The sequence below is a fragment of the Taurulus bubalis genome (genome assembly GCF_910589615.1).
Source record: "Taurulus bubalis genome assembly, chromosome: 6".
In the NCBI taxonomy this organism is placed as follows: domain Eukaryota; kingdom Metazoa; phylum Chordata; class Actinopteri; order Perciformes; family Cottidae; genus Taurulus; species Taurulus bubalis.
The window spans coordinates 5,304,450-5,370,693 of NC_136594.1; the positions used below are offsets into that span (position 1 = coordinate 5,304,450).

General features: G+C 42.9%; 3 protein-coding genes across 3 annotated transcripts in view; 1 reads left to right on the top strand and 2 right to left on the bottom strand.

Annotated features, from left to right (window-relative positions):
• Nucleotides 1-3,507, top strand: part of kcnh1b (potassium voltage-gated channel, subfamily H (eag-related), member 1b) — a gene marked incomplete at both ends in the record, with an annotated part of 46,603 nt that extends 43,096 nt beyond the window's left edge. The window contains one exon of the mRNA XM_079220097.1: nucleotides 2,665-3,507. Coding sequence (XP_079076223.1) covers nucleotides 2,665-3,507 — 843 coding nt within the window. The remainder of the gene's footprint in view (nucleotides 1-2,664) is intronic.
• Nucleotides 3,508-16,965: 13,458 nt separating this feature from the next.
• On the bottom strand, nucleotides 16,966-25,317 carry pex6 (peroxisomal biogenesis factor 6; the record flags this gene model as incomplete). The annotated part of the gene is made up of 18 exons (XM_079220094.1): nucleotides 16,966-17,285; nucleotides 17,580-17,719; nucleotides 17,799-17,876; nucleotides 19,493-19,609; nucleotides 19,888-19,996; nucleotides 20,108-20,169; nucleotides 20,265-20,470; nucleotides 20,802-20,919; nucleotides 21,071-21,147; nucleotides 21,379-21,565; nucleotides 21,658-21,860; nucleotides 21,976-22,081; nucleotides 22,169-22,302; nucleotides 22,399-22,531; nucleotides 22,767-22,850; nucleotides 22,993-23,162; nucleotides 23,431-24,057; nucleotides 24,793-25,317. The coding sequence occupies 18 exons, from the start codon at nucleotides 25,315-25,317 to the stop codon at nucleotides 17,149-17,151; spliced, it is 3,213 nt and encodes a 1,070-aa protein (XP_079076220.1). The 3' UTR covers nucleotides 16,966-17,148.
• Nucleotides 25,318-26,831: 1,514 nt separating this feature from the next.
• Nucleotides 26,832-58,824, bottom strand: ttbk1a (tau tubulin kinase 1a; the record flags this gene model as incomplete). Its single annotated transcript, XM_079220095.1, has 15 exons — nucleotides 58,702-58,824; nucleotides 56,701-56,848; nucleotides 56,545-56,618; nucleotides 55,673-55,813; nucleotides 53,102-53,206; nucleotides 47,227-47,292; nucleotides 46,971-47,063; nucleotides 46,013-46,138; nucleotides 45,767-45,921; nucleotides 44,839-45,049; nucleotides 44,561-44,733; nucleotides 43,211-43,551; nucleotides 41,993-42,174; nucleotides 27,357-28,807; nucleotides 26,832-27,237 (listed from the first exon to the last, which is right to left on the bottom strand). Exons 1-15 carry the CDS (start codon nucleotides 58,807-58,809, stop codon nucleotides 26,832-26,834), a joined length of 3,780 nt encoding a protein of 1,259 aa, XP_079076221.1. The 5' UTR covers nucleotides 58,810-58,824.
• Between the last annotated feature and the right edge of the window lie 7,420 nt (nucleotides 58,825-66,244).

The window sequence follows — 66,244 nt, forward strand, 5'->3', positions numbered from 1 at the left end:
CCGGCATTTCTCTCACGTTCTGTGTTCCTCTGCTCTCACCACCCCGGAGAGAGCTTTCACAGAACCGTCCGGCTGCTGCTGCTGCTTCGTCCCCACGATCCAATTTCAGCAGGTCAGGAGCTCCCCGATTGGCTCAGGGTTTAACATAATGATGACATCGCTGAGCGGGGGAAGCCTCGCCGTCGCCTCTCGCTGTCGCCGCGGAATAAAGTCGCAGTCAGACTCGGCAGAGGTCAGGAGGTCACATGTAGCTGACGGTCAGATGATGTTATGGTCGGGATACAGGGATTCCTTAAATCAGGAAGTCCGGCGACCAGAAGTCCTGAAATACGACTAAAAAACGTTCATTGTTGTTTAGTGCAGTTAATTCAACTACAAGCCATTTCATTTAAAATAACAATCCCCCCCAAGGGGCTTTATAGAGGGGCGTTATATGAAGAAAAAAAGGCCCAAACTGCTGTATTTGGATGTATTGAGCATCATAAGTAATATACAAGTGAAATGTATGGTTTGGTACATGAGAAAATTCAAATAGCATTCAAATGGCCCAAATGAGACCCAATGGGCCCCATTGAGACCTTGCCTGAATTTTCTCTGTACTAAACCTGCTTCACTTTATCAAAGTCAAGCTTTGCAGAGAGAATGTTCACATATTGTGCTATGATTTAGGAGAAGTTTTGACCTTACAGCTGCATCATTTCAAAGAAATAATCATCCTGAAAGTGATTTTTTTCTAGACGGACCTGAAACATTTTCATTTCTTCCCGTGTGTCATCTTCATTTACTCTTAACCAGTAACATGTAGACTGATATTTACACATCTGAACAAAATCTTACATGTTTACCTTTTATTATAACACCAACATTATTCAAATCGCCCTAGTGGCTGCAGAGATACACCCTTTTTAGTTTGGGTATGCAATTTTCGAGGCCTAAAAATAGGTTGTTTTTTTATTAATACTCAGGGTTTAAATTACTGAAAATAAGAGTCGTGTCATTCTGGTTTAACAAAACGCCACAAGGTCAAAACCTAAATACGATCCAGCACAACTGGGTTTTTAATCTATGAACAGTGTTTGTTGAACACTGAGCCGCCAGTTTGATCCTGTTGACATCTCAACAATTATTGATTGGATTGGCATGACATTTGGTTCAAACATTCATGGTCACCAGAGGATGAATCCTACTGTCTTTGGGGATTCTCTGACTTTTCACCTGGCGTCACCAGCAGGTCAAAGTTTCAATGTGTCCAATACTTTGGTTTATACCTGGATGGATTATAACTTAATCTACCCAATCTAATCATAACATGATATTTTGTTCTTTAGACATCCTTTTTCTTGTAATAGTTCGGCTTTATTTCAATCATATCAGAACTTTTCACTCAAGCATTAGGACTTTTTCTCATAGAACTAAGAACATTATTATAATATAATGTTTTATAATGGGACTTTTTGTCTTTAGTTGGACAGCGACAGTAAAGAGAGCCCAGGACAGATGGGGAATAACATGCTTTTAAAGGTCCAAGGCTTCCTAAAATATAAATAGTTTTAATTACGATTAGATTGAGTGAAATCAACCGAGAACAAAGAATCTAGCTGCTGTGGATCCTGTGCGTTTTTGTTTAATGGAGAGATATTTTTTATTTAGGACTGAATTACTTATTGTGCATCAGAAGTGGCCTCAACTTTTTTATGGCTAAAGATCTCAAACTATTTTTTTCTACATTGACATTTAGATCAAAGTGTTTTTTTCCCCCCTGATCACGTCCCAGAGCACTGTAAAGCAAAGAGATGTTTCTTTAATAATAAATGACTTAGTTTGACAGCAGAAGCAGTAAATGCTCAATCCACACACTTTTAGTCGGGAGTGCTCCGTTTGACACTGTTGATCATGCAGTTTTAATCTTGAGGGGTGAGAGCTTGTGGTTCACATCTGGTTTGAATCTTTCTGAGTCACAACAGGAAACATCAAACATTTAAAATGCGGTATTTACTGGTTAAAATCAACTGTGTCAACTGTAGGTTGTTAAATGTTGTGATGAATTAGAGGAGGTGGCGTAGTGACCTCTCGGAGAGATAGTTGTGGAGCTAACCGCTAACATGCTAACATTAAATTTCATTTAGCTAACGCTTTTATCCAAAGCGACTTACAATAAGTGCAAAGTACAAACTCAGAACAACAAGAATCAAGAAAGTACAATTTCTTCAAGAAAGTTAAACAAAGTGCTATAAGTACGTGCCATTTAAGTGCTAACATGCTTGGGCTAGTATCTCTACAAGCTAGCTGGCTCTTTTAACTTTCAATAGGCAAGCGAGCTAATGCTACCCCGGTCGCTAACAGGCCAACGAGTCTTCACAGTGTATTAAACGCTTCATTAGCATGATGTCTCAACAGTGCATAGATAGATCATGTCTTTCTGAATCAGGTCCATTTGTGTCATGACTGTGTGTCCAATCAGCTGTTCACGAATCACCTGTCGGGTCACAAACTGTTTTATGGATTATTTGCTCTGTTTGGATGTTGAGTCACATCACTCTTAAGTCCTAGAAGTCCAGCATCCAACACAAACTCTGCAACTCTGAGTCTTTTTAGTTTTTGTTTAGGGAGTTTAGGGGGAACCGTTCTGACAGTTTCTTCTGGTTTCCTGTCTTTTTTTAACAGATCGTCTTCCGCAAGATCAGTGACGTGAAACGTGAGGAAGAGGAGATGTTGAAGCGGAAGAACGAGGCTCCTCTGAACCTCCCTCCGGATCATCCGGTCCGACGACTCTTCCAGCGTTTCCGGCAGCAGAGGGAGGCGCGGCTCGCCACCGAGCGGGTCGCGCAAAGCGCCGCCGACGTGGAGAAAGGCGTCGCTCCCCTGGAGGCGCCCAGAGGCCCAAAGATCCTGGCCTCCACCAGCATAGTCATGGTGACGGAGAGCCCAGCCACACCCACCGCCTCGTCCATCACGTCGCCGTCGTCCAAGACCTCCAGCCGAGTGATGCTCCACGCTCCGGCCGCACAAAACGGAAACCTGATCGGCTGCAAATCCGCAGAGCCGCCCAAAGCTAAAGGCTGGGGGCGCTTCAAGGAGTCGGTCGTGAAGGCCGAGTCGTGGAGCAGCGTCTCCAAGGCCGAGTCCATGGAGACGCTGCCCGATAGAACTAAGTCTCAGGACGAGATGCCCCTCAAGAAAACGGACTCCTGCGACAGCGGCATCACGAAGAGCGACCTCCGTCTGGACAATGTCGGCGGCGTCAGATCGCCGCTGGAGCAGAGCCCGGTGCAGTCCGACGAGAAGGCGGTCTTCTGTCCGATCCCGGAGCAGAGCGCGCAGGCCTCCTTCCTCGAGCTCAAGCAGGAGCTGAGAGGAGACATCCGATCTCTGAACGGTCGCATGGCAACGCTGGAGTCTCAGCTGGCCGAGATGCTGAGGCTTCTCAAATCCAGGAAGTCGTCGGGCTCCTTCTTTGAGATCTCGCGGCCGCCGTCCCCCGATTCCGATAAGGACAGCTTCTCCTAACCCGGACATGGAGTCGGCCCGCGGGGATCGAACTTGACCTGTTTCGCCTTGATAGTGTTGATAGTGAGGATACGGCTGTTTTTTTAGTTTGATCTCAGACTGTAGAAAGAGTCACGGCAGTCATGATGGCACCTTTGGTCCTCAAGAGGGTTTCGACCTTCACCGAATTTTGGCAATAATAACACATGGCTTTAACGTTGTTGCTTTAAACAGGACTTTGGCACTGAGATGAAAGTTCATTCGGGGGCTTTGATCGATATCATGAGGTCCGCAAAGTCGGTTTCGCTGCACGTTTCAATCAACAGAAATTGAAAACACTTCAAAACCACAAGGAGAATCAAAAAGAGACTCAACTCTGTGGTTTGAAGGGAACAGCTTGATTCTGAATCTTAAAAACTGACAAAAACAATTATGGCGTCCATGATGTTAGTTTTTTACCGATGTGGCTGTTTGAGAACTAGCCGCTGCGTTACGTCATATCAGAGCAATGTGATTGGTTGTTTAAAGCGCCAATCAGAATTCTGTGGAAGTAAGAAGCTGCTGAAGTTGTCGAGGTCTTTGTGGCTCAGACTTTCAGCTGGAGGTCACCGGTTCGGTTCGGTGGGATTTATTAAAGCGAAGAAAGTCCTTCATGCAGACTGTAAACACTGTGCACAGATTTAATTAAGAAGTCTTTGATGTTTGGGTTCGGGAGAGTTTTTTATATCCAGAATGAATGTGAAAGATTTGATGCATCACGGAGCTGGACATTAGTCTCTCCCCTCCCCCCCCAAAATAAAACACCTGTGCATGATTCAGCTCTGATTGGGGCTCACGGGGTTAAAACATCGAGTCAAACTTTCTTCAGTGTTAAAGATGATGCATCTTGGATGGTAATAATTCTGATGTATGCGGCTGCTTGACTGCGTCTGAATTCAAGTGGATTATGTTTGAACTCATTGTACATATTCTCTTTAATTCAGGCGTTTGTAAGAGATTAATAATAAAAAATTATCCTATATATATATATATATATATATATATATATATATATAAATATATATATATATATATATATATATATATATATATATATATATATATATTGCGAGAGCAAAAAATGAAGTATTATACCGGCCAGTCAGTGAACGCATCTCGGGTGACGCTGAGCAGACACTGTGTGTTTTTATTAATCTTGTGCATTATGTTTTTAACCTGGCACTTTTATACTCGACCGGCTCACACTGAACATAAACATCCACGGAGCGAACTCGGCGGTCTCGTGACGCTCATCTAAACATGATGTCACCTTCCGGCCCCGGAAGCTGCAGCCTGTCCTCCTGCTCCTTGTACGGAACGGCACATTTAAAAAAAGAAGAAGAAATAATTGTAAAATAACTTTATTCTTGTCCTCTGTTCGCAGCTTTATTTAACATTCTGCAGCGAACAGCAATTTGCTCTGTAAAGATGCAGCGGAGTGAGAGACTGGCACTGTGTGTGTGTGTGTGTGTGTGTGTGTGTGTGTGTGTGTGTGTGTGTGTTGTAATCCGAGCTTCTTCTGGCTTTGTTGACCTAACCGATGGCTGCACGTGCTTTATGTGCATGATCTGCACTGCTCTCCTCTGGTGGTCACAGCTGATAACGCCGCTGTGGAAGCGAAGCCCCTCCCCTTTCCCCTTCAATTAAACACTGTTTGCACCGTCGGCCATGTTGAGAGCCGACAAAGCTGAAGTTGTGTAAAAAGTCATTATATTTGCTGAGAGAAGTTGAGGTTTTCCAATTCACGCCACTAAAATCAGCGATTTCTCGACGCTACATCTAGTGGACGTTAGCTGAACTGCAGCCGCGACCCACAATATAGCATAAACGATGACGTACGTGTTTATTTGGAGTTTAACACTGAGCTTCGGTTTTATTTATTTTTGCTGACTGAACAGAAAACGGTTTCCTCCCTGAACTATTTATTCCTGACATCAATTAAAATGCAGATTTTTAGACCAATCAGATTAATAATACGGAATGATCCTTGTTTTTTCGTATTAAGAGCGCTGCAGCTTTAAGTTGAGCATCATCTGCAAAACATAGTGAAAAAGTAAAATCTGATGCTTTATTCCTACAACCATCATGTCATCACTTGAGAGGAAAGTTTTACTTTTGTCTTGACGTTGGTGTCTCATCTATGTGTGACTATAACACAGCGTCATAATATGCAATTATTGCCATACAAGCTATTTGTCCTGAGAGACCAGCTGTCTGTGGTTCTGTGTGCATCTCACGCCGGCCCATGAGCCTCGCTGGTATCGGCACTGATGCACTTTGGTCGCTCTGCATGACGCTGGTGTCTGAAGCTGACTTCGCTTTGCTTCTTTACTCTCTTGGAGTAAGGAGGGTCCTTCCTCTTTAAACTTTAAAACCTTTTGCTTTGGCTCACATGTCTGTGCATGAAGAACGTCACACGTGCACCGCACTGGAAGCTCGCCGCTTGGAGGAAGCGCTCGAGGGGAAACTTAATATAAATATATATATATATATATATATATATATATATATTTATATACATATATATATATATATATATATATATATATATATGTATATATACATGAATAAATAATCCTATTTCTGTTCTTCACTTATTGCTGGGAAGGAAAACTGTACTAGCACAAAGAGTATTTCTAAGAAAATTACATCAAATGTCAACAATAAATGATTTCATACTTTGTATTTTGTTCCCTTTGTACTGTTTTATTTAACGTCTCTTTATACAAGAACTTCAGACGTCGAATCAATCTGGTTTTAAAGCAATAAAAATGAACAAACTGCTCTCTCCTTCTCGTCAACACACAGGTTTGTAAATGTTTAGAAACCTAAAGCTGCTCGATTACGTTTCAGGAACAAAAAACACACCTGCTGTTGCTCGAGACAGGAAACGTAACAATGTAACGTAGCAATGTAACGTAGCAACAATGGTAGCGTAACAATGGTAACGTAACAATGGTAACGTAACAATGTAACGTAGCAAGGTAGCGAACAAGGTAATGTAACATGGTAGTGTAACAATGTAACGTAACAATGGTAGCGTAACAATGGTAACGTAACAATGTAACGTAACAATGGTAACGTAACAATGTAACGTAGCAAGGTAGCGTAACAAGGTAATGTAACATGGCCGTGTAACAATGTAATGTAACAATGTAATGTAGCAATGGTAGCGTAACAATGGTAATGTAACAATGTAACGTAACAATGGTGACGTAACAATGTTAACGTAACAATGTAGCGTAGCAAGGTAGCGTAACAAGGTAATGTAACATGGTCGTGTAACAATGGTAGCGTAACAAGGTAACGTAACAATGGCAACGTAGCAAGGCAACGTAACAATGTAACGTAAAATGGTAACGTAACAAGGCAACGTAGCAATGGTAGCGTAACAACACAACGTAATAACGTAACGTAATAATGTAGCGTAGCAAGGTAGCGTAACAAGGTAATGTAACATGGTAGTGTAACAATGGTAGCATAACAATGTAACGTAACAATGTAACGTAACAAGGTAACGTAACAAGGTAGCGTAACAATGGTAGCGTAACAATGTAATGTAACAATGGTAACGTAGCAAGGTAACATAACAATGTAACGTAACAATGGTAACGTAGCAAGGTAGCGTAACAATGGTAGCGTAACAATGGTAGAGTAACAATGGTAACGTAACAATGTAATGTAACAATGGTAACGTAGCAAGGTAACGTAACAATGGTAGCGTATCAATGGTAACGTAACAATGCAACGTAGCAAGGTAGCGTAACAAGGTAATGTAACATGGTCGTGTAACAATGGTAGCGCAACAATGGTAGCGTAACAAGGTAACGTAACAAGGTAACGTAGCAAGGTAGCGTAACAATGGTAACGTAGCAAGGTAACGTAAAAATGTAACGGAACGATGTAACGTAACAATGGTAACGTAGCAAGGTAACGTAACAATGGTAGCGAAACAATGGTAACGCAACAGTGTAACGTAACAATGGTAACGTAGCAAGGTAACGTAACAATGGTAGCGTAACAATGGTAGAGTAACAATGGTAACGTAACAAGGTAACGTAGCAATAAAATCAACCACAAATCTGCCCAACATTTTAATCACAGTTGGTTACATCTGACGTCTGTGTGTTTTGTTGCTCCCGTCTGATTTATTACCTTCCTGTTATGTTCAATGAGGATGGAAGGGGGATATTTTGAGATTCAAGGTTGTTGTTATAAAATCATTTCAACATGATTTTAATTAATTCATTACAACAGTTTCATCTCCTCTGTTTTCAATCGGCTCGTCTTTGTTTCTGAACTCGTGTCGCTGCTTCTCCTTCTGGATCGTTTCCAAACCAACAGGGAATCCCTGAGCCTCCCCTCAGAGAAAAAACTGCTCTCTGCAGAGCTGGCAGCTCCCTCCCTCCTTCCTCCCTCTCCTTCCTCCTCCTCCTCCTCATTTAATGTTCTGCATTGCAGTGCCAGCCCTCATACCCCCTCCTTTCTTCCTCCAGGTTGATCTCTGCAGCAGCGAACAAACAGCAGGGCAAACCTCTCCGTCTGACACTAAACATGCCTGCACAGCCTCACCACTCCTCCTCCTCCTCCTTTTCCTCCTCCTCCTCCTCCTCCTCCTCCTCCTCCTCCTCCTCCTCCTCCCTCCATCTCTCTGTTTTACTCTGAAGCCACAGAGCCCTCTACAGAGCAGTCAGAGACATCACAGCTGCAGCTTTTCTTTTATTTGACTTCAGACTTTAATCAATGTAATAATCGCAAGAACAGGTAACAAGAATCATAAATCATTTAAATATATTTTTGTAGATAACCCCAAAAAAATAGTTTGAAAAGAAAACTTAATGGACTTCTACAAAAAAAAAAAATGTTTTAGGTGAATCCCACACTACAGCCATGGTGATACATTAGCTGGAAATGTGGCCACGACAAAATAATGAATTATGTGCAATACAACACAATATCTAAATACAAAAACTTGTTAACGTGATAGCCAACATGTTGACACTTTTTTAATGCCAATGTAAAGATCTTTATATTTTCTTTTTGGCCTCATTTCAGTCAGCAGATTTTAAAATGAGTGAGCGATGTGAAAATGATCAAAATATATTATGTATGTTGAAAAATTACTTTTAAAGTCATAATATAGTATGTCCAAAAATGTCATAGTTACAGTAGTGCATGTCCAAAACATATTGATATATTATTGGTATGTTGCTTTAAAATCCGAGTATTTAAAAAAAGTCAAAAACAGTACTATAGTATTTCATTTAAAAAAAGTCAGAGTAAAAAGTTAGTGTAGTATATCGAAAACATACATAAAATAGTATGTTGAAAAAGGTCATAAAAACTCATTTAAGTTATGTAAATAAAGGTCAGTCTGCCATGAAACCGTCATACAAATGGAGAGTAAGCCTTAAAAGAAATGCAATAAAAAGTTTTTTTTACGACTCCTTGAGTGTCAAATGTCTTTAACTGCCACAGGATGTATTCAGTGATGACGCGTCACAATATATTATTAATTAAAAAATAATAATAATCCACCTGCAAAATTTTATCGAGCTAAATAGAAAATGTTCCTTGTAGGAAAAGCTGATGATGGAACAATTATACGTATCGTTTTATGAATAAATATAATAAAGCTGGACATATTTTTTAAAAACTATAAATAATAAGAACAGATTTCACAAGATTCCTATCTTACGTAAATTTGAACAGTGGATAGAATTGACCAGAGGGAGTAGAGGTACTCCGATCTTCAGGGAAAGTAGTATTACAATGTAGAAATACTCTGTTATGAGTAAAAGTGCATTCATTTTGTGTTAGTAAAATGCTTATTAAAGTACATGCACTTAAAGTACCAGAATTAAAAGTACTCAATATGCAGAATGATAGTAATAATATATTTTATGTTACTGGATTATAATTAGTGATGCGTTCATGTTTTCGTTGCTTTAAGGTTTAAGGAAGCTAATTCTAATTTACTTAATATTCGGCCAGTTTTATTTTGATATATAATACTGCATAATAGTAATGTACTAATTTGAATCCATCAATGAACAAGTGATTTCACTCATTCAGTTCATTGATGGCAGTGGAGTAAAAAAAGTAGAATATCTTCCTCTGAGAAAGTTGTAGTGTAGAGGTAGCAGAAGTATTTATTCTGTCTGTATATATAATATTGCTATTGTGGATTATTTACTGTTTCTATCACTGTTTTACTATTTATTTATATTAGTTGTTTTTTTCATTTTACTATGTGTCTCTTGTGAGCACTGCTGCTGTAATCCTGCAATTTCCCCATTGTGGGACTAATAAAGGATTATCTTATCTCTTATCTTATAAAGTAGCTCAAGTAGAGGACTCATTGGTACTTCAGTAAATGTACTAAGGTTTTTAAACTTCATAAAGTACACGTGTATATGTAGTGGACTTAGTGAGTTAAACAAGCAGCAGCTGACAGTCCTGCTCTTCCTTCACCCTGGTGTGTGTGTATGGGGGGGGGGGTCGGGGGGGGTTCTACCGGTGAGTGCCGGGGTGTCATGGCAACAGGTGCAGTCCGCGCCCTGATTGGCTGTGAGTCCCGGGAGATCACCCGCTGCCCTTTGCAGTCAGAAGTGCTGAGTGGACCCTCCTTTTTTTTTTTTTTTTTTTTTAAAGCCCCCTCCCCTCCCCCCCACACTCCTCCCTTCCCCCCCCTCCACCCCACCCGGGCCGCTTCATGGCCTCCTATTATTTAGCAGATTTTGTTTTGGCGTCCTGGCTGAAGCTTCTAGTGCGAGAGGCAAAAAAAGTGCAGCGGGGATCATATATGTGCCTCTGCAGGGACGCCGGGGGCATAACCTAACAAATGTGTGGGGTCAATTGGTAAGGACTGCTTTCTGTCGTGTTCCTTGTGCGGAGGTGTGGGAGCGGAGGTATAGAGGACTGCTAAGTTGTGCGCTGAGGTGAGGAGCGGAGGGGATGGACGGCGTCGACTGGGACTCCACTTTTAAAAAAAGTGCTCACTCGATATATTCCAGAGGCTCAGAGTGAGAACTTTGACTCTTGATGTATTTAAGGCAAGTGTTTTCGGCCCTCTGCTCTGAGAAAAACAACTTAGTGGTACCTCTATTCTCTGACGCGCGTGTGTGTGTGCGTGCGTGTGTGTGTGTGAAAATTAAACTTGTCACTTGGATTACTCAAATTTGGGGATGAATGGTTCTTTTGCCGGCTAAGCAGACGGAAGGGAGCGTTTGTGACGTTGCTGATGATGATCTGCCAGCTTGTTTGTTGGGGGACTCAGATATTAAGGGTGAGCTCCTGTCGCTAGCTGCCACAGGCCGGACGGACGAGGACAATGTCAAAGTTACCTGCTTCCTCCGACTCTAAGGACGTCGGCGACCGGTCAGTAATATAGAAAGCAACAAAGATGTCGTCTGCTGTGGAGGTGGTGGTGGGGTAGGGTACAAAAAAAAGAATATAAGTGATGTATATTGGATGAGATTAGAAAAGCTAACGAGACAAAACAACAGCTGTGAAAGCAGAACAGTGCGATTCGTAATAAGTTGCTGAAGCTGCTTCGTTAGAGGATGAGAAGACGCTTTCTTGAAGGGAAACTAGCAGGTCAAACACAACGAGGACAAAAAGAACAAAAAGAACATACAAAACTAGAGAAGGTTAAAGTGAGGGTCATCGGGACGCCAAAGGAACCGGAAGTTGGACGGAGCCCGAAGAGGATTTCGAAGACGACGGCTGGCCGATCGCCACGTGGACGAGAAGCCAAGATGCTGTTGAGGAGAAGACGAAGCTTAACGGGAGACGATCACATGACGACGATGAACAGGATGAGGGTTAAAGGGGTGGTTTGGGGGGGGGGGGGGGGGGGGGGCAGGGTCCGCCACGCAAACAATGCTCCCCCTCGGTACATTTAACATCGAGCCCCCGCGGCCGACAACAATGGCGTCAGCGCGGCCCGTCCACACGTTGCTAGATCTCTCTCTGGCTGGTTGCAGTGTGCTCCAACAGCACAAAGGGGGGGTTTCTCTTTTTTTGTTGGGGTTTTTTCCATCGCCATCAGCAGGTCACGACTCGTGTATAAAGACACAAAGGTTGCAGCTGCCCTGCAGCTTTAAAAATAGTTTGTTTTTTTAAAAGGTCTGGTTTGTGTAGAAAGTGAAGCTCCTGAAGGAGGCGTGGTTATTCGTGACACGGTGCTGGTCGGAGAAGAAGGAAAAGGGCCCCAGGAGTGAGTGTGATTGGCCGGTTGGTTCTTGGGTCACAACCGGGTCAAATCCTGGGTAGAAAAAAAATGGTTGCGCGTAAGAAAAGTCTTTTAGTTTGCGTGATCGAAACAATACCATCAGCATTTCCTGTTGTGTTGCGGCTCTGAAGGCGGAAGCGGTCGCTGTCCGTCTTTGATCGACTTCACTCCTCGGTGTTTCGCGGTTGTATTGAAGTCGTTTGGTTTTGGCCGAACGGGCACCGCCGCAGTTGGCGCTGTAAATATTTGGTGCAATGTGTGTTCCAGAAAGTTTAATCGAAAGAAATGAATCAGCAAATGTTGTTTAAGTCACTTTTCAAAGCAACAATTCTGCTCGTCTTCGTTTATGTACGACAATAACTGAAATATGTTTTGTTTTTGTTTGGGACTGTCGATCGGAAGATAGTCAGGACGTCACTATTTCTTTTTATACATTTTATAGACTAAATTGATGTGAGAAATTGTATTACTTATATATATTTAGTGTCACCTCGTGGGTGAGGTTTTGGCCAAACGTTTTTATCGACCAAATAAATGATTAATTCATTAATTCAATATTCACGGATCATGAAAATAATCATTAATTTCAGCCTTTTCATGGCTGTTCCACAGCTGCAAACTTCAGCGCATTGATTCAATTAAAAGTTGTGTGATCCATTTTATTAAAGGATAATTCTGCTTACAAGTACAATTTTGGTCTTATTTTTTTTTATAGTTTTCCCCATTATTAATTACAGTCTTATCCTTATCAAAGTTATCAACATCACTAAAGAGACGTCTGAAGTTGAGACAGGAAGTGTTTACAACAGTTTAGTTTAATTTAATTTAACTGTTAATCTTCGTTTTCTTTCCCAAGTAAAGTTTGTGTAACCTGAAGGTTTGCTTTTCATGTTACCCAGTAAGGCCTTTATTATTGTTTGATTGTCTTTCCTGTTTGTTATAAATCTCTCTGCAAAGACAGTCAAGAGCGCAATTCATATTATTAATATGTATTGCACGTGAGGTCTTTAAAGGCTTTGTGTTATTTGTGTGGTTTCATAAACTCAAAAGTGAATGACTAATAACCAGAGGGTGCTGACATCCTGCTGGTTCCGGCTTTAACGGACGACTGCTGTTCCCGCAGGTTTCCCAAGGGGACGCTACTGAGAAGCTGGCTCACCAAGTCGCGGCCCAGGTTGCTGCTGCTGATCGCAGGGTTGAAGAGGCCTCAGGTGACCCTCATGAGGAGGAAAAGGATGAAGCGCACAAAAGTAGCAAAGGCCACGTAAGCGGTAAATATGGCTTATGTTGCATGGAGGAATGCTGAACCCCCGCCATCAACGAAAACACAGGAACTGGTTAGAAAGGAGGAAAAAACAAGCAGAACCGGGTTACGATAGAGCTTTTTTTTATTATATTGATTATAAACTAGATTAATTAGCGGCTGTGTGTAATGTCAAGCTACGCACAGTGTGCAGGATTGGGGTGGATTATTAGGGTTTTGTTCAAGCGGGTCGGAGAACTACGGTGGCCTTCAGGGTCAATGTGAAAATGCAAAAGACTCTATCAAGAGCTAGTGTTTGGTTTGTCCCTTCTGGGCTACTGTAGAAACCGTGAAGAGGACCCGCTCCTCATGTAGATATGAAGGGCAAAAAAAATACGATTCTTGGTTTCAGGTGATTAATGAAAACATCCCCCTGAATCCTGCACACTGTGCCTTTAAAGATATTACATGATGACATAAGACTCAGTAAAAATCTGTCAAGTTGCATGTTAAATATCTGTCAGGTTTTTGTTTATTCCTCATTACATCCAAAACTAAACTTGTCAAAATTCATGTTACATTTTTTTCTTAGCATGGCAACTCACTAACCACACGGTTACTGTCAAAGTGTTCAAAACCATAGAAATAAAATGGACAAAAGTAGCGGGCTTGCTAAACTGATTTATGGCAATTTGCGGACACGATGAGGCGAGGTTTAGCGCTAATGACTAGAACGAGCAGAGGCAGTAACTTCTGAGTGAATAAGTGACATTTTGTACAACTTAATGCTTCATGCTCTTGTCACGGCGGAGGAAAGCACATTGCGATCGCCAGAAACGGTACAACTTTGTTTGTCTCATTTTCTGTAGCATTAAAGAGTGGTGGAATCAACAAACTAGCTAGCTAACGCGTTAGCCATCCATCGCTGGAGCGTCGCCCCGCTCTCCTCTCGTCGAGGGAACGTTGTGGGTTATTTGTAGTCTCTGGAGTTTATCAGCCTTACCTGTTTTTCATTTTCAGAGTCAACATTTGTATTTAGACGTCTTTAAAGTGGAAACAGACCGAATCATCCGTCAAACAGCTGATTGTTTCACAATCGGCGAGGACGATAAAAAGACAAAAACTGTAACATGTTAAGAAAAAGAAAGACAGTGCGACAAATGTTGGAGTCACGTTAATCTGCCCGAATGGTTTTATTTCATGCTTCAGGGAACATATTTCTTTGTGATCAGTTTGTGGTTGTTGGTAAAAAAAACAAAATGTCCGCTTCTGAACAATTCCCAAAGAGTATTTTTCCGTACAAACGTTTTTCTGCCCGTCTGCTTGTTTTCTCGACTCAGCAGAAGTGAACGAAGAAAACAGTGAAAAGACTCTTAACTTCTGCCGCGGTCCGTCACAAACCCAACGTTACCTCTCTTCCAGAACCTGCAGCCGGATGCCTCACTTCACCTGAGTCCTCGACGGAGAGGACCGGCTCGTTAGATATGGAAGACAAAGAACAAGAGGACCCGTGTGTTGGATCTTTGCTCCAGCAACGAACTAAAATCCAGGAACCACAAAACAGAGTGAAGCCAGAGGACGAAGAACCACAGAGATCGAGGCCTCCAGATTAATCCGGATTACACCCAGAATTGGACGACCATCTTCACCCCCCACACCCCCCGTCTCTTCAAATATCCATACATCTGTTTTGACTCATTAGGCTGTAATGGCTGTGGCTTGTACATCATTCCTAGACACGGACAAACGGTCCCTGTGGTCTTAGTTGAGACCCTTTCAGGTTTCCAGGTCCACGATTAGAGGCTCAGACGAGTCCAGACAATTAAACTCTTGACGGGACGCTGACTGCCGCCTCAACGTTTCTGTCAGATCAAAACTTGTGACACAATACACCACGAAATGTGAACGTTTCAGCATTCAATCCATGATGGTATTACAATTTTAATAACAAAAGGAGTGGAGCGAAAAGCTTAATTTCCGTTGCGTTTCGTCTGAACCTGAACGCAGCGGCAACCTGGAGAAATTACAGCTGTATGTGTGATGATTGAACCTTGCCGAGCCAAATAACTTATATTCTCTTACAAGCCTCAGCAAATAACATTTTCAGCATCTAAAAAAAATATTTTGTGGGTTGAAGACGGCACCATAAATATCACTTGTTCAGGAACTGGGAAGTCAGATCAATGTGAACATGAATACTGATTTACTCTGAAGAACAGGGGCGTAAAGTGTGCTTAATATCTAAATTGATTTATTTGAAGCATTATATGGTGGAAAGAAATTATTAAATAAAATGAAAACACGTTTTCAAGTGGAGCCTTCAGTCTCATTTTGTTATTGTAGCAAAAATACCTTTTCGACACCACGAATACCTGAAGCAATACTATTCAACAGCTCACATGTATCGGAAGAACTTTTCTTAATATTTTTAATTTCTCCAGATTAGCACTCCTTGGGTTGTTCATGTGGTTTATGTCATGGTGGATGTGTGTGGTCACATGGTAGTCACTTGATGATGGATTCACTTCCAAACACTTTTTTTTTAAAAGATGAAATATCTTTAACATGGTGACATTTTATATGAGGTTCTCTACTCTCTAAAAAATTAAAAAAGGAAACATTTTAAAATATCCCATGAATCTATTTCAGGCCTTTTTTAAAATCTTCATAGTGACATCCCTCAAGGAAGCCACATGTGTTAAAAATAATCAGTAAAAGATGATATTAAAATAAATAAACTACTGATTTAATATTTTTATTGATTAATGTGATGGCTAAAATCAAGTGATAATCTACCAACACGTGTCAGAAGGTTCAGGTATCTTTACTCTTGAGGTGCGTTTAGATTTTACTCACTTTACTTTGCAATTATGAGCAACAGCTTGCCATCTGCGTTATTATATTTCGTTGCGAAGTCAGTTCTGCTGCAAACACTGTTTAAATAAAGTTCTGTAAACTTACATAGAAAGTCTGCAAGGTCCGGCTACACAATAACTACACTTTGGCTAACCAAGTAAACTGTAAAGCTAATGAGCAGCTGGAGGTACAAGATATGAATTATGATGAATGAATACATGATGAAATTATATAACGTGTGGTTGAAGTAATTCATCAGTAAATGAAGAGGCTGAATCTGTCAAGGAGGAATGTGCGCTAGCGAAAGCTAACAAGCTAACCGCTCAATTCTGCATAGCTGTACAGTGGATGACAGCTAACAGGCTGAACTACGTGATGTGTATTGTTTTAGTATCGCTACATTATTACTTTGTTTTCACAGCAGAATGCAAAAGTCAGCCCCGCTAATATTCTGACTCATGCTAGCTAGACGCTTAGATTTTGAGATTAAAAGCGGGAAAAACAGCATGACACTGCGTTTTCTGTTGACTGTGAGTTTCAACTGCGACATAATTAATTTAAACTCAAACATTATGGTTCCTTGCTTTACATCGCGTGTCAAAATGAACGGGGTTGGGGGTGATTGAGTTGCATCTCATTTTTTTCTGCTGATTATTTCTCCTTTTGTGGTTCCTCTATTCTTCACTGCTTCATTTGTTGAGGTGATTCTGATGTTTTGAAAATTAATAAATAAAAATGCATAGCTGTGTAAAAAACGTTTTTAATTGGTTGAATCTCATTGCGGCTTCTTGCAGTTGGATTTAGTGGTAGTAGTTTTCTTTAATCTTAACATTTTGATCCTTCTTCACACCTGAAGATTTAGCGCTACCCTTTTAAAAGTATTTCACACTGGTTATGATTACAGTAATACAATAGAGCAGTTATTATACTGCAGTAAAAGCAGGGCTGGTATGTCACAATAGTAATAAAGGAATTGTTAATAATACCGTTCTAGTTTAAAGCCTCAGAACTCATGTTGTATTCAACACGGTCGTGGTGTGTGAAGACTCAGCACCTGATTGGCTGATCGGACTCGTTAGTAGATGCTTCAGAAATCAAGTCTCACTTCTGGTTCACATTTGTATTTATAAATTACATCTCACAATTAAATAAATTAACTTCTTGTTTACATCATTTACAACATTGATTCTTCAGAAGTGATTTGCACATTACATTAGACCTTCATTAGAGTCCCTGTGAACACCATCATCATCATCCTCATCATCATCCTCATCTTCATCCTCATCTTCTACTTGGCAGTGAGTTGGTGTTGAATGTTTTTGTATCTCTGCAGCTCCTTGTGCGACACGGACGGCTTGAAGTTTTCTAACGCTGAAGAGAAATCCTCAACGCAGACGAGGACAGGGGAGTCCTCTGAATCCAGACCTGAGAGAGAGGGGGGAGGGGGAGGGAGATACAGGTAAAGAGAGAGACACATACAGACAGGTGGTAAAGAGAACGTTCTGTACTGAGCTTTTAGGATTTTAAATATTTTTTTATGAATTTGTGCTCAGTTTATAACACAATACATTATTTAGCTCCTCCTCCACAAAGTTACTCAGTATTTTCTATGAGACACTAAAGGCATTTTTTTTTTTACAGTTTTAAACTGTACACGGTTCCTTTTAAATGAACATGAATAGATGATGAAGACGTTGAAGTCCCTTCCTGTTCTCCTACCGTCGTCGATGAGGGAGATCTTCCTCTTGATGGCGGCCGTCATGGCGTCCGAACAGAGCGCGTACAGGTCGGCGCCGGTCATGTGATCGGGGCAGCGCTCCACCACCTGCTGCAGGTCCACGGCAGAGTCCATCTGGAGCCTGAACGCAACACGCATTGACATTCATTGAGAAACACTCAAACGCCCCGCGGGCAGACAGACAGCCTCACCGCTCTTACTTTCTGAGGATCGCCTGGAGAACCTGCAGCTGAGAGGCGCGGTCCTCGTTGACTCCAACGTAGACCAGCTTATCAAACCTGGAGAACACACACACACACACACACTTCAACATGGGTGTGGATCAAAGAGACGCATCTATAGGTGTTCATTATTACAGCATGTGACATCATATGACTGATGATGAGTCTCGGTTCAACCGGACTCTTCATCATTAATGTGGGAAACAAAAAGTCTAATTCTGAGGTTTATGGAAAAGTGCTTTAAAAGAAAAAATCTCTCAACTTTGTATTATTTTACAAGATTAAAGGATTTTTCAACAGTAACAGCAATACAGAGTGATGTTGTATGTGTGTATAGGTGTGTGTGTGTAGAGGTGTGTGTGCGTGTGTAGAGGTGTGTGTGTGTGTGTGTAGAGGTGTGTGTGTGTAGAAGTGTGTGTGTGTGTAGAGGTGTGTGCGTGTGTAGAGGTGTGTGCGTGTGTAGAGGTGTGTGCGTGTGTGTGTGTGTGTAGAGGTGTGTGTGTGTGTGTGTGGAGGTGTGTGTGTGTGTGTGGAGGTGTGTGTGTGTAGAAGTGTGTGTGCGTGTAGAGGTGTGTGCGTGTGTGTGTGTGTGTAGAGGTGTGTGTGTGTAGAGGTGTGTGTGTGTGTGTGTGTAGAGGTGTGTGTGTGTGTGTGTGTAGAGGTGTGTGTGTGTGTAGAGGTGTGTGTGTGTGTAGAAGTGTGTGTGTGTGTAGAGGTGTGTGTGTGTGTGTAGAGGTGTGTGTGTGTGTGTGTGTAGAGGTGTGTGTGTGTGTGTAGAGGTGTGTGTGTGTGTGTGTAGAGGTGTGTGTGTGTGTGTAGAGGTGTGTGTGTGTGTGTGTAGAGGTGTGTGTGTGTGTGTGTAGAGGTGTGTGTGTGTGTGTGTAGAGGTGTGTGTGTGTAGAGGTGTGTGAGTGTGTAGAAGTGTGTGTGTGTGTGTGTGTCTATAAAAGTGTGTGTGTGTAGAAGTGTGTGTGCGTGTAGAAGTGTGTGTGCGTGTAGAGGTGTGTGCGTGTGTGTGTGTGTAGAGGTGTGTGTGTAGAGGTGTGTGTGTGTGTGTGTGTAGAGGTGTGTGTGTGTGTGTGCGTGTAGAGGTGTGTGCGTGTGTGTGTGTGTGTAGAGGTGTGTGTGTAGAGGTGTGTGTGTGTAGAGGTGTGTGTGTGTAGAGGTGTGTGTGTGTGTGTAGAGGTGTGTGTGTGTGTGTGTATAGAAGTGTGTGTGTGTGTGTGTAGAGGTGTGTGCGCGCGTGTGTGTGTAGAGGTGTGTGTGTGTGTGTAGAGGTGTGTGTGTGTGTGTGTGTGTGTGTAGAGGTGTGTGTGTGTAGAGGTGTGTGTGCGTGTGTAGAAGTGTGTGTGTATAGAAGTGTGTGTGTGTAGAAGTGTGTGTGTGTGTGTGTAGAGGTGTGTGTGTGTGTAGAGGTGTGTGTGTGTGTAGAGGTGTGTGCGTGTGTAGAGGTGTGTGTGCGTGTGTAGAGGTGTGTGTGTGTGTGTGTGTGTGTGTGTGCGTGCGTTCAGAGGTGTGTGTGTGTGTGTGTGTGTGTGTGTGTGTGTGTGTGTGCGCGCGTGCGTTCAGAGGTGTGTGTGTGTGTGTGTGTGTGTGTGTGTGTGTGTGTGTGTGTGTGTGTGTGTGTGTGTGTGTGTGCGCGCGTGCGTTCAGAGGTGTGTGTCTCCTCTGACCTGCCGGGCCTCAGCAGTGATTGGTCCAGCAGGTCTGGACGGTTCGTGGCTCCGATCACAAAAACTCCGGCAGACGACGGCAAGGCGTCGAGCTCGGCGAGCAGCTGAGACACGACTCTGTGGACAGACTTCACTTATGGGGCTTCACAATAAAAGAAATGGAGAAGAAACCAAACGGAAGACCAAAAAGCAGCAAACAAAAGGTTTGTTTATCGTCGTTTTAAAACAACAAGGTTGAGCAATAAATGTGTACGGTGATGAACCTTCTTTCACCTGAATGAAGAAGTTTGAGGACCATGTCGGCTTGTTTTTGATGTTTTAAAACTGCTCACTTGGCCCTAATGATGTACTAAGTATATTAAAGCCCAAAGTCCGGTGCAGGTAAAAACACTCACCTGTCCATCACCCCTCCAGAGTCTCCACTGCGCCCCCTGCTGGGAGCCAGAGAGTCCAGCTCATCAAAGAAGACGACACACGGAGCCGCCGAGCGCGCTCTGCTGAACACTGAACACAACACACACACACACACACACACACACACACACGCGTGTTCACTGATATATAACTTGATGAGTCCAAGTGATACAGCAGAAAGCTCCTTAGGGAGGAACTGACCTTCTCTAATGTTCTCTTCGCTCTGACCCACATACATGTTGATGAGCTCTGGCCCTTTAACGCTGGAGCACACAAACGGAGAATAAGTGACGACCTGGATGAGCGTTATCGGAGACAAAGGCTGCTCCTACCTGAGGAAGATGAAGGTGTTCCCTACCTGAGGAAGGTCATGGAGCACTCGGTGGCCACAGCTTTGGCCAGCAGGGTCTTCCCCGTCCCCGGCGGTCCGTACAGCAGGACCCCGGTCCGGTTCAGACCCAGAGACAGGAGCTCTGGACGCTGCAGAGGAAGCTGAACCGTGTCCAGGATCTCCTTCTTCACCTGCTGCAGACCTCCAACATCCTCCCAACGCACGTCTGGGATCTTGTTCACACACAGAGTTCAACCAGCAGATGAGTCACAAGAGGCCACACATGTATTGCCTTTATACAAGACTTGTGAAGAAAGAAGTCAAACTATTTAATTTTACTACAATATATTTACTCAAATGTAGATTTTTAACACCAAAGCATCGTGTTAATAGTACTTTTATCAGTGAACTATTTAGATTTAACACGTTTCACGACGAAGAGTAAACTCTTTTCTTTACTGGTATCTTCACTTTTTAATGATGCAGTAATTACATGTCTGGCCACTAGAGGGCAGAAGACATCCCATAAACAGTTAACAGGTGTAGAAGCTTGTGAGGCGTCACCTTGGGGGCTCCGATGGCCGAGGACTGGGCGTCCTGCAGCGTCTTCAGGGCGGAGCAGAAGTCCTGGTTCAGGATGGTCACTCCACTGGAGCACAGATCCTCCTGCTGCCGGCCACCGCTACACACACACACACACACACACACACACACATTTTTAATAACATGAGTCAATGATTAAATTCTTACGCTCTGTAAATGTACCAACCGCCACGTGCTTCTAAATCCACGTCACTACAGCCTCGCCTACGACCTTTTATCTTTAGTCTCACCAGGTGTGAATCAGCCTCCTGCAGGCAGCTCGACCCGCCTCAACCAGCAGAGCACTGAGATCCCCCAACACAAACCCCTGAGGAAGAAGAGGAGGAGGAGGAGGAGGAGGAGGAGGAGGAGGAGGAAGCATTCACTGTCAGGGTGACCTTTAACTGAATTAGAATTTCCTTTAGCTTTATTTGTTATTGTGTTTATTTGTGTGACCTGAACCAAACGACTGACATTTCACAGCAAAATATTTTTTTATTATGGTCCCAGCACTTGTACTGGTCTGTACTGGTCTGTACTGGTCTGTACTGGTTCGTACCGCGGTGAGTTTGGAGAGTCTCTCCAGGTTGACGTCTCTCCCCAGGTGAAGCTCTCGGCTCAGGCCGGCCAGCATGGAGCGCCGCTGCTCCTCGGTGGGACTCTCCAGCGCCACCTGGTGGATGAACGCCGCCGCGACTCCCGCAGACAGCTCCCGAGGTCTGCAGACCGTCGCCACCACCGCCACACTGAAGGACAACAACCACGTTACGCTTCCTCCGAGCTGCGATTCACAAACACTGGCGCTCAATCACAGCTTCGTTATTTACAGGGGAGTGACCTGGAGGGGGCGCTGTGGAGCAGCTGGCAGAGCGCGGCCTGGACTCTGCCGTCGTCCTTGCCGTCGCCTCGAGACCCGAGCAGCAGCTGCAGGTTCCTGAGCAGCAGGACGCACGGCTGCAGGGCCTCGGCCCGCTGGAACGCCGAGGCCAGCTTCACCTCCGAGGCTGCAGGAGTGTCGGCGCACACGCTCACACAGTCCACCTGCACACAGGTGACAACGGGGAGGGTCGCTGTGACAACGTCTAACAGCAGCTAAACACACACAGAGAGATACCTTCAGCAGGAAGAGGTTCAATGGAAGAAGAAGAAGTCGTACCTTCAGCAGGTGGAGGTTCAGTCTGCGACTCGCCGCGCTGACCGCCGTCACTTTACCACTTCCTGTCGGGCCGTGTAGGAGGACGGTGCAGCCGGACAAAGAGCTGCTACGACCACACAAAAAACACTGATCACATGACCACACGTCCCATCTCGCGCCTCTCTTCAGAGCCGCCGGCAGACGGGCGAGTTACCTGTGGTGCAGGTGTGGGGGGATGATGCTGCTGAGGAGCTCCACGGTCTTGACGAGGCCCGGAGGAGACAGGCTGCTCCACAGAGACGGACCCTCCACCGAGAGGCAGGGGGCGGGGCTGCTGGTGGACCCTCGCTGTGGACACACACACACACACACACACACAGGGAGTCAGCTGTCAGAGAAACACACTCTGAAACACACTGATAATGGCCAGAGGTCCAATGTCACCATGTAGAGTGAGGTGTGCAGTCTGTCAGCCAGGTGGGCTTCTTCTTCTCCTTCTTCTTGTTCTCCATCTTTTTCTTCTTCTTTCTCCGTCGACGGACACACCTTCTGCACTCTGAAGAACAGCACTGGACTCCTGATGGAGGTCAAAGGTCACACAGGCTCAAGAGCAGGTCAACACAGCCACAGTTAAAGAAGAATACAAATAATTGACCGTTTATTAATTTCAGGTATAAGTAAATTATCTCCTGTTTGTTGTCTTAATCAGACTAAACATGAACATGACAACTGCATTTGCTCAGATTAACTTTCCTAAAAAATAAATTAAATAAATACAGTATATATAATGTTTGTGGACGGATGTGTTGTACCTGTGTATTCCCTCTGAATTGTTCTCCAGCAGGTCTGGATGGTTCTCAGCAGGAACTGTCAGGATGTCTCCCTGTGAAACCAGTCTGCAGCGAGAGCAAGGACACACTGGTGAGACTGGGAGTCTCACTATAAATGTGTTATAACAGTTTGACATGCGACAGCACAAGCGTGGTGCAGCTTCCTGTCAGTGTAAAGCGGTAAACATGCAGCGTGGCTCAGGCTGACCGGGGCGTACTGAAGTGCTCGGCCAGAAGGTCGTCGTAGCAACCGAGGTTGTTGTACAGCGGAGATGCGACCGGCTGGAGGTGAAGCTTGCTGGCGAGCGCCGGAGAAGAAGAGCGACTGAAACTGTCCGAGCGGCGACCGGCGGGCGCCGGAGGAGACGGCGTCCACCTCTGAGACAACAAGAGATACTAATCATGAAACCATGTTGCAGTTGTAATCCATCAAAAGAACTTTTTTCTAATTAAAACTTCTCTGGCTTTAACTTTCAATGGAATAAATCTGCAGGAAATATTGATTGTAGCTTCAGGAAGTTGAATTATATGTTGTAAATACATTCTCTTTTCTTACTTCTTCCCTGGTAATCATTGCGTGACCCTCTTAGATTCCCCTCACGACCCTCTCAGGGGTCCCCACCCCCCGTGTTGCCTTCATCTTCACCTTCATCCTCAGCGTGCAGCCGTTCACAGGGATCCCGTCTCCTTCGGCCATGTTGAACCACAGAGTTGCCGATACGAAACCGACTTCGTCGTGGTTCTGCAGGTCCGGACTCTGCGTTAAATCCACGACCAGCACAGAGACCAGCCGCTGTCTGCAGCCGCCGCCTCTGACGTCAGCGGGACCTGCAGGAGGTCTGGAGGCTCCGCCGGGCCTCGACAGCGTCACCCACTCCTGGTTAAACAGCCCCAGCCGGAGGAGCAGCTGTTTGCCCACAAACACGCAGTTGTCCACGTCCACGGCGGCGCCCTGCTGACCTTTGACCCCGAGCCATCGCCGAGCGTCCACCACCCGGACGTCCACCCTGCACTCCAGCGCCTGCAGGACGCCGGAGAACCCCGAGCCCAGCAGCCTCCTGTTGTCCAGGAGAGAGCGCCCCCCTGCGAGGCCGTCGGCGTAGCGAGCGAAGTCCGACACGCACAGTCGGAGCGGTCTGCAGGCCGGGGGGGCGCCCGGGGGGTCCGCCGAGTCCAAGCAGTCCGTCAGAACCAGAGAGGTGTCGGCGGTGATCCGCCCCTGTGTTACAGGACTGCAGTCCAACACCAGCAGCTCCATCAGCTGCTGCTGCACCTGAAGACACACGAAGAAGAAGAAGAAGACACATTAATACGGCTGTGCTCAGGATGAACGACAATGAAACTGATAAATAAAACTAGAAATGAAATGTGATGATTGAGTGATGATTTTTAAATGTCTTTTATTCATTACAAAAACCAACGTAAGGACTTGTGCCTTCGGGTGAGTGCTGATACCGTTTCTTTTTCCATTAAAATTGACCGTTAAAACCGTAACTTTTAGCCGTTAAACGGCGCACTATGACTTCCGTTTCAACTACGTTTTCCGCCTTCAAAATAAAAGCACCATGTCTCAAACATTTTTCTTATTGCGGACACAAAACATGCAACAAAAACAACAACATTGATTGACAAACAGTTTCTAACTTTAGAACACATATTGAGTTACTTACAATTAATACAGCTGTTCTCAGGATGAACGACAATGAAACTGATTAATAAAACTAGAAATTAAATACATTTATTTTTAAACGTATCCACATTTACAGAACTTTAAGTAGATTTTGTATCATTTAAATCAGAAATAGTGGAGAAATAATTGGATGTTCTAGTGAGAAGAATGCAAACGGATATTTTTTTAGGTTTTCACTTAAAGCTGCTCTGTTTTTCTGTTTGCGAGAATCAAACTTGTAATATTCCCAAACAGTAAAAAATACTGACGTGCTGACCGAGTATAAATAAAGTGTTCAGTGTGTTCAAAGCCTGGGTTTAACCCGATCCGAGGCCTCACCTGTCCCGGGTCCTCTCCCAGCAGCGGGTGTCGGGGCAGCAGCAGCGGGTCTCCCTGCCGGGCCAGCAGCCACTGTCCCGGGCGGCAGAGCTCCAGCAGCCCGCCGGTAAACCGCTCGGCTCCGGCCCAGTGGAGGCTCTGTCTGCTGCGGGCTCCCAGCACCAGTCTGTCCAGGGGGATCGGCTCCAGAGCCCGCAGGGTCCCCGTGCTGCTGCCGGGCTCCTGGAACCCGTGGTGCCGCAGGAAGAAGCGGCTGGTGAACACCCGGACCCGGCTCCCGGACCCGGCTCGGGGGGTGTTTCCTCCTCCGTAGCCTGAGATCTCCTCCTCGGTGGTCGGGTGGACGCGCAGCAAAATGCCCGGCCCTCCGGAGCCCTGACGCCGCTGCGGGGTGAAGAGGGCGGTCGGTGGGTCGGCGTCATTCTGGAAAACCGAGTCCAGTTGAGTTTGAACAACCAGAACATCTAGAGGACTCAGGTGTGAAGGGAAACTTTCCAAACAACACAACTCCACCTGCGCCGCCATCTTGCTACTGCGTCATTTCCGGTGTTTCTAAACAGTTTCTGGCGTCATCATCGCCATCTGGTGGATGACCAGAGGAACTACATAAAATACTGATATTACTGCTTCTACCAATACGAATAACAATAATTGTAATAATAATGATTTAATGATTTTATTTATATTGGCTGATGTTCGTGTTTAGTTTCAGGGACTCTTTGTTACCAGACTAATATTACTATAATAGTATTTTATTTATTGTGCCTGGAGAACAACTGCTCCACAATAGTGACTTTATAAAATACCTGCTGCTGATATGAGATCATTACCACTTCAGAGTCTTGCAGTAAGTGTAAAAATACTCGTTAGAAGTAAGTTGTGCATTTAAAATCTTATCACAATATAGGTCTACCATACCAAAAGAAAGAGCACTCACGCAAAATGGCTAATTTCGGACCCTGGGTTTACTGGAAACCAGTGAGAAAAGAACAACAAGACGCCAATCCACACGACCAAGACTTTACTTCACAGCTCAGTGCCCAGCGACCCCCTACAAACACAACATGGGCTCCAACAACCAGCAAACCTATGCACTGTCAGCAGAATCCAAGCAGGTATAACGTCCCTCTCATGGTTCAAACCTTGTTTTTCTCATGCGTAAAAAACAGGCATAGTGCCAACACATTGGAACGGAAGGTTTAAGACTTTACACTTTGCTTGGCAAGATAAAAAATAAAGATGTCTTTATGGGAAATGATTCTATTATATACAATTCAGAGCATAACGAAAATAAAAACACCCAGAAAATAGAATGATTAAAGCATGCCCATTGTCACACCATGAGGAGGAGGCGAGCGCTTTATTTTGTGTTCACATCCAAGTCTTCTTTTAATTAATCCAAGACTATAATGAGTACAGGATATAGTTAGGAATCCATTATCATATTATCATTATTCGGGCATTCAAACCAGTCCAATTCGGTCCTTTTTTTATTTTATTTGCCTGTTTATCCAAATAGAAAGAGGAGAACTATATCAAATAATTTAAAGGTACAGATTTTTGTACATGTTTTATTTTTTTTCCTTTTACAGATTCAATGTATTTGTGATATACTTCACCATGCAACCAAGCAGGGTACTGTCACTAGAGGAGTAGTATAGCTGTGGACAGGCTGGGAGTACTGTGTAAGGTGAGAGTTTCTGAAACTGGACCTGTTGGAGGCCATGATTTCTCAGCTCCAGAAACCAGTTAAACTGGTGCAGTTTGACAAGGGAGTAGCAGACGTATCCATAGCACCATGTAGCACCATGGCAGCGACGCTCCTGTACGACAGTCTAGATTACTGGAAGCCCATGAAGATAGTTCAGCAAGCTGTCCTTGGAAAAAAATAAATTAAGATGTCTGTGTACATTAAATGAATTGAAGGAGGTGATTGTAAGATCACAGTCTAATATGGAATCAGGTGAGAACCTTTGAGGCGTAACTTGTCCGAAGACTGATTATACACAAACATGTCTCAGCTTATGAGTCTCTTTGTATTATCTAGCGGGCACCGTCTTCTCCTTGGAGTTCGGCTTCCCCTTAGCCGCCCCGGCTGGTTTCGGCCTGGTCCTGGTGGGCGTGGTGCCGGAGGAGGTCTGGGCGGTGGCATCCTGCGAGGCGCTGCGCCGCATGGTTGTTGTAGTCCTGGGCGGTAGCATGGGGACAGTAGGGGCTCGAACCGAGAGGGGCTGCCTGGACGGACATGCTCTCTGAGGGGAGGGGCTGTCAGTCCTGCAGTGGTTGGAGCTAAGGCTGCGTCGGGTTCCAAACAGGACTCGCAGGGGCATTCGAGGGCTGCCGGACGGGCCGGCAGATTGGCGGGGAAATGAGGAGGAGGACCTAGGTGTGACGGGTTTGGATTTCCGTTGAGTGCTGAGGGTGTTGAGTCCAATTTTCTGATTTCTGTGGAACAGCAGATACAATTGAAGGTGTTATTTCTTTAGGAATTCCACAAAAATATTGAATCGATCAACTACAAAGTAAAAACGTGCAGACGCTAAACAAAAGGAACAGATTCATACCCGTTGGTGAAGGATGATGCTCCTTTGGTAGTGCTGGAGTCTGGCATGGAGAGAGGGGAAGGAGCAGCAGCGGCAAGCCCCACTGGCGGCCTCTTTATGGGGGTCACGGGCCTGGGGATCCGGCTCCTGCACTCCTTGGAGCCTTGCTCCTCAGTCGGCTTGAGACGGGAACTTCTCCTGGACTCGTCCAAGGTATGCGTGTCCTCCTCTGAGCCGGTGGTGGACAGAGTTTCAGAAGCCCTCCGGCGCTCATCGTCCCCAGAGGACATGGACGACGACGTCCCGGAAATCATCCTCTTCCTCATCCAGCGACCCTGCTGCTTCTGGACCAGCATGCGGGCCAAGTCCAGCTGCCTGGCCCGCTGCTGCAGCCGAACCCGAGCCGAGAGGGAGGAGGACCGCTCTGAGCCTGAGTCCTCTTCGGAGACGAGTACCGGGATCCGGCTTCGGATCCGGGGTTTCGTGGCAGCCGGTAGTCCAGATCCGGTTGTCAGAAGCGTGGCAGCTTCTTCACTGGATAATGGCGGTTTCTTAGGCTCCTGTGACAGATCAGTGTGTTCATGAACTGGTGACATGGCTTCTGGGACCGGCTCAAAAGACTGGACCAGAACAGTTGATGGACCGTTCTCAGTTTTGAGGTGTTTGTCAACTGGTGCGGTTTGTTCTGGCACAGACTCCTCTGGAGACTCTTGAGTCTCTGGGACCGCCCCTTGCTCACGATCCTCCACAGCCGATGCCTTCAAGATGGCCGAGACTTCCCGGTCGCTCTCCCTGGCTGAGTGACCGTTGGACGACATGACATTGAGGTGCGAAGTCTCTGCGATGTGGATGAAAGTGCGCTCCACTTTGGTGAAGGGCGGCGATGCCGGAGCGATGGGCGTGGACGGCCTGAGGTCCGACCTGAGGGCGGGGGACAAGCGGCCGGTCTCGGAGGATTCGGGCTGAACCGCCTCCCCGACCAGGAGGCGGTCGGTACGGGAGTTGAGCGCACACGGCATGGCCAGCTCTCCCTCTAGGACGTGATCTCCAGAGGGAGACTTGCGAGTGTCTCCAGGTGAGAAGAGGACGAGGGTTTTGGAGGCGTCCTCCAGGTCGGGGTCCGCGTCGGCGGCCGAGGCGTGCTCCCTTTGGCCCCTCTGGTCCTCGGCCATGAGCGTCGACGGCGCGGCGTCCTGGCTGCGTTCGGTGCTCTTCTGGCTGGCCTCGCTGTTGGACTCGCTCTTCGTGACGTCGTCGTCCCTCGGCCCCGGAGGTTCTTGGACTTCTTCCTCGGCTGTGGCGAAGCTCCGGCGCTGAGGCAAAGTGCCGGTGAGCATGACGGCCAGGAAGTCGGCCCTCTTGGCCTGGAGCTGAGGAAGGATGTGGAAATGCTCCTTCTCGTCGCTCTGGCCCTTCGTACGATAGTCTGGGGACGGCGGTGACGGGTTGCTCTGCTCCGTGGGCGACAACACCTGAGAAAAAAAAAAACAGCAACAACAATCTTTATTATCACAACAGAATCTACTCGAAACAAGATCTCGGAAGGAGTTTACAGATAAAGCTTGGACGTAGTTTCACAATCGCAATGAACAGAAGGCACTCGATAGCAATCACACACACACACACACACTGTCTCAGCACATCTGTAACTGAGAAAATGTGAAGAAGAAAACGGCGACATTAAGATGGTAAAACCAATACCTATCAATATAGTTTCATCAGAGCTCGTTGCTTGTTGGTGTTTGCTGTCTTTCATAGGCATCACTTTAAACAATACATAGATTTTGTTGGTTAAAGATACACTTCCTGCTTTTGTGCTGTAGGATAGCGTTCAACAGTTTGCAAATATCGGCAATAACACATTTCTGTTGAAAAGATAGACCCCTCTCCCAGTAAGAAAGACAGCAGGAACTAATGTATTTGCCCCCAAAACCATTTTAATGTCATTTTGGTTGTACACAAGCTTTTCAAGATTGTCTAGATTACATACATTGATATAAAAGGCACAAAAAAATGCATTGCAGAGTTTATCCGTAGACAGCACACAGTCTGATATCAGGTGATTTTCAAGTGTTTCCCTTCATAAAGATTTAACATACAGCCTGTACATACGTACTAAACCCCGCTAATGTTCATGCTATTAAGAGATTAACTGCAAACCTAATTACTTTCTACATTTCTGTATATATGTACACTTATCATTTGGATTTACAAAAAGTTTAAAATACATGCTTTACCTGTAAATTATACAAGCAGTACTGTACAATCATTTAGTGATAGAAAAAAGAAAGAAACGCTTACACGCATCATACAAGTGAAAGACACTCACGGATCGTCACACTGAGCGAACACTGTGAGCTCCTCAGTCCTCTTTACCTGGACAACAGAAACTCTGCTGTTATTGCAAAAACTTTGAAGAAACATTCAGACATTTTACCAAATACTTTTGAGTCCCACGAAAACTGTACTGAACACGCCGTTTCAGCAAGTACACGCATTTAGCATAGCTTAGCACAAAGCCTGGAGACCTGGATACAATGGAATTTTAGCAGCAATTAGCATTGGAGCTATTTGTTAAACAACCATTTCTTATGTCCTGAAATCATAGTCCTCACTCTGCCACTAACCAAATCCAGCTGACCACAGGATGAACTGCTGATTAGCTCGTTGTAAAGGTGGTCGCTAAGCTAGCAGCTCCTCCATGCCTTTATGCTAAGCTAGGCAAAACAAGTCCTGGACCTCTCTCTGTACTGGAAACACAGAGATCTTCTTCATCCTCTCTGGGGAACACAACTAATGTCAGACTGGAGTGGGATTTCTTATTAAAATATCTAAATGTTCCTTTGAGAATCAACTATTAGCGACACACAATATGAATTTACGGATGTGAAACGAGTGAATGGGGCCTGAACAAAACCAACATGGAGACTTAAGTTCACTTTTAAAGACACAACGCAGTTTTGTTCTCTCTACAGACACGTTATCTGTACAATGTCACCCTGTTATTCCATAAAGATCAGCACTAACATATCAAATATGCAATAAAATGGATGTGTGGAAGGAGCGTAATAATTAGTTTTTACATACGTATATAATTCTAGTGTGTGATTCATGAGGTATAAATGTTTTGTGGCAGACTCTGAAAATGTTTGTGGGACTCAATAATTCTAAAATACATACTCATCTAGTTGAGGAAAGTCGCAGAATTGTTTTGTAATTAATAAAATCCTTTAAAATTGTAATTTTCAAATGCTAACTTTTAGTTTGACCACTGAGCCGTACTATGGTTCACCATCACATCTAAATACTGTAACTTGTACATATCAGGAATTTGCAATCAACAGAATTTTGGGGGTTTTCTGGAACTCACTTTGCAGGTTACAGTTTAATATTTACTGCTTTAAATCAACTAAAACCAAACTAAAATATATGTTTTCAGTTTGAGGAGCAGCAGCTCGACGAACATGACGCTTGTGTGTCTTCAGCCAAAGACACACAAACACAACAGATCGCCATGTTTGGGCCGGCTGGTTGAAACTCTGAGCTTCGTTGAAACTCTGAGCTTCGTTGAATAAATAGTCGGATTCATTTGACAAGAATCACGTTGAGCAGCAATTGGACAATTGGTATTTTTGTCTTGCTTGGAAGGTTTGGAGGACGATTTCAGCCTTTTTTTTTAAAGATCCTGGGTCTTAATTTAGTCGTTTTGACCATAATTCTTAATGCATTAACCAAGTTAAACCTTTGTAATGGTCCATTGACCGGCCAAACTGCTTTGAGTCGAGTACAAATCAAGAAAATAGCTCTTTGTCGACTGCTAATGGGTCATAAAAAACATTTCACCCATCCAGAACTGTCGACTCTAATAGCCAAATATTAAAAGATGTCCATGAAGTTTTAAAAGCATCGTGCAGCACGACTTCCTCAACTAACAAAACTAAACACTGGGTGTAAATGTTCACTTCTACACTGCAGGAGTAAAGATGTGACGATAAGAAAAGGCTCCGGCTGCATCTCTCCATCCCTCCAACGCCTCTGATCCGTGAGCATCCCCTCAAGTAGCAGTGAGAATTATTTACAAAAAAGAAATCACAGACGTTTTTTTTTTCAGTCAGAGGTGTATATTCACTGTGTTTTCGTTGTAATTACAGTACAGTGTTGTTTTCAGTCATTTTACAGTCAGAGGTGCGTGTCGTACAAACAGTAGATCTCATGCAAAGAGTGGCGACAGTCGGTAAACAGTCTCTTTGTACGACATACCGTCATTAATGCTGTGCATCAGTTTTTTTTAAGTTTTTTTTCTTTAGTGCGTCGTCAGCATAATAAGCACACTCAAAGCGTTCTACCGCCCGTCTCCAACTGAATGCGGCACTGCGCTCACGGTGACACAGGGCAAACACATTGACATGTATCAGTGACAATCTTGTACGGTAGGTGAATCATTTTGCAGGCGTGCAAAATAAAGTTAGCAGCTAGTCCACTTCATACATTCTCTAAGTGGTTGTTCTGTAACGCTACGCTAAATATAAAAAACGGGCAGGATGTCCTGAAGTCGGCGCGAAGCAGCATGAAAACAAACCGAAGTCGTTGAACGTCGGCGCGGAGGGACAGGCCGAGCCGGTGGTGACGCCTCAAGCTCAACGAAACAGCGAGTGGTGCATATTTACTGAAGAATGTAGCCCTTGAACACATCGAGAAAGCAATCGTCTCACTGCGCAAAATGGCCGCCGTCGACCTTTCTCTCATTCAGGCGACGCAGCTCTGACTTTTGGGGAGAAAAAAAACGTCACGACGTTCAAAGCGGCGGACCACAGAGCGCCGCTTTGGTTTGGCGTTAGCAGCAGCCGAGCGTCAAACAGGGTTTCACGGCTCAACGCTGGAAACAATCACAGCTGAAAGCCGCATTCTCTCGGGATGGGACGAGCGCCGATTCTTTTAAGGGCGATGCGTCCCATTCAAAGTGGAAAATATCGTTCTAGACGTACTGGAGACTCTCGGGAGAATCAAATCAATCGCCGTTCTTTGTTTTAATGGCTTTGTTTCATTCAAAGTGTGCAGGACACCATGTAGACGGTGATTATAGCCGATGACAGTTAAACCTTTTGAAACTTGATTTTGTTCTTTTCTAGTATTCTTCCACACCAGTAAATTCAATATGTCCAGAGGTAACGAATCTCAAGAATTGAGAATGGGTTGGATTCTTTGTTGGAAGAAAAATACAATTTCTAAAAGACTATATCAACGTCTCCGACAAATTTCCCCTCCGGCTGCTCACACAATATAGTCCTTCTCAGAAATGAGGAACAACCGCTTTCAAAATGGAGACACGTGACGGTACTTTCCCTTAAACCAACCAATAACACACGTCCAACTGGTTTCCTATTGGCCAACACGTGACACGGACTCTGGCTACACTACATCTGCATGGCCGTACGATACAAATGTTACTGGCTGTAATTTAATTCTGTCTCGTTGCTTGTGAAATGGACAAAATGGCGCACTGTGCTGGGAAATTAAAAAAAACCCTCACTCTGCTCTACCGGAGCGATTATGGGATTACAGTGGTGGTTTATTTTATCTCATTAAATACTCTTCAACACTGCTCATCGTTTTATTTTATTTTATTTTATTCTTCCATCAGATTGATTTCCTTCCTCTCAGGCTGCCATTGGTCTCATTCACTTCTGTAGTAATTAACTCACAGCTGACCTTTTGTTACGTCAGCGTCATGTTTTCTGGCATTTCAGACTTGTTTTTTTAGAAAACTCTTCTTGGGCGTGAGCTCAAGGAAACGTCAAGTCTCTGCAGGTTGACTTTCGTCGAAATGAACTGAAAGCAATAGCTGCCTGAGAAAGAAAATCAATCAAAAACCGGATGGTTTCAAAATGTTTAAAAACCTTTAAGAGCGTCCATTCAAATGAATCTCTTTTTTGACATCCCACATTTCACTTATTGCATCTGTGATTTACATCCGTACAGAGACGCCCCCCAACCCCCCAATCAACTTAGTGATAAAGTGCAACAGGTTAGAAAATAGTGATGGAAGAGGAAGCACAATGGAAATAAGACGGTGATCCAAACACACGGCTGGATGTCAGGAACTGGTAAAGAAGAAGAAAACCTCAGAGAAACACAAAACTACTTCACAGATGAGGTCATCTTTACAGCGCTTCACGAGGTCTGCCCAGAAAACACCGAACAGCTACCAACACGACAGACGAAAGCTACGATCTGATGGTCCTTTAAGTCGCCGGTTATCTTACAGTATCATCTCCAGCAGCAACAAAACATGTCTTTATCTTATTGATTGCATTTCTAGTTGACCGTCCTCATGAGTGAAGCAGGATCCACCTCGTTTTATGGAAGATCTGGATTAAAACTCAAACGCAACATCCAAACGTGGAACGATGGAGGCGAGACGACGGAAAATGAAACCTCCGCTAAACAACCTCCGGAAGCTTTGAGCAGCTGAGGTTTTCAGAAAGTGTTTCCGAGCTCATTATCTTGAGATTAAGACTTCACTAAAGTGCTATTAGCAATAACACGACTGTCCACCAGAGGAGCGACTCCACGCTGAAATGTTTTTGCTGATGAAGACCTTTAAGCCCCGATCAATACTAAACCGTCATCTACAGATAACCTGATCATTAAATGCTGATGTCAGGGTAAAGAGCCTGCAGTTTAAGCTAGCAGCTCTCTGGAGGCTTGAGCTAAATGCTTGCATCAGCATGCTAACATGCTGGCAATGACGACGCTATCATGCTGATGTTCAGCAGGTAGAATGTGAAGCACGTCAAATAGCAGTAAACACAAATTACAGCCGAGTTATTTGGTCATAAATAAATCTAGAGTATTGGAAACGTTCAAATGTTGAAGTCATAATCTCCAGATAAAAACAATCACCACAGCCGCAACAAGAGAATCACCCAACAGAACAAACATCTTTGTGTTCCTATTTTCTATTCTGCACAAACAACAGCTCGATATCTTAACAGCTTTCCTACATCATGGAAACTTTAAATGAGACGTCTCTGTCCGTGAGCCTCGTCCACAGCAAAAGGCCCTCAAAACACAATTCATTTTTCAACAGTCCAGGGTATAAATAAGAAATCAGCTAGCTAAAAATTAGCAATTACTACATTCAGCAACAGAATTGTGAAAGGTTGTCACAAGTTTCTTTTTTTTCTTCTTCTTTTTTTTGTGATTTATACATTTTATAAGTTTGTTAATTCGTTTTGCAAAAATATGTCTTTGTTATGTTTATTTCTTGGGTTGAATAATGTGTACTTTATAGTGTCAATTTGTTTGCGGGTGTTTTTGTTATTTTTTTGTGAAACATTGATATAAAATGAGTATTGTGATGTCCTTTAATTTGTTTTCAACTTATATCGTTGTTGAGTTTTTAGAGATTTAGTGAAATGTTGTGGGGTTTTTATTTCGTTGCCACCGTGTATTCACTCTTTTTTTTTTATATATATAAAAACGTTACTGTGGTTTATTTTTTTCCCTTTCTTCCCGTGAAATATTTCCCCTCGCGGGCCACCGTACTTCTGCCCAGAGACCCAGCACGGTAACAGTTTTTGTCTTAAAAGGCCGAGTTTCGAGATCAAAGTCGCGTCCCACCCTTTTTCACAGAGAAAACTCACACCTCTCTCTTCACACAACACATTTAATGAATCAGAGCGAGACGTTTGGATCACTGGTTTTGTGTCGGTGAGGACGTGTGGTGAGGCGGTGTCAGTGTATTGCTCGGTGGACACGATGATTGGACGGGGAAACGCCGACTCCAAAGTCTCGGTGCAAAAAAAAACGTGATCGCCGGGACGGCCTGCATTCCTCGACGATCGCTCCTTCACTTAAGCAGAACAAATTTAAATAAAAATGAAATAAAATGCACAAACACTGTAAAGCTTAACAGTCTGCTAGCAGCCTCACTCAGTTTCCTCTTCTTCACAGAAACAAGAAGGAGGTTTTTTTCAGTTTCACATTATTTCCTCCGCTTTGCCAGGTCGTGTGCAACATCAGGTTTCCAGAGAGGCTTTTCAGAGTTTATTGCATGGAAAATATTTCCCGTTTTCTCCTCTTCTTCTGTTCCTCTGCTCGAAAAGTAGTCGGTGGAGCTACGTGAGTGTGAATGTGTGTGTGTGTGTGTAAATACATGTTGACCAGCACAGCTGTGCAGCTGTGTGCCCGCCGTATGGCTTGTTGTGTTTGATTAACATGTGTTAATTATGTCACTTTCGTATCTGTGTTTGTGTATGCAGAGTCACCAGGTGGCGGTAAACCAGCAAAATAACAGAATTAAATGTTTTTTATAAAGGTGCACCCCTTTGATTTTGACCACAAATCCTCACAGCTTTTCAAACTAAAGAGGATTTAAAGGGACAGTGTGTAGGGTTTGGTTTGTCCCTTCTGGGCTACTGTAGAAACATGACACTGCTCCCTATGTCATTCTAAGCTAACGGAAACACGTTTTTTTTTGTTTTTTTCAAGGGATTGTACACCAATGAAAAGATATCTATGAATATTATATTCCATTTCTGCGAATAGATCCCCTAAAATGCGACACGCTGGCCCTTTAACAAATGATTTTAAGATTCAGGGGTGCTTTGATTATATCTGAGAGTGTATCTTTATTTAAAAAGTGTCTCTTTGGTCACGTCAGACTCTTTGTGAACGCATAAAATACATTTTAAAGATCTACAGATTAATCAAAAATAAAATAATTGTTAATTGCTTCCCAGTCTGGGATCTTTACTGTGTGCAGTCTTATAGAGTTTAGATGCTGGGACAGAAACCTGGGGCCCCAAACCTGGTTTGACCGACTCTGCATATACAGTCTGTCAATGTGTATGCGTATGAGTGTGTATGAGTGTGTATGTGTGTGTGTGTGTGTATCAGTATACTTCATGTGTTTGTGTATATGTGTTCTGAGTCCGTCTCTCAGTCCTCTCAGCTGTTGTTGTTCTTGTTCATGAGCTTCGCTAACATCTGCTGCAGCTGCGTCCGCGACACGTTCAGCACCGAGTGTCTGCTCCGCGGGCTGCCGGGCGTCGGCAGGGTGCCGGCGTGCCGCCGCCGGAGCGAGGCGTTGGCGGCGGTGATGTGGGCGGGGCTGCTCTCGGCCGAGCGGCTCCTCTGGATGAAGCTGCCTCCGCCGTGGGGATACTGCTCCGTCTCCAGGGTGGAGGAGGAGAAGACGTAGGAGGCCAGCCTCCTCAGCTGATTGGGCCGCGGTTGGTGTCTGTCCTCTTCCAGCTGCAAACAGACCAATCAGAGAGAGGGGAGGGAGGTTAGCGCGCGGAAAACTCTTCATAAAACATACATGTATTTTGAATGTTCAATGTTTTTCCTACAGCTACGTCCCAACACTCTGATTTGACTTCCTTCCCTCGTCTCCTTCCCCTCTCTGACTGGGCGTTAGACAGGAGAGAGCTGATTGGCGCTCTCACACATCTAAAGCCGTCAGCCGATTGGTCAAAGGTCGCGAGGGGCGGAGCCTTGGGAGAGAAGCTGAGGGAGTCTTGGTGTAAATCTGGCCCTCTGTCTACAGTTACAGCTATCAGATACTAGAAGCTATGAAAAAGTTAACAGGACAGTTGAGCCAATAGATAGCTGTTAGCTGAGTGGGTTGCCAGATTGGTCAGACTAGCATCCCTCTAGCTGGACAAATGGTGATGAAAATATTTTCCCCCACAAAACAAAAAAAGAAAAGAAAAGCAGTTTAAAAGGACACACCAGCACGAACACTGCACATAGCTCACTAGTCTACAACAGTCTGAGCCTGGACAACTGACACTTTGAGCTTTTTTTTTTTTTTTTGACTTCTGAAGGAAAAAAAATGACCATTGGAGATGCAAAATCAAAACGGGGAACACAAAAGAGAGATGGAGTCATCAAGCACACAAAACACAGACACACGACGGAGGAAAAAGAAGGGAGGAAATATGTCTGAACAGAAGGAAAAGGAAGAGGAGGAACAGAAACTGAGTGAGAGAACAGAGGTAAAGGACTATTCCTAAACTGTGCTTACCCCGAAACATCACTTTATTTCTTCTTGTGTTGTCCCAATGGCGCCCTCGCTCTTTTCTGTCTCCTCAGGTGAGTCAAACTCGAAATACTGTGTACTTTTAAAGCGATAGGTTGGGGGGGCAAAGGCGTCAGTAGTTATGTGGAGGGGGAGAGGAAGAACTGGAGAAGAGTAAAAAAAAAAAAAAGAGAATGGCAGTCCTCGATGGCCGGCGGCGGAGAGCTCGCTGTGATTCTAGCGGTCCCACGGAAATAAAGAGGCTAAAATATGACTAAAAAGCGGATTTGTGCACAAGATAAAGTGAAGTGTGAGTGGCGATGTTATAACGTCCAGCCTGTAAACAGCAGTACGGAGGACCAAACCTGACTTATTAGTGAGTAAATAATATAATATAGTGCATGAATAACTCAAATGGTCACATACACGTAGAACTGAACTGAAAAGAAAGCATAAATGGGTAAAGAAATAAAAGAAAAAGTTGTTAATTAATTACCCACAAAGAAGAAACAAAGTAAAATGTCAAAATAAATGCGAAATTCAATGATTTCACATTCATTTTTGTTCATGAAACCAGCTGAGCACATCAGGATGGTGACTTCCCTGACCTGTCCTCTAGCGCCACCATCAGGACAGACTTTTACAAGAAAACACAAACGCACACACACACACACACACACGCACAAAATTAATACTGAAATGAAATGTCCCGATCTTGCTCCTTCTCCTCCATTTTTTGTCAATAAATAATCTTTGCTGTAGCGCCACCCAGAGGAGGACTTTGCATCAGTCAGCATTTTTTTACTGTTGTGTGATTAAAGTATCACATTTCATTTTCCCCCCTCATAGTCAGGTTTGGTCCTCTATAACAAAGTTCTCAAGGAGGCCGTTTCCTTCATTTAGAGCTTTTCCGTTTTATCAGAACCTTTTATTGTTTAGTCCGAAAATGACTTTTTTCAACCGTTTTTTTTTTTTCGAATTTAGCCATAAACATACATTCGATTGAATATTTATATCTACACAAACTTTCTTTTACATGTGTGTTAATTAAATGTGTATTACCTTTAATAAAAGACACCCTGAAAGATAATTGCTTTATTTTCTTGTGCGCAAAACACAACCTTTTACATGTATGTATACATTTTATTCTGAAAGGGTCTTTTCAGTGAATCAAGAAGTTGTCTTTTCACAATCAGGCATGAGCACACACACACACACACACAGACACACACACACACACTGCACAGTATGTTCATACATCTCGTTGTCCAGACCAGGTGATGTGTTTAGTGATGACTGAGCTGTTATCTGGATGTTTTAGTTGCAGCTTGTTGTGAAGGTGAAGGTGTGCGTTCACAACAAACATTATGTTTCCGGTTCTCAGTTGGACTTCAGAGTTCTCGTCATGTTGAATTTTAATGCAAATCTCCCGACACCAAACATTCGCATTATCAACCACGTTTACCTCCGACGGTTCGCTCTGCACACTGAGAGGAATTTACTGGATTCACATGAAATATTGCTTAAATTCAGTAGCTAGAGGTAATCTCTCTGACAATTCAGCCTTTTTATTCAAACAGTGAGAGAAAATAAGTCTTTACTTAACGAGAAGGGAAAAAGAAGAAACTACGACCATCGAGTTGAACAAGAGTCAACTAAAACAAACAGTGATGATCGTCACGCTCCGAATCACCAAATCACAGTAGTGAGAGATTCCTTCAGCGTTTAATAAAGTTTCTCGTAGGAAGAAAGTTGAGAAAAAAAAAGCGGGAAACAATGTAAGTAAGTTTAAAGTAGAAAAAAGCTTAAAAAAAACCCGTCATGCAGGCTGGAGGATTTACAAAGATCTTTTATTTTACGTGACTCATTTGTATTGATTTTAAAGGTCCAATGTGCCGATTTTCTTTACCACTAGGGGCGCTGTGGAGCTGTTTTTTCTTTTATTAGTGGCTGACCCAATACGAGCATGTTCCTGCAAATGCTTTCACACTATTCTACTAATGTCAGTGATGCACTGACAACGGCAGTGAAAAAGATGACTGTTAGCAAGACTATGTGGATGGAAACAATACATGATTTAAAATGTTCAAAAATATCGGATTTGCAAATGTTTTATGAGGGAGGAAATGCATTCGACATCTTTGTTAAAGCTCAAGGTCACACTTAAGGACACACCCAAGGACGTGTTTGCTCAAGGACACACAGGTGTTAAGGTGAAAAACACTGCATGAACAGAAATTCAGGGTTCTATGTTGACGTTCTGCGTTGAGAAAATCCAAAATGTTTTTTTAATTTTCTCAACACAGAACCCACAAAAAAATATAGATGTTGAGGTTTTTTACGTCCAATGTCAGTGTTTTTAAGTTCTCACTTCTTACAATATGTGAACATCGCAGCTGCCTTATGGTTTAGGTAATGAAAGATTTATGGACTAACTATTGAGTCAAGTTATGCTTAGTGTTGTTGTTACGGTTAATAGGAAAGTGAACACTCATTTCTGGTCTCAGGTCCTCTTCATGAAAGCTAAACCCGCTGCACTACACGTCAATCCACCACCCGACCTCCACGCATCCGCCCCCCGAACCCTCGTCCACCAACCCAAACAAAATCACCAAAAACTGTGTGTGTGTGTGTGTGTGTTCCTGATTTAAGCTACATCCGGGGACATATCAGTTAATTGGGGACGGCTTGTGCAATTGGGGACAAAAGCTGGGTGTCCCCAATTTGGAGAAAGGTGATTTTTGGGCCAGTGGTTGAGGTCCGGGTTAGTCTCCAGGATATGATTGATAAATCGATGTGATGTCCCCACAAGTGACCCAAGTGAACATTTATTGAGCGGTGAAAACGGTCCCTTTAACGCTCGCGTTTGTCGGAGAACATGAGAAAACACAGCAGAAGATGAAAGCAGCGTCAACATCCCGACACAGAAACATCGTGGCTACAGCGGTCGGGTCGCACAGGAAGTGCTGTTTCTCATTCACTCCTTCAGAATAAAACGATGGTCCAAAGCAAAAGTCATGAGCAAAAGCAAAGCGATGGAAAAGATTTCAAGTGCACAATGGCGGAGGAAAACACAGCTGGACGGTTAGAACTGTTTTTTGTTTTTTTATGTGTCACAGGCAGTCAAGGAAGAATAAAACCATCAGCCCCATCAGTGACTAGATACTAACCAACCCAACCAACCTGGACTGCCTCATCAAAGCCCACTACAGCACAAAAGACACACAAGTCACACACTATACTAGAAAAGCTGCCAAACTCACAGGAATAATGAGTCATGAATCAAATGTACCACCCTTTTTGTTCGTACAGTGAATATGAACCTACAGCCAGCAGCTGGTTAGCTTAGCTTAGCATAAAGCCTGTAAACAACTAGTCCAGCTCTGTCCAATGGTAACACAATCCACCTGCCAGCTCCTCTGAAGCTCCCTGATTAACATGATGCATGTTTGTTGTTCTACTCGTGTTTGGATTCAACAAATTATTTAGCTAGCTATGTTCCCCCTTTTCCAGTCGTTATGCTAAGCTAATCTACTTCTAGATATTCTCATTTTCTCATAATATGTCATTCCTCGAATATACTACAAGTACGTATACACACACTGGGAAAAACTGAACCTGCTGTGTGAAAACAGCAATTTTCTGTGAAATAACAAAAATATGATATATATATATATAATATAATCTGTTCCACACAGCGCTCAACTGTTGCAGAGAACTGGTTCACTCCTACGGTGAACATCGATGTCCTCAGTTGGAGAACATGAAGGGTTTCACTTCAAGTACCTCATGCAGACTCTCATCCCCGTCTCTCCCTGCTGAAAGTCAGTAAACACTGATTCTATCAGAGGACATTTTGGCTGCTGCTGCTGGTTGAACAGGACGACTGCATGTGACAGATGTTCAGCTGTGGACGAACTCCCGCGGGAGTCCGTCCGCCTGTCATTACTGTGACAGCTTCATGGGACAAATCCAGATGTTTGTTTTGCTCTTGAGAAAGACGAGGTAAAGACGAAGCTGTCGGGCTCTTTGTATGTGACACATGCAGGTCAGGTGACCTGGAGACTCCATGTGTCCGTTTGTGATAGACTGGGCTGTTACAGATAATTTGAGGGCTGATTCGTGTTTACTTATTCTTTGATTCTTTGTTACCGGGCAGATCAAACACAGTGGGGTACACTGGACAGCCCATTTCTTGTTTAGACAAACTATTTTACCAAAAGACAGCTTTCTCTGACTCTGAAGGAAAACTTTCAGTACAGCTAAAGTTTAAACTCTTAGGTGTACTCGCTGATTTATTCTGTAGGTCCGGGGATTGAACCGACAACCTCTTGGTTAAAGTTTCCTACGGTGAAGTAAAAGTGCAGAATCATCGACACTGATGGAAACCCAAGAATGGGAATCGGGAAATGAGCGTGAGCCTCCGATCATGCTGGATTTGTCCTGAAAGCTGCATGTTGACCGACAGATAAATGAGGCGGAGCGGCTGCTGCAGAGCGCCTCCGTGTGGCAGCGTCTGGTATGACAGTCATCAGAGTGACGCGTCTGTCCAGCAGCCGTCCTTTTCCTCATCTGTCCGCCAACATCGGAGAGCTGAGCTCTCCTCTGATTGGCTGGCTGGGTCTCTTACCGGTCTTTGAGGTCCAACGGGCTCCGACTCTCTCCGGCGGGGGCGTCCCGACGGCAGCGAGTGACAGGGCGACTGGACGGGGCTCCCGCCGCTCCTCCTCGACGCCTCCTCCTCCGTTAACGTTAGCATCCCCCGGCTGCTGTCCCTGGTGTGGGTCTTTGGACGAACCACCAGCTCCACTCCTGCAGGGAAGCAAAATGTTAACCAGAGTTACAAGAGACTGAAAGTCGGCACTGATGCATTTTGTATTGACGCGTGATTTAGATCAAAATAAATATGAATTTAATCTCGCGAAACATTAGTTAGCAGAAAGTAACTTGAGTGCTTTTCTCCAATAAAGATGTCCAGGGTGGTTTGTTGTCTTATCCAGATGTTTCAGCTTCATCTCCGTGTGTCCAGTGCAAATGGTCCATGACATGTTAGCTTAGCACAAAGACTGGATTCAGTAGGAAACTGTTAGCCTAGCGCCAACAAAAAAAGGAACTTGCCAACAATTCCAAGTCTGTCTAACATGTTTTACGATGTTCTTTGAACAGTTGTAGGGATAGTAACGGAACAAGGATTTAGCAGTTAGCGCTGTAGCAACTGCTGGGAGCTCCTGAGTTGTTGGTTTGATCTCAGTCCGAACTCTATTGTCAACTAAACTAGCTGAGTGCACGATGGACAAATGAAATAGCTCGTAAGCTAACCAATTTGTTGATAAAGTAGAGGCTAAGCTAGCAGTTCCCCCCTGCCACCAGTCTTTGTGCTAAGCTAGACTAAACACCTCATGCGCCTAGGTAGCTGTCAGGCTCTTTGTAGAACGGGGCCGGTATCAACCAAACTATGTTTTCAGGTATCTAACATTGGCAGCAAAAAATGCTGGTCTTCTTTGTGAGTTTTATTTGATTGGATGGTAAAACATTGACCGTATTCTAATTAGACACATGTATTGTACAGCTAGCTGCAGGTGACCAGACAACGTTTGACCTGAAGAACGTGGGCGTTTCTTTAACTGGTATTGAAATCGACACTGTTGGGAAGTAAAAAGAGAGGCATGTAAAAATAAAAGCACTAAACTATGAAACCAGGTGTTAAAAGTCTCACCTGAGAGTGAGATTTGGTTGAAGCACAACCCTTTGATGTAGAATCACATCCAGTATAGAATCAATTGTTTAAAAGGTGCAACCCTGCAAGGACCTTTATTTATTTATTTCAGGTGTGTACAACAGCGCCTACCTGCTGCCCGGAGCCTCCTCCTCTCCTCCTGCTCCTCCAGGGGGCGGAGCTCCTCGGGCTCCTCGTCGGTGGTTCCCGACGTGGTTGGTTGGAAGTCCCGCAGCTCCGTCTCTTTGTCGATGATCACCCACTCTTTGCTGTCGAAGTCCTCCTCCTCGGCCAGCGGGACGGAGCGGATGAAGGCGTTGCTGTGCGCCTCCTGGTCGGCCGACGCCACCGAAGCCTCCTGCCGGCCGCTGGCCTGCCGGTCGCCGCGGCAACCGGGGTCGACGGACAGCATCTGAGCCGGCTGGGAGGAGTAGACGTGGCGGGACGGAGAGCCGAGGATGTCCATCCTGGACCTGGAAGACGAGCGGATAGACACGGGGAAGTGTGACTCGACTGGAACTGTTTGCTCAAATTCATCACCCAAGTCAGTCGAGATTTAGTCAAGACTCAATTTATAGCAAAGCCGAGTCAAGTCTAAAGTCAGACTGGAAGACCAGTCAAAGTCAAGCCTCAAGTCTTCCATCGAAGGAAGTCTCAAATCAAGTCCAAGTCTCTCTCAAGTCAATGAAGGCTAGTTCAAGTCAGTTAGTTTCAAGTCAGTTGAGACGAGAAGTCTTTGAAGTTAAGTCTGAGTCCAAGTCTTGTCAAAGGAAGTCTCAAGTCAATCAAATCCAAGCTGAAAAGGCAAAATCAAGTAATGTCTAATCAAATCAAATCTAATCTTATCAAAGGAGGTCTAAGTCAACTCTCAAGCTACATTTCTAGTCAAGGCTTCATAAGCAACCTGCAAGTCAGTTTAAATTTTTTTAGATCTTTGAGTGCCGACCAATGACACAGCAATTGAAGAATTATCTTTCAAAGCTGTTAATAAATAATAGTTATTCACACAGCTGGAGAAAGGAAAGGCCTTATAACTAAATAGGTTTACACAAGACTGTCTCTGTTTTAAGTCTCACAGCAGTCCTCATTTCTTGAATCTTAAGGCCGACACAGTCAGTTTACAACTGGTTTCCTTTTGATTACAACATGGTTGTTACATTTGACCAAACTAAAGATCCTGGTTAACCAAGAGGAACACTCGATAAAGGAACACAAGGAAGCTCTTCGACGGGACAACAATGTGAAGTTGAAAGTATATGATGTTGGGTCCAATTTAGTTTCTATCTTTAGAACATGTTAGCGACTTAAAATCAACCCGAAGACGAGCCCTGACTGGTTCTCACCATCAACACCAGACTCTTGTGTTCATCTGAGTAAGTAAAGGAATGATGACTTCACTTTTTAACGTCTAAATGAGATTCTAACTGAAACAGAACACAGTCTGTAAAGCTCCTCCTAAAGTTTCCGGATGTTTCAGATCACCTCTGTCCGTAGGCGTCGGCCCGGCCCTCGGCAGCAGACAGGCGGTCCGATTCGGGGCTGTTGACCCGCCGGTACCGTAAGGACCGCCCCTGACCGTTCGGTGACTCCGGGACTCCGCCTCGAACCGGCGACACAGGACACGCCCCCCGACTCGCCTCCTCCTCCTGAGGCCCCTGAGGAAGGGCAGGAAGTGACGTTTTTCATGGTGCCACACAAAAATGTCCATAAACTACTCAACACAAATTTAAAGTCCAGATGTTTCGTCAACCGTTTCAAACCTTGTTCAGGCTGATCCTGAGTCTGTTGCGGTTGAAGTCCGTGTCCTCCCAGGCTTCTCCGGGCTCCCCGGCGTTGGAGACGCCCGGCTCTCCGGGGGGCCGGCTGGCCGGGACCGGGGGGGCGTTCTCCTGGTCACTGAGATGTTCGTCCTGCAGAACCTCGTCGGTGTTCTCTCGCTGGAGGTCTCCGGGAACCGGCGTCACGATGGCTCTAAGGACGGAGAACAGCACTTTTAGAAACGCATTATTTGATGTATTAAAGGTTATTCCAGATCTTTGGCCTGTTTTTAATCAACGTTTTAGATATTTTATCGTCCAGGGAGCCTTTGGTTGTCGTTCATGTGCGTGTTTTAGCATTTGTTTTTACATAATCTGTGAAAATGATTTGTGTGTTCCTCACGCTTTATATTTAAAATCAGAATCAGAATGTTTATTGCCAGGTACGTTGAACATACGAGGAATTTGAGGAAAGGATCATAACAATAAACATAGACATAGAATTTAAAAAAAGAATAATAATTAAAAAAATCTATATATATATATATATATATATTGTTTTTAATGTATATATATATATATTTTTTTTTTTTTTTTTATTCTTTTTTTTTTTTATTCTTTTAAATTTAAATTGAAAAAATATTTTATATATATAAAATCTTAAAAAAATATATAGATGTTTTTTTCAATAAAATAATAATATAGAAACCATAAAAAAATAAACTAAAATTAAAAATTAAATAAAAAATTACAAAAGAAAATTAAAAATTAAAAAATGAAGATAAGAAAATAATAAAAACAATAAACAAAGTGCAATAATAGATCAGATCAAGTGTGTAATGTGACGTGTTTCTTGACCCGTCTTTCTGACCGTGTCAATAAACCGGACCGATCCTTTCAGCTCTCACGCGGCTAACGGTTTGTTTCTTACCCCACCATGGCGGCGGTGGGCCGGGTGTTTTGCTGTGGTTGGCTGGAGGTACTGGTCGACAGCGTGACATCACCGCCTCCCTTCTCCCAATCGAAAGGCTCGTTCTCGGTGATTATTCGCTCCTTCATGCTGTTCTCGAACACCGACATCAGCAGCTGGAACCAAACATACAAGACACACTCGTGAATGTAAACAAGGCCGTTCACCCCGAAGCAGCGACCGCGCGCTCCACCTCGCAGTGTGTACCTGGTAGTCTGGTTTGGTGTAGTAGTCCAGAGCCAGGACGTGGTCCAGGAAGATGTTAAACTCTGAAGGCATATGTTTGAGCAGCATCCGATGGTCGTAACGCTCTTTAATCTGACCCACTTGTTCCTGCAGGAGAAAAACAAAACAAATCACTTTTAGCTGCAGTGAATTCATGAATATCACCTAAAGTGTCAGTATCTGTAAATATATACATATATATATATATATATATATATATACATATATACGTATATATATATATATATATATATATATATATATATATATATACATATACATATATATAGATATATATATATACATATACATATATATATATATATATATGTATATATATATCTATATATATGTCTGTATTCATGCACTTGAAATATAAAAACAGGTAAATCATCATCAGGCAAAACCAAAATAATTTAATCTATTACATTAATTTTAAAATGAATGTTATAGATTATATAATCATATTTTGGCCCTATATTTTAATTTTGACATTTTTAATTCTCATTTTTTAATATTATATTTAAAAATATATTATATCAAATATACTATTGTACATATATGTACTTTTACCACCTGTTTATATCTGTGTGTATATATATATATATATATATATATATATATATATTATAATATTTTAATATTTTATTCCTATATTTTAACTTTTTTTCTAATTTCTACATGTTTTTTAATTTTTACATAAAATAGTAAGGCTAAAGGCTCGTCCTTAATTGTGTGTGTCTGTTTGCTGCTGAGCTGTGCTAAAAAGCTTGGTACAGCTGCAGAGATTCTGATAATATCTGTGGCCCCTTTCACAATAAACAGTAAAACATGAATGAGTGCATCTTTTTCTACAACGTAAAGTATTGGTAATAATCATAATGCATTCAGGCGGTGCTCTCCGGTTATTGCTAGAATGATGCAGGGAAAACAGTCTGACCTTATCTTTGATCTTTCGCCATGGCAACTGTCCAACGGCAAACTCCACCAACATGTAAAACAATGACCACAGGTCGTCATGGCGACCCATTTCCTGCAGGAAAGCGACACAGCACACATTGTCAGGACATCGTTGTTAACATTAGCTGTATCGCACATTCAACATGTTATATTTCATCCATCACTATAAACGTTGAATGGCTTCAGGAGAATGTTTACATTTCCTTTATCCGATTAAAGAGGAAAATCACACCGACCTTGTTTTTGTGAGCGTTGACCGACGCGTAGCGGACCGTCCCTCTGAACCCGGCCACCGTCCTCGGCTGAACACAAGACCAAGAAAAGTTAGCCAGCGGTCTCACCGACGACTCGTCACAACTGCAGAACTGAATCTTATATTTCTGAATCTTATATTTCTAAATCTTATATTTCTAAATCACGTTCTGCTGCTGCAACAAATAAAAAAACATCATAAAAAAATGGAGTTTGGTTTAATTTACTTGTTGCCAGACAACAGATCAGCGAGAGCGGGCTGTGATCGCTCTTACAAATGTTTATCTTATTTAATGTGTGAAATCAATACATTTTATTTATTTAAAAAAAAATGAAATAAAGTTGCGTTCCAAAACCTGAATGTCAGGCGGGGTTTCCACTCCCCTTTAATGTGCCAAACACAACTTAAACTCACGTATATGTGTGTAAAAACAGCCTCATAAACAATAAAAATAAAAACAATAAAAAATTGTATTCAACTTTATCACAGCTCCTCCTTTACCGGCTGCTGAGTTAAAGTTCCGGCTCTCAAGCGGCTCGCTCAAATGAAGCGTAATTATCATATTCTGGTGTGTCACATGTGTGTGTATCAGTCCATATTGCATATATGTGCATATATGCACATGGCTTTATGCCAAATTTAAATGGAGTGGAAATCACGTCCAATCGGCTCAAACCGACTCTGTAGAGTCGCAGGTCATCAAAATAAAGATAAAGCATGTAGTTGTAACTCCTCCATCATGCCTGAATGTGTTGTAACTGTTGTGTTGTTCATTCTGGTCACATGACATCTATTTGACTTCTGTCCACCATGTGAGGGTCAAAGGTCAGAGGATGTCCTGTGTGCACAGATTGTGATTTTGGGGTTTCTGGTGTCGACAAAGTGAATTAAACCCAACCACACAAAAACTACCAAATAATGACGCAAACAGAAACATAAGCAAAGGGTCACACTGCATCTATGTATGGCGTCAGGATGTTTCCATGGTGATATTACTGTGTGGTGAGCAGGATGTGATGACATGTTTAGGTGAGTCGTCATGAAGTTATGATTTTTTATTTAAAGCGGGGACCGTTTTGTTTACACTCGCTAAAATCATTGCGTTTATTTTTTACGTCTCACAAACATGTTGAATTTATGAACATTTTAAATCAAGCATTGTTTACGATCTTCTTCTTCTTCTCTCCCTTTGTTGGTGCACTGCTGCCACCTGTTGGTCAGGGGAGTATTACACCATTGGCAGGAACCGGTATAAAACTGCTCCATCGCGCCGCTACAGGGAACCTTTAATCTGAATTACATGAATTTCTAATATACATTGGAAAAATGTCATTTGGAATATCATACTTTTCTGGAGCCTCAACTGCATTCACAGCAGTAGTTAGTAGGACGGTTAGGACTATTTCAACATATCGATTCTATTCAGCATATTATCATCAACATGGCTGACAATTCATCCAAAACTTTGCTTTTTTAAGACATTTGTTTTGGGGTCTTAATTCACGTCGGACCATTCAGTCTTAATTTCTCACACAGCTGTATTATTATTATTATTAATATAATTTTCATTCTGCAGCCGACAAACTCGTTTCTACGTTGAAATTGGATGTCGGGAAACGTTTACAGCCACTAAGTTTAATTTAGAAGTGTTGTGAAGCTAACTGACAAAGCTAACATTATATATATATATATATATATATATATATATATATATATATATATATATATATATATATATATATTCAGGTCAGATATTTCGGTCAGATATTTTGACTGGACGCCAGATTGACCCTAAACAGGTCAGATATTAGCATGCTAACATAACGTTATCATTAGCTTTGTCAGTATATATATATTTAGGTCATATATGTATACACGGTACATTTTAATTAAATCGTTTGTCTCCTAAAAGTGTTATTGTTAGAAAGTTATGTGACGGCTCATGAGGATTGCTTTTGATTGGACGATGCTACAGATTTCACATGAACTAAAACCTTTATTAGTGACAGACATTCCTGGTTGGCGTGGAGAGAAAACTATGTTTGAGTTTAGTTACTGCGGATGGTGAATGAACACGTTGTCATCAATGTGTGGGTAACGTTCTGCTGGTTTATTATTAGCAGCACTTTAGTCTCTGACGGCGACTAACAGGCTCTTTCTGGTTTTTCGCCTCCCGGTAAATTCTTCGGCGTTCGGACGGTGATGCGGCTGTGACTCCTCTGTTGCTATAGAAACCACTCACATCCCTGGGTAACCATGGAGATGATGGAGAAACGGGAGGCATGCACGTCAAAATCATAAGTCCAAAGGAACTGTAAGAAAAACAAAAACAACACTGAAACATAATACGATGAAAGTAAAACACAGAACGTAAATCATTGATAACCAGAAGTGATGATTGGGGATCAATACAGACTGAACACCATGACACTGATGTCAAAGTAAAAGGTTTTTCATGAAATCACAGTCAGAACATTCTAAAACGTGTATTTTTTAAGTTAAAACCTTATTATCTAACGTATATGAGATCAATAACAGTTCTTCTGAAAGAGGGTTAGGTTCGGAGATTTAAGGTGAAATATTTTTAAAAGGTAAAAGATCATCTTAAAAACAGAGAGTTTTGGGAAAAGGAGGCAGAGAAACATATAAAACAACTGTGAAAAAGAAAACTATGAATTGCGACTTTAATCTCAGAACTGAAAACTTCATTTTCTGAACAATCTAAATCTGAAACGTCATCTGAAGAAGACGAGGAGACAAACGAGCTAAAAGGAAACGGAGAGGAGAGGAAACATGAGGAGGAGGAGATCAATATATCAATTCTTGATAATACAATTATTCTGAGAGAGGGTTCGGTTCTTTTAAGGGGAAAAAAAGGAGAATAAAAGGAGAAAACTTGGGGCTTTAATCTTAAATCTCAGACTTTTTTTTGTCAAATATCTGAGAGAAAACTCAAAGGAAACGTATTAAATGACGAGAACAGAGAGGAACCACCAGCCGGCAGTCGCTTTTTTTTGGGGCCTGTTAAAGATTGATTTTTTTAGAAAGTCTAGACAACAAAACAAATACATGAACTGTGATTTCTTTGCAAATCGTATTTTCCTGCAGTCTGACTGAACTGAGGCGCCTCGTGTTTCAGTTGAGCCTCCAGACACAGAGGCAGCAGAAGATATTCATGATTTATTCATCATGTGGATGGAATCAGGGCGAGAGGGCACACACACACACACACACACACACACACACACACACACACACACACACACACACCAGAGACAAAGTGCTGTAAAGCGTCTTAATACCATTCAAATCAAATAACTCGTCATCTCATGTTCAGACTCAAACACATCCTGTATCTAGCGGGTGTCCGACATCTCTTCTTCCCGTCAACATGTTCCTCCGTCACACACTCCGTCACACACTCACCGTCCCGCTGCCACAAACACTGGAGCACCAACATGTGATTTTTTTGGAAGTGAGTCTTTGTTTAGTTTGGATGTGACAAACGTGCACAATCCTTTATTTATCTATTATTACACTATGTTTATTGTGTATTGTTCTGTTGTTTCATTCTATGCTTATTGTCATGCACCTTTCGCCGAAATTTTTTTAACCGGTTAAGCCCTAGCGTCCCCCAATCGGGGGACCCTTTTATATCAGGAAAATCGAGAAAAAATCATGGTATAAATCCCTCCCCCCCCAAAAAAAACAAACATGTTAGGTATCAAATTAAACATAAAAATCAGGGCTACAATAATATATAATCCCGATGTACAACCTTTAAACACAACTCAAACAATAAATAGGATTAGGGGTTAGGGTTATTAGGGTTAAAAAAGTAAAAAAAAATCTCCTGAAAAAGCACCCTTACAAATTAAGGGGGACATTGTTTTCAACTATACAAATTGTGGTGTTTTAAAAACTGCAATCGCTTCTTTTTTTATATATTTTGTTGCTTATTCCCACACCCAGAGCATCATGATGATTCAATAGGAGTCTTTGTGTCACCTGATGAATTAAACATTCTGCATCTTTTAGCTCTGTTTTTGGGCTCCTCCACCCCCTAAAGGGCGCATCCGTCCCTTTAGCTGCACTGTGCTCACCAGCTCGTCTCTCCTTGTGCACACTCGCTTTTCACTGATTATTTCCTTTGGAAGCGAAGCTAAAGCTGTGGGCCGGACAGATAAACGATGAGCTGGAACTCCCTGTGATGCATCGTCCTCTGCAGGTCCATTACCACCAGAGACACATTATTATTTCATGCACTAAGAGTTGAGAGCCACAGACAGGAAGTCAGACGATGTTCAGACTGTTGGTTTCAGTCTGCACATGAGATTTGTTGAATATAAGAACGTTAAAAATGACACCAGACTGATACTGTGACTGCTGTTGAGACTATACTACGGTCATGTGATGGCCAATCAGAGAGAGAGAGAGACAAAATAGATGGAGAGGAAGAGGAGAGGCAGCAGGATGAAGAGTGGGGGAAGGGTAGAATGAGAGAAAGAGAGAGAGAGAGGGAGGGGTGGAGACAATCCTCTCAGATCAGAAGCTGACTCAGCTGTAGAGAGAGAGAGAGGGAGCCTGAGGTCGCTCGCCCACTGACGCACACAGGAGCATCAAATATTCATCTCACTGCTGCAACAGAAGCAACACAACACCGCAGGAAGACGAGGAGGAGGAGGAGGAGGAGGAGGAGGAGCAGAGGAGGGGGAAAGAAGGTGAGGAGGAGAGGAGTAACAAGAGTGGAGGTGAGGAAGGGGAGGAGGAGGAGGAGAGGGAGACACAAGAATGGAAGAAGTGAGGAGGAGAAGAGTTGAGATGGAAACAAAAGAGAGAAGGAATGGAATGAGGAAGAGGAGGATAGAAGAGGAAGTTGACAGTAACCAGCTCACGTAGTCGCTGATCTAAAAATATCTCAGAGTTCTGATAGAGAGACGTCGTGAAGGAAGAAGAGAAGAAGAAGATGATGAAGACGACGCTAACAGCAGCAGTGAAACGACAGAAACCAGCCGACCTGATTACTGACTGACGACCAATCAAAACGCCTGGAGGCATTTTAGACTTTTCACAATAAAAGCCTTTTCCATTCCAGCCATCACACGGACAACGTCTCCCCATGCAGCAGCCGAAAACTGCTGTTCTGATATCATCTTGATTAATAACCTCTAATCGGGCCTTATTGATCACTGACACACACACACACACACACGCACACACACACACACAGAGGACATCAGGCTTCTAACAGACAAACAGTCTTCAGCGATCTATTGAACTAATGTGCTGCATTGCAGCAAACACACCCTGTCGGCCTGCTGGTTTTAAAGCTTTTCATAATTCAGTTTATTTCTTTAAAGCAGCTCAAAGGAAAGAGAACCAGGAAACACACCGGAGGAGATTGTGTTTAGTACGGAAGAAAAGTCCTGCTCAAAACAAACAAACAAATAGATAAATATAAATACAAATAATGACCATAAAAAATGCTTTCATTTTTCTCATCATTTCAATTCTATGAATTCTTCTTGTTTTCCTCGCTTTTATACCAGAGCATACAATGTTTTTACAGTTCATAACTGTTATTTAAAATGTCAAAATTAGGAGCTATCTATAACTATCTATAACAAATGCCCAAAATCGCGTGTTACAAACACATTATTATGATGCCAGAGCTCATAATTTGGCTATAAGATAATCATGACTTTCTATTTATTATCTGTTTATTTTGGCGGCAGGACGGGTCTTCCATACGACGACAACAACAGCGAATGAACGTCTGTAAATACTTCCTGTGACGCAGACTTTCAGGACGTTAGCGGTTAAAGAAACGCCCCCGGCGTCATGGTAACGGGTCTTACCGGCCGGACCTCTCCGGTGGTGTTGGTGTACTGCCGCGCCAGACCGAAGTCCAGCATGTAGCACTTCCTGTAGGTGGAGGGAAGCCGGCCCATCGCAAAGTTGGACTGCAGGAACAGAAGCGAGAGGGGAAATGTTAACAGATATGTTTATGATGAGGGTTTCAGGGGTTTGTTCTCTGTGTGAAGTAAATATGAAGCTCCAACTGCCTTCTGACGCTGCCGTCTCCTTTCTGGGTTTCTGTGTCTCTGCGCTGAGCGGCCATCTTGTCACGAGTTAAATGCGTCTTCTAAATACTTTTATGTAGCGCTCTTTACCGTGAACAGTTGGTGAAAACCTCTTTTTTTTAAACCAAGATCAGGATGTCAGTTTAATGTCCGCCGTTCAGAGAATTTCTGCTTTTCCTCCTCCACATTTAAGAGGAACATGTGTCTCCTGCACAACAGAGCTACTGGTTAGTTTGACCCTTTTCCCACTAAAATGAACATGCATATGAAGATTTTTTTTAAACGGGACCTCCTTTTCTACACTGTAAAAACTGTGATGTGTGTTAATTAATATCTACTAAATATACAATAGTAACCTTTACGTAATAAAAAATAACTATGTACAGTTTAAAATGATTTATTGATGTTTATTTATTAATTACATTTCACTTAATTGTGTTTGAATAGAATCAGCTGTGAATCACTGAGTCAAAGATGTCAAAGATGCAGGAAATTTATGAATTTTATTTATTTGGAAGGCTTTGTTTTTAATCAACTTATGATCAATAGACGAGTATCCTTGTCTCCCTGGTGTTCAACAGATATTATAGTGGTTACTTATTCATTATTATTAATATCTGTGCACCTCTGTGTCTGTCTCATCTGACATTCTGCTGCAGCAAACAGAAGCTCACATTTTGGGGGCCCGCCCAAGGGCCCCTGGTGGTTTGCGGTGACTCACTCTTTTCTCTTCACACCTTTAGAGGCCTCTTTTATTTTCTGCCATTGACGTGCCTCTTCCCTCGCTGCTCTCAGGACCGCCCACCTGCTCCTCCGCGCCCACGAGAGGGGAATACAGTTTGCGGGAGTGAAAAAACGTTTTTTTGAGTTTCATTTTGTTCCTGTCGAGTTTGAATTGAGTTTGAATTGAGTTTGAATTGAGTGTGTTTCGATGATCAGCGAGGTAAAGCTCCTGGTCGATTGAGGACAAAAGCCAGATGTTACTGGGAGCTACTGGGTTTGTGTCCAGTGGCAAAAGGGGCGTAACCCTTTTTTATTTTATTCTTTCTTCTCCGCATTATTCCTCTTTGGATGTTTTAGTACATTTCACCGTTAACTCATTTACATTTAACGGAGTTAAAGAAAGTCAGATGAGAATAAACTGAACTACGGCTCAGGAAATTAAAAATAAAACGTCTCTCCTTCTTGAAGCTCCTGTTCATTTTAAACTCTGTGGCGAACATGAAACCACCGAGATGTGAAACGTGAAACGCCGAGGAAATATAATTTGATTTGGATTCGACCCAAACGGAGCCGGATGGCATCAATAAGCCCGATGACGGTGATGACGGTGATGACGGTGATGACGGTGATGACGGCGAAGCCGAGCAGACGGTCTGCAGGCTCCCCTTCGTCACCGCGACCTTCCTCGTCACCGCTCGTCCTCCAGCTTTTGTTCCAGCTCTGCTTATTAATATGGAAATCTATTCAGCATGAACGTCCTCGTCGGCCTTCACCGTTATCGGCGGCTTTTTAAAAAAACTGTGAACAAAATCAGATTTTATGGTTTAAACTTTAAACCAAATAAAACCTTTTTAATGAAATTATTATTTTCCGACGTAGATCGATGATTCATATTTCAATATGTTACATTAATATCTGGTAATATTAGTTGTAATGTATGTGAGTGCATAACACTAAAAATCAGATTGTTAACAGTTTCTTGTATATCGAAGTAAATATTATGTCATACTCTTCATTGAATTAATTACCTGCTTGCCTGATTTTATTTTGACAGATCGTGAATTTTTTACTTTTGTCTGATTTTTTTTTTATTAATTAATTTTCACAAAAAAGTCTTAATCTGAATTATAACTGGAAGGTGAGTAATCAACCCGTTTTTTTTTCCTAAACCTCAAAATGTGTGTTTCAGATCATCACTCCAACACTAAATTAACATATCAGGACTCTGCCTCCTAATTTCAAATCCCTGCATCTTTAATTACATACATGCAGCTGTTGTGATTATTATTTTTATTTTATTGTTTGATTGTTCCACAATATGAAAAGTTTTCTTTTGTTATTACGTTTTGGTTCTCTGGGTTTGGTTCTATCATTTATAACTTAATGACACATAATATAAATGCATTTTAATGCCTTTAAATAGCAATAAATTGATTTTCTCAAACCATGTTTTTGACACAGTAAAAACTCCATCAGCTCACAGTCAACTGGCTCTTCAGTCAAGTGTAAATCATAAGCTTCGACTCGACTCCCTCGCCGTGAAACCACAGAAGAAAACAGCAGCGTCCTTCTGTGAAGGACCTCTGAGGACAAAAGAACTGGGAGAACTGGTTTCCACCGTACCGGTTTGATGTCTCGGTGCAGGAAGCCCACTGAGTGGATGGCTTCGATGGACTCCAGGATCTGCTTCCCGAGCCGCAGGGTGGTGCTCATGGTGAAGGTCCCTCTGGGCTGACTCCTCCTCAGGTCGGCCAGGTTACGGCCCTGCAGCAACAATGTGGAGACGGTTGCTTAGCAACAACATTGAAAGAAACTACAGATGAAGGAAACAATCTGCCAATAATCATTTCATTGACACTCAAAAACTACTACTCTGTCATAAGCTCACTATTACGCTCTCATCAGGGCTGAAGTCTGCATGCATATCCTTCACAATAAAAGCCTTAACCCTAGAACACTAACGTCGGGCGATTTTCACCCGAGCGACTGTGGTTACGTTATTTTAACATTGAAGGCAGACTTCAGGCTCACATGTCCCAGGAACGGGTGGACCAAAGAACAAGTTCATAGCTCCATTATTTATATTTTTAAATCACGTTTTATTGACGATTCCCTAATTTTTTTGGAGTCCATCCATGATACCTGTTTTTCGTTCTCTAGGGCAAAATAAAAGAAGAGTACTTCAATTTGCCTTGTATTGTTGTATTTTAATATATTTGGATGAGAAGTATTTTTTATCAGGTACATTATATCGGGTAAAATATATCCAACTTTAGTGATGGTGTTACTATTTGTAGCCCTTTAAGCCCTCACCCTAAACCTAACCCTATTTATTGTTTGAGTTGTGTTTAGAGGTTGTACATCTGGATTATATATTATTGTAGCCCTGATTTTTATGTTTAATTTGATACCTAACATGTTTTTTTCTTGATTTGTACCTTGTGATCTGATCTTAAAGGGCCCCCATTTTTGGAGTCGGACACACTCTGACTCACCTGAAGCTGCATGACCACGTAGTTGAATTTGTCGTTTCTCCCGCAGCCAATGAACTTACAGACGTGGTTTTTACCTGGAAGGACAAAGAACAGAGAGTAAGTCACACCGAACACTCACCCCGCTGCGGTTCGATTTGCGTGTGGAAGGCGTCTCACCCTGCAGCTTCTTCAGCACCGCCACCTCCATCTTCAGCACCTGTTTGGGCTGCTGGGCCGACTCCACCTTCAGCGCCACGTTCTCCCGCGTCAGCAGGTCCAAGGCCTCGTAGATCTCCCCGAACCCGCCTCCACCGATCTTCTTCAGCTGGGAAACAGGACGCAGGACAGACTCTGGATCAGTTTCGGTGACCTCAGGGTTACGAGCGTCAAGACTGCGGCCGCAAGAGCGTCATCGTGAATGAATTACGTCTCAAACGAGAAGAAACGTGTGAGCTTTTTTTTACTGAGAACTGTGAAGAAGTTTTCATCCCTTCTTTATTGGTTCTCATCGTTTCCCTCAATCTCTCTTCTCCCTATCTTTCTATTTCATCCCATTATCTTGTCACTTTCTCAGCTGCAGGAGTGAGAGCGCGAAAACACACTCATAACAACAGCATTCATTCATAAAAAAATGAAAATCTGACCATTAGAATCCAAGTAAACCCAGAATACAACAGGAAACATTTCTTCTCCTCTTTATTCCTCCCATCTTCCCTTATGTCTTTCCTTCTCCAAACTTTTGGTCCTTATTCTATACTATTATTTCCTCCTTTCTTCCCGTATCTCAGTCTTTCCCCCTCTTCGCGCCTTCACTCCTTTATCCCTTCTTCTCCTTTTCACTTCCGTTTGTCCTTACTTTGTCCCTTCTTCCCTTCTTTTTTCTTCCTTTTTTCATTACACATATACATATATGTGTGTTGTACCTAGTCGGTTCAGTGGTTTTGCAGTAAATTGATCGTTGAAGTGCAAACAGCCTGCAGGCTCCGCGCTGCGATCTGATTGGCTGAGACAGGAGCTGCGTTATATAACTTCTTATTTCAGAAGCCAAAGGGAGCTTAAAGGATCACAGCAGTGTCTTTTTAATATGAATTACATATATTTATATGCATTATCCCTTTAACTAAAGATCACATGTACTTTGCATGACTAGTTTTGCTTCCGGCCTCAGGTACCTGAAATCAGGTGTGTCATCACCTTTATGTTTGAGTCATATGTGTGTAATATGCATTTGAGATTCAGTTGCTGAACATTTCTGGATTTCATTTCCCTTAAAAACATTAAACGGCTTGTGAATTATTCATATTTCTAGCAGTCGAGATTCCTTGAACGCCTTGAGGTCCAGCTGGATGCATCGCCGCCGCCCGGCGATACTGGGACTTTGACAAAAAAACAATAAAAGGAATGTGGTCTGTCCACGGTTTAATATTCTGAATCGTCCCGATTCTCCTATCTGCAGTCTGACGACGTGGAAACTGAAGTAAAAAGGACTTCACAGTAAATGTGCGATTGAAACTGTGACGTCTTCTCAGTCCAACAGCAGCAGTTTGACCCAGATACTTTTTGTGTGAAAATAAAATTGCCGACAGTTTTTCGCCTCAATGGAACATTTTGACATCTTCTGTGTTTCTGTCGGTTAGATTCTCAACAAATTTCCGACAAAACATCTTTAAAAACGACTCATTTTAGTATAATTATATATCGTTATAATGATACAACAACCTATTTGTAACAACCTACAAATATTTTTACATAAAATAAATATCTATAACATTTTAGAATATGGTATTGTATAATATCTTAAGGTAAAGAATAAAAAAGTGCTGTGTTTTTCCTGTAGATTATGCTCCTTTGTCATTTGTTTGATTTGAACTTTAAACAAATAAATAAATAAAAATGGATAAATACAGTTAATTAAATATATAGTTAAAATAAGAGTTTGTTATAATAATAATAAATAATACAAATTTAAATGTAAAGAAATAATGAAAAAGCACAACAATATTAATAGTAATAATAATAATAATAATAATAATAAAGAAGAAGAAGAAAACAATATGTATAGAATATTTTGTTTAAAAATAAAGAAGCAAATAAAAACCAAAGTAAAATCAAAGGCTTTTCCGGCTGCACAGCAGAATCAGTAGAGAGGGTAAAGGAGGGGGAGGGTTCCTGACTCACCACTTTCCATCGGTCTTTGACCATGCAGTTTGGCGGCAGGATGTCGGCCTGCTCGGACGTCCCGTTCATGTTGGCGTTGTCCTGGAGGCCGGGGACTAGGCACTGCATCTGCCAGCCAGACAGAACACGAGCAGCTCCCAGCTTAAAAGAGCCATTTATCTGTGAGAGGGAGGGTGAGGGGGGTTTGGGGGGGAGAAAGACAGAACAGTCAGTAAGTTAAACCCATCATCTTGGTACTGGGAGGCTCCCAGTGCAACCACAGCCCTGTGCTGGGACGGTCACAGCAGTCCAGTATAACAACAGGCATTAGAGATGGCTGGCGGCCATTAGAAGCCATTCTTCAGCTGGATCAGGCTACAGGCCGGTGGGGGGAGGGGGAGGGGTTGGGTTCGGGTTCGGGGGTGTGATGGTATTTGCAGTAACTGGAGCAAATATCATGAGTGCAGAGGAAGCAGCCGGACACTCTGCTCTCAACCTGACTGCTGCAAACGGCCCGCCGGCCGGCCATGAACGCCACCGGATCATCAGAGATCACAACGGGCTGGTTGGTAATCCACCATCTGGAACAAGTCCCAACATGATCCACCTGAACTACAAGGCACTGCTCTAAAAAACTACAAATAAACTACCGTGATTGACAACCTGTTATTCTTATTTTATTTTATTTTAAAGTGACAGGAATAGTTTGACATGTTAGGAATCTCCCGTCTTTCCTCTCTGAGAGTTAGATGTTCCGGTTAACGCACACTCTCACGTCCGTCTGCTAGCAGCCAGTTAGCTTAGCGTAGCATAAAGACTGGAAACAGGGGGAAACAGCTAGCGTGGCTCTGTCCGACGGTAACAAAATCCACCTGCCTAGTATAAAAAAACACTTTGCTCATTTTACTGGGGTTCACGGGGGTGAGCCATACTATTTCAGGCTGCGACCAGCATTCAACCAGTTTAGACTAGACTCAAGAAAGAGTCACTAAACCCATTGAAGCCACAACATGTTGTTTTCACACTTGTTTTTTTAAAAAGATGAAACAAACAAGATATAACGCATTCATTGCGGTGCTTTAGAGAAACTGGTGGTTTGGATTTTGTTCATTTTGGACAGGCTAACTGTTCCTCCCCGTCTCTTGTCTTTATGCTAAGCTAAGCTAACCACTAGCTGTAGCTTCATATTTAGCGTACAGCACATGAGTATCAATCTGAACATCTTACTGTCAGAGCGGAAAGAGAAGATTTCACTAAACGTGGAATTAAAAATATAGTTCAGAGGGAAAACTTGGGAAATACTGAAAGCTTTGTTTGATGTCAGTTTTTTCGGAGTCATTTCCTAATCATTTCTTAAGAAAAAGTGGACTATTCAAAGAGAAAAACAGCACATTTTCTAAAGATACCTATCAAATAAATCAAGTACCGTCAAGTACTGCCGCATGTGTCGTCTTCTTCTGGATTCAGGTTGTTTAGTTATTCCGGTACCAGGGTTTATTTTGTCTAAGAAGCTAATAATTGGTGTTTAACTTGGCAGGTAGTGAACACTCCCAAGTCGAGTGGCGCTCCCAACAAGCGCCATAAATGAAATGGTGAGGCCCGGTAAGCTGGATGAGTTTGGGTCGAATGTTAGAGGAGCTTGCTGGAGATCAAACGGCCTGGGAGTGAGCGCTGCCTTAGAAGACGACTACAGGGGAACTATAACCCCAAATGCCTTTACATATTTGGGTCACGATTTGATGCTGGCAGACCTGAGCGGTTATAATGCTGTAATCTTGAATATTATATGCAGTGAAGGCGTTAAAAAATCTTATTTCGACACTTTCTTTTGGGGTCATTGGCAAATAATAAAGAGATTGATTAAAACTGAGCTAATTATTGCACCGCAGGAGCTGATGGGTGTGACGTCGACGCCCATAAAGAGAACGAGGTGGCCCTGTTCCTGACATCCTACTGAGCATCGCTCTCACAGCCGCCCGTCTGCTCCGCAGGCCGGCGACCCGAGCTGAACCGCTCGACGCTGCCGCTCTGACGCAAACACCGTCTGCACGTGATCGGATTTGAAGTTCAAAGTGATGCATGTCAGTCCCCAAACCATGCTGTTCACGCATGCAAAATGCCACGGGCCGCCATCAGTGCATGCAGAGCTCAGGCGGACTGCAGATACAATGGAGAGTGTCCGCTGTGTTTCCAGTCAGACCAGCTCTGACAAGAGGACTGGACGGACTGGGAAAGAGGGGAGGAGGCTTCTCTGCACCTGCAGTGATACAGCTGTGTTACACAGCAGCAGCAACAGCAGCAGCGGCAGCGGCAGCAGCATCATCATCATCATCATCATCATCATCAACAGCTGACCAGCGACCAGCAGCTGGGAGTCACTGTAACACTGGAGATGTAGTGAAACCTGCTGCAGGCCTCAACACACTGCTGAGCCGCCAATCACTGCAGAGGGCGGGACCACAGAGTTTCTCTGAATTCACTGCAACTGGAAGTCTAACAACCGGCCAATCAGAACTCATACAATGAAGCGCTATGGTCGTATAATGTATTGTTGTAAAGCGCAGTACACTTAAAATAGAATGCATTAGTATCGTATATTGTATGGCAAAGGTTAGCAATGTATAATATAGCTATATAGATGGCATAATATGGTATTTGTACACTAGCATAGTAGTAAAGCAAGATGCTATTATCAAATATAAAGTATGCAATGGTCAAGTTTTGCATATTATTACATCACATCTTACTATATAGTGCAGTTGCAGTATAGTATTTGTACACATGTAGTATAAAAAATAGGTTTGCGTGTATAATAATATTGTATTTATCATATTTTTTAACAATGATTATGGTTATTAGGTTAATATCGTGCATTATGTCACATTGTGTAGTATAGTGTGTACAGTATATAATATATTATCTGTACACTGTAATATAGTATTGTATTACATCATATCTTATAACATAGTATTTGTCAATACAGCAGTATAGCAATATACTGTATGTAGATTTGAATATTGTTATTATCAAACCATAGTTATGTATTGTAAATTCTACACAGTATAATATGTACTATACTATCGTACTGACTGACCACCACAGCATAGTTTAATATTGTAATATCGTATTATATTGTAATATTGTAATATCGTATTATATTGTATGCGTATAGTATCATATTATTGAGCAGTGTTGCATTTTGTTGTATCATCTGTTTTGTATCATCTCCTATTTTGTGATACTGTATATTAACGTCTGTATTGTGGCGTATATTACCAAAGAGTACAGAGTACACATACATAGTATTATAGCGTATTGATAACGGACACCGGAGGGTAACATCAGTGTGACAAAGAGAAACTCTGCGGCCCAGCGGCGTCTCAGCAGCAGATCAGAGTGACACATCCTAACAGACACATTCTCGACCTTCAAACCTCAGTTTGCTCTTCTTCTTCTTCTTCTTTTTCTTCTTCATCATCTCTTCTTCACTTTAAAAATCTACTAGTCTGTTACTGGCGGGGGGGAGGGGGAGGGGTGCTCTGCCAGAAGCTGGGTTTGCATCATTCCAGTTTTGAGCTGATGAAGTCAGTCAAAGCTCACCATAGTTCTGAGCTCCCGGAAAACCTTACGGCTTACAACAAATCCTGAGCGGGACAAAACCCTTCCTGTTCCTGTGTTAGCCTACAAGCCAAAACAGAGGGCACAGTTAACCAGGAGGAGAAGAAGAGGAGGAGGAGGGCGGCTGACCTCTGCAGCCGTCCGACCTGCACACACACACAGACCTCCAAACAGTGACATCACAGTGGGGGCGGAGCATGGAGGGGCAGGCCTTCAGACACGCAGGGTAAAGAACAACAGCTTCGTATTCCTCGAACAGCAAATATCGGCGACCTCAGCGGTTTTCATTGACCTTTTACCACCTGAAGCCACATTCACCAAAACACCGTTAGTTAAGGTTCTGGTGACTTTGAACCTTTCCTCTTGCCTGAGGACCAACGTCACATTGTGGTTTGTTTTGTGTTGTATTTTAAGATAGGGAAAAAAAGAATATAGAACAACTAATGATGCTTTCTTTTCTTGCTAATCTTTGTGAAATACTTTGTGTGTGTGTGTGTGTGTATTTACAGGCTCATCTTCAGGCTTCTAAACGATTCAAATGAAACCATCTGAGAGAAACCCTCTTTGGTCTAACTCCTCGTCACTCACAGACATCCTTAATTACCTGTGACGAGGGACAGGTGTGTAAACTGACCATAAATCAGATCAGCGCCAATCAGCCAAAGGCCACGCCCCCTTTTGGGGAAAAGAATTGCGCTGTCCCATCAGGAGAGAAAGGGGAAACGCTGAAAAGCTTGTTGTGTGGCGGGTTGAGAAACTCAAAAAAGAAGAATCCAGAGCTGATGAGGCACATTAAATATGTGTCGTCTCCAATTAAATCTCAGCCTCGATCAAACAGCTGGATGGAACATTGTAAACATCAATCGCCAGTTTCAAGTCTTCTTCAATTAATGCTCAATTAGTAAATGATGGTCCCTTTTAGAGAGAAATAGACTATGCTAGGGTATGTTTTAGGGTGTGGCTACCTTGTGATTGACAGGTCGTTACCACGGCGTTGGGAGTTCTTCTTACAAATGTAACCCTTTAAGGGTGTTTTCAGTTCATGAAGCCAATGTGGAAGTGTCTGGAAACTTGCATTCTCTCTACTGACCACCAGGGGGGCGACTCCGCTGGTTGTATAGAAGTCTATGAGAAAATTACGCTACTTCTCTCTTGATTTATTCCCTCAGTAAACATTGTAAACATGAGTTTATGTCTCAATATCTAGTTTCAAGTCTTCTTCAATACAGCATGATGTCTATTTAGTAAATCAAAGCAGGGGACGCTTTAGGGCGGGGCGACCTTGTGATTGACAGGTCGCTCGCTCTTCAGCAGTCAATCAACCTTAACTTATTCCGGTTCAGCCGCCTCAGCGTTTTGCTCACCCGTAGATGCCGGTCTGCTCTATGGCCGCCATGATGAACTACAGCTGGAGCGCTAACGGCTAACACGCTACTAGTCACATAATGACAAAATTAGACTCTCACATCCTTTCATCCAATGAAGAGGAGAAAGGTATGATGTCATCCGTCTGCTAACTTTGTGCACACCAGTTTCTACTGAAAGTGTTTTGGTGAATCTGACATCAGATGGAGCAATAGAGAGAATAATAACCACAGAACAGTTGCATATTCGTTATCGCTCAGAAACACCTGAGCAGTTATGAACCAACTCTAAAAAAAACACACCAAATCACACATTTAAATGCAAAATATGTCGAACTCCGCCATCATATTAGTAAAAAAAAAGAGAGAAAACAATGTAATTTTACTGCTTTTCTTTAAATACTTTACTCTAAATTATTTTAATTTAATTATTTAAGTGTGATTCAAGCAAGATATTAGTGAGAAACTGTTTGTGCCACAATCCCAAAACAAAAGAATGTGTTAAATGATCTAATAATAAATAATGTAAATCTTAAAAAACAACAACTATTAACTACAAATAAAAAACAATTATGTAAAGAACATATGAATACATCAAATTAGATTAAGCTAAAAAATTAAGCTATACATTTCCAGGACATTTTAAAATCTGATTTATTCTTTTATTGTTTGATGGTTTTTAGTTTGTCAATATTCATTTATGTGAATATGTCTTAATTGCGATCATCATATGTAATAATGTACTTGTCATTACATCAAATTATATCAAAATTGGATTTCGACACAAAAGTTATTTCATATATCAAACTGTAAACCTGCATATTTGTGTTATATATGTGTTACATCATATTATTTCTGCTCTGCTCTGGCAACAATATTTTGTTCTTAACTCTTGAATAAATGATGACAAAAGCATAGCAAAAGTAGCAAATATTAACAACAAATAATTAAATCTCAGATCGCCAATATGATAATTTGTGTCAGAAAATGTATACTAAAGTTAAATTAAGTTTTTAATTTCTGACCATTTGACTTTTTGCTGTCATTATCTGTCACTAAGCTCAAAGGTTATTCCATATATCAAATCTAAATATTTATAAATGTGACACATCACATCATTGCAAACGTGTATTTACTCATTTAATAATATTTAATACTACAAAAGAGACTTCGGCTGTGGTCCAGGTTTGGTTTATCCTCCCCTCCCTTCTCTCTCTGCATCACCCATATTGGATCCTTCCTCTCTGCAGTGCACAGTCATGGGTGCTATGTGCGCATGCGCACCATCACATCCTGCTGATCAATAAATCTGGCCCGGACTAACCCGAGTTATGAATTAGAGATCAGCACACAGAGACACAACCCGGATCAGTCCTGGTCCGAAAATTATCATCAGGCCACATTCAGATCAAACGTTTCTGATACGGATCAATACATTCACTTCCGTTAACGCATCACTGCGGGACACACACACACACACACACACACACACACACACACACACACATACGCGCACACACACACACACACACACTGATCTCTGTGGTCCGGGTTAGACCTAGTCCGGATCAGGCCTACCTGGCGCACCGTCCGCTCCTTTTCCGCCTTTTGGGAATCTTCATCTGGGATTTTATTTCGGCACAAAACGTCCTGGTCCAGAAAACCCACCGTTCCTCTGAAGACGGGCCGGGGTTTGGGCCTCAGTCTCCCGCGGGACTAAACCACCATCTGTGTCTCCTCTAACGGTCCCCTCCCGATATCAGACCGGACCGGGTCCGCGCGCAGACCCGCTGCAGGACCGGGACGCACCGAGTCCAGAGAGACGCGAGGACAGACGTGATGTGCCCAGGAGCGCTCATTAAAACCTGCCGTCCGGGTCCGGGTCCTCCTGCCGCTGCAGAGGAGGAGGAGGAGGAGGAGGAGGATGAGGAGGATGCGGACTGATCCTCCCTGCAGCAGGACCAGATCCGGGAGTCAACCGGGGACAAAAGCAGGTCCAGAAACCCGCGCGAGGCTGACCCGGGCCGGCTGTCTGTCTGTCAGAGGCGGTCTGGAGGTGTCAGGTTCTGCTACTCCAGCCTGTTTGTCCGCACTGCAGCTCCGCATCCACCCGCGTCAAAGCAACGTCACCCAGCACAGTCACAACATCCGGTCACCGCTTTCAAAATAAAACGCCCTGATGCGAGCGTCATCGGCGCCAAATTGAACGTTTTCTTCCTTTTGCTTTGTTTATTTGATCTTTTTTTTGCCATTGTTGTTAAAACTGAGCTTTATTATTAATGATATATTTACTTCATATTAACCTGCATAGTGTAATTTAAAAGTATATATTTACTCTTTTTTTTAATTATTTTCTTTCTTTTTCTTTTTGTCCGTCTTATGCATATTTCATTTTATGTTTGTAATTTTGTAAAATGTTATATTTATACAAATATTTATATATATATATATAGAATGTTTGTATTTTATATTATATTCGGTGGAAGCTTCAAATAAGCCAGTTGGCTTTTCACCTCTTCCTGCACTGTGATACAATGTTTGTTTATTTTTGTATTTTATTGTTTGAATTGTGCAAAACATTT